The sequence below is a fragment of the Chlamydotis macqueenii genome, chromosome 1 (genome assembly GCF_036417535.1).
Source record: "Chlamydotis macqueenii isolate bChlMac1 chromosome 1, bChlMac1.mat, whole genome shotgun sequence".
NCBI lineage: Eukaryota > Metazoa > Chordata > Aves > Otidiformes > Otididae > Chlamydotis > Chlamydotis macqueenii.
The window spans coordinates 184,111,705-184,174,840 of record NC_141556.1 but is presented as its reverse complement, the minus strand read 5'-3'; the positions used below and the strand labels follow the sequence as shown (position 1 = coordinate 184,174,840).

The following is a 63,136-nucleotide window of genomic DNA, read 5'->3' as shown; positions in this document are numbered from 1 at the left end:
CAGGTTCCAATTTTTAATGCTATGTTACTCTTAAATCAACATACAATTGTTAATTGGCTGGACAGAAATAACAAAATTGACATTTCAGAAATAAAACAAGTCCCCAGGCACTAGTAGCTCTGCAGCATTTTGAAACTCCTTTTATGAGGGAGAACTCCTTTCCTACGAGACAGAAGGTATCAATGTTTCATCTCAATGTTTCTTTTGAGAAGAAAACTATTTTGACAACGTCACTTTTGCACTATGAACATGACACCATCTAAGCCCTAAATAAAACGCATTTCTGTTGCTGTTTATTATTTGGGAGACATGCTTCACCCAGAAAAGCCAACATGCACACTGCATCCACTGACTGCAACCGCGGAAGCAAAAAATAACTCTCCATAAATAGGTGTTTAAATCAGAGGAGCAGAGATTTTCCTCAGGTGACAGTATTGCTATACCATATTGCAAAAAAACTTTTCAGGTCAAACATCACGGTAGCTCAATATTTTGTCTTGAAGACACGTACAAAGAAATCAGTAAGTTTTCTTGGAATGTCTTTATTGCTTTTAATTGTTCCTTTATAACAGCACACTCAAAAAGGTTTTTTTTTATTTTTTTAACATACAATATTCCTTAAAATTCCTCTTAAACATCTGCTTTATCACAGGCCTATCACAAAAGCCTTCTTTTTATTGACTTCACTATGAATTCCACATCTATTTGACATTTCAGAAGGAAGGAACTCTACTCCTGAGCAGAAATTTTTAACATCAGTATTAATAAAGGATATCTGTGCCAGCACAAAACAAAGGCAAGTCCTTTAAAATCTAGGCTGATAAGCTTTTCACATCCAGGAAAACGTCCCTGACATTTTTTTTTTTTTTTACAAAACAGTTTACTGATGTGCCTGGAGTCGATATGCTGCGACACAGGCTGGCAGCGGAGAACAGCAATAGCATCCATTAAATGCACGTCGGGAGCTGGTTACCAGAAACGTTACACAGTAATTACAGTGAGGATTTTCTGTGAAATAAATTCTGATTTTTAAATGAGATTCTGAAAAACCTAACATTTCTGCAGAAATGCTTTAGAGATTGTCCGAATTGTAGAGGACAACTCATCTTTTCCCACAAAAGCATCCAGAGCTTGTAATTTACTGAATTAGTGCTTGTTCCAGTGACTGTTCAATGGAATGGTCTGGCATCTTTAAGAGGAGATTAGTTTGTGTATTAATGCATTTCAGAAGTTCACTCAATTTACACAAGGTAATGAAAAGCTTAATTTGAACTCTCAACAATTGCACTTTCCCTCATCTCAAGTTCATAACAAGGATTCCATCAAGTCTTCAAGAGGCTGCTTCAGAGGAGAAAAAAAAAAAAATTAAGCAGATGTGTGAAACCATGTTCCCGACTCACATCAAGGCCTCGCTAATTAGAACCGCACGTCCCACATACAGAGGCGTAACACACTGCCGCACGACCGCGAAGGGGCTGCCTGCGCTCCCATTACAAGAGTCCTGCTCTGGAGAAATACAGCTGAGCCTCCACTCAAACACATCCTTGGAGAGGGCAGGAGACTGTGATGGGGCCAGGGAGGGCAGAGAGCAAACAGCAGAGATAAAGTTGGATGGCAAGATCTGGCCATCAGTGGCATCTGATGACTGGTCTTCAGTCTGGAGGAGGAGGGACCGAAGAACAAAAATGAAAACAAAGCGCCTAACAACAAAATTTTAATACAAGCAGCCCTCAACCCTGCTACAGACTTGTTTGAATTAGCAAAGACCGTGCGATGTGCCTGTGAGATCAGTTCTCTCAGCGTAAGGCAACACCTGATAATAAATTGATTTCTCAAGGCAGTAGGGTTTCCAAAAGTGGGAATGAGGATCATTTTTTTTGTCAACCATGAAGATTTAGCTAGTCACGCAATGCTCACCCTGTCATTGCTTTAGCTGCCTAACAAAAACCCCCAAACATTCCTAATACTGCCTTTCCCATTAAGAAATCTACATTTGCTGAATTGCTAGAGACATTATTTAGCCCTCCTCTGCTAGAGCAGAGGGGCTCCCCAAAAAGGGGAAGGAGACAACTCAGAAGGTAGAAACATAGCGAGGCCTTGCTTGCTGAAGCAAAAAAGCACAAGACACGAAGAGAAGGTTTTTTTTTTTAAGGGAAGAAAAATAAACAGCCCTCCTCTCGCCTCAAAAACGAAAAGGCTCAGAAACTCAAAACCAATTAAAGAAAAACCAAACACAATACAAAAAATAGCCCCTCTTCCTCCTGAAGGTAGCAGATTTTTCAGACGGCAAAGTAAATTGTCTATTAAAAAAAAATTAGTGCCTAAATATATTGTACATAAGCATTTATTTGCCACATTGAAAATTTTCCAAGACTTCTCAGCATATGGAGGCTGTGCCTTGGGCTCACACACATGTGCAGAAAAACAAGATGAAGTTTTTAGCCATTTATTTCTGGGGCTTGTTGAGTCACTGCTCTGTTAACGTGAACCAACCCGGACACCGTCTGTCATGGTAGCCTTTTTTTCAAATCACAGTGAACACCATGGTATTTAACATGCAAAATTGTGTCACACTTCCAAACAAGTTGCCAGCGTCTCATGTATAAAATTATTTTCATATATAGATACTTTCAGTAACTCCTCAAAAAGGATCCCAAACATTACTGAAGAGAAAAAGGACGAAAGTACAATCTAATTTTAAAGAAACACAACTCTCCCTTCAGTTGCTCCGCACACAAGCGGAAGAGCAGAAGAACTCTAAGCATCGACGTAGATTTTTTAAAATGTCAGATTTATTTCCTTTTTGATACCAAAAGGATGTTCTGCTCTGCAAATTAACTGACAAAATAAGTTTTAGTTTGCTTTGATTTTCACAAAAAGATGGATTTTCTGATGATAAGCCCTACAAAATAAGATTTTATCTTCTTGTATATTACCATTTCATAATTAAATCCACAAATCTTGAGGTTTTATTACTTCTGCTATCACTAGCTCTTCCTGCCACAGTACAGAAATTATACTGCATACATATAAACCTGTATTTATGTACAGAGAGAGAACCACAATACAGGAGAAAGAGGGAAACTGCCAGCTCAATCGCAGGATCAAATCTAGCGCTCCTTAAAATAATACCTATTTTAATTAATTATTTTAATGCTAACAATATCTGTCTTTCTCAATGTTTTAAAGTAGCAAATTTATATTCTCTGTTTTATACCAAGACTTCCCTTTACCTGTTTAGTTTTAGTACAGATGATCCTCTCTAACAGAGTATTTACAGACAAGGAAAAATAGTTAGATATTGGGATATTTATTTTGCATACAAATATTTACAGAAAAAAATACTTAAAAAATTAAGTATTCAAAGGTTAATTGACTTAACTTCAAAAAAGCTTCATGCTTTCATGTTATAAAAACATATTGCCTTTACTGTGCTCAAATTTACTATTCAGATCTCTGGATTTTCTTATAAGAGCTTTCTTTTGTGCTTCATCAAATTGAGTGACTTTGAGATCCTGGTCTCGGTCAAATGGCCTTCTTTCTTGAGGTTTGTTCTTTTCTTCGGACGCTTTGCTCTTTAGCTTCTTCTGATGTATGTCCATGAGAGATACTGACCTCTTTGACTCCTGGAAAAATGGGAAGAAGGAAGAAGAAATAAAGTATTACAAAATATCAGAAAATCCACATGGAAAGACTGGAGTTAGGAAGGCTAAAAATTCCAGCAAAAGAAGACAGCTTAGTAACTGGAAAACAGAATGATAAATTTAGCATATACAGAGCAGAAAGCACGTGTAATCTTGTCTATACTGAATAAAATACTAATAATTCACTAATGTTGAATAATGTTGAATCTCTGGAGACAGTGGAGATAAATTATAAAAATAATGCAGAAGAAGTTGCTCTGCCATTAGTAGCAGAGACAAATGAAGACAACATGTCAAGAGAAACACCTCAAAGTACAAGCCCAGTTTCTTATACACTTCCCCTAAGCATCTGGTTTTGGTCACTGCTAGGGGCAGGAACAAGCTAGATACCCTTTCGATCTTACTCTCATACAATATTATGTTTTTAATGTGTGCTTTTAATTTTTCAGTATTTGAATGATCTGTTGTTGCAAGCCCGCAGGACAAAGTCAGGTTGGAGCTAGAGGACGTTTTGCCAAATCAAGAACTTCAGTTACACTTATTAAAGAGGATGACCCAGCCCAAATACAACATAACGCTTTTGCTGCTTTCACACAGAAGCAGGATTAGTTCTCACAAGACTATGTGGTCCCTCCTTTACTCAGGTAAAGTGTATTTGTGTATCCTAAAGTATTCAATTTCTCAGACTCCCAAATCATTACAAACCAGCCAAAAGATCACTCCAAACCAATTCTCATATCAGAAAGAGCAAAAGATGAGCAGCTCTGATTTCTCACATCTAGGAACATGAGATCTTTATTCCAAAGGTTCATTTTCCTTCATTCCCTGTGCAAACACTTATTTCATCACACATACAAATAATAATTCATACATGACATAAGAAGTAATTCACATGGAAAACAGAAAATGGACCATACTTATTCACAGTGTAACTGCATCAGTGCTGACAGAATTGCACCAGAGAATGTATTTGGCATCAGCACTGAAAAAACTGACTGTAATAAACTACTCTCAGGATTAAACCTTCTATTCTATGAAAGTATCCTTGATAAAGGTCAGTAGAGAAAGAAATAGGAAAGAATAGAGGAAAAAACTTTAAAAGAAAAAAAACAAAAACAACCACCTGAAAATCAGAAAAGAGCCAATTTAAAAAAAACAAACAACAAAACAACCTAAGAAACATTGTTCTTAAACAAGATGCCTTCTCCAATTTTTTTTTTTTTTTTGAGAGAACTCCATTAATCATAGAAACAGTAAAGGCCTACATATGTTTTATTCTGGCAACGGTACAGAGCAAAAGCTGTAGTTTTACATGAAAATTATTCTACTATATTCATAATGATAGTAGAAACAGACAATACAGAAGAAATTTAAGACAGCATGCCAATAGCGCTGGATTTGCAAGTCTCTGAGTCAAGAGGGACATGTGATTTAATGAACTACAAATAAATTATTAGAAGGGCCAGATAAATTTAAATCATGTAATATAAGCCAAGGCTGTGATTCTCAAGTTAATTATACTCCCAAGAGATCAGATTGCCTTCCATGAGACTTCAAGCCATAAATCAGGGAAGAACTGGAGCGAACAGCTGTAACGAGGGCAACAGTCCATATAGTCTGGTGGACAGGTCTGGCAGACAGAAAAGTGAGAGAATTTGACACGGAGTTCAGATTTCTAGTGATCAACATCTGTCTGCGAAAATTATCTGTTTCTGCAGAGACTGAGGAAGATTTCATGTAATAATGCTGTTGCAATGAGCAGTTAATGTAGTTAGTTACATAGTGTAATTAATGCGTTGAACTGCTTAGCCCATCAAGCTTCTTTGGGGTTAATGCATGTTTTGCCCTAAAAGTTAAACTTTTACTACTGTTTTATACTTGGGATATTGGTAATTTGAAGAAGCAAGCTAATATTTGAATTAAGGTTGTCTACTCCCAGCAACTATGTCCTGACATGAGGATAATTTAAGGAAAACACCACCTAAAACCACATACACAAACCCCAATTCCATCCCATTGTTTGCAGCAGCAGCTGGAGGACCCAATCCTGCTCTTGTTGAAGTCAGTGGCAAATATTCTAATGGCTTAAACAGCAGTAGGTGTGAGCACTAAAAGGGAAGACTGTAGTGGCATCACCATGGAAACCAGCAGCGCTAGAAATGAGAACCAGAAGAAAAGAGTGAAGAATTAAAGGAAATGCAGGAAGAGGAATTATTTTGCTATCACACTTACATTGTATGAAGTCACCTGCTCAACAAGTCTCTTGTCTCTCCCAGACAATACAATTTCTTCATTATTCTTACTGGTTGACGTTTTTGCTTCTTCTCTTTCCTGATGAGTAGAAACAAATCACACGCTATAGTAATCAGAATGTCTGAAGTAAAAAGCAAGGAAATCTATATTTACTTTAATTAAACCTGAAGAGTAGAGGCCATGATAGAGGCCATCAGATATTTATTGCTCAATTTGATAAAAGAAGAAACTTGACACGCTGTAACTGGAAATTCAATAAGCTGATACAGAGTACCTGACTACTGCAGAAGGTAGATGGAATAAAGAAATATCAATGTTACTTAAAAACGTTATTTCCTTGCCTTTACCTTTAAGCCTGAATTAATAACTTTTGATAACAAAGAAAAATCTGGAAAAAAAATTTCATTGAACAGCTCAGGGTATCTTTATTTTGTTTCCACAGAATATGAACAACATACATATCACCTGCAGGTGTATACAAATGAGTAAATGCTCACCTTGGCTTTTCTCTCTCTGTCAGCTGGAGTATCTGTCCAAACAGATCTATCACCTGATTTGTCATCAGCTCTTCTCTTGAATGTTCTTGGGCCAAATCCAAAGCTCTTCAATTCAGGTGGAAGTTCTGTCATCCATGATTCCCTGGTAACTTGCTTGGGTTCATCCTTTACAAAAGAAATATTGTGGGGGGAAGGGATGACCAAAAAAAGGAGATGACCACAAATTTCTGTCTGAATCTGCTTCCAGCAGAAATCATGGATTTTTTTTTTCTTTAATCTTAACAATTGCAAACACTCAGCATCCCACACATGACTGCAACTGGGTTCACAAAGAAACAGGCAAAGAAAAACACAAATACACTTCAGCAACAATATTAGAAATTAAGAAATCCAACTTACGCTGTCTGCTGAAGTAAGTTTTTCCTTCATTCTCTGAGCTCTGCGTTCAAATTCTTTAGTCACATCAGACTCCACTGGTCCTTTTGCAGGCATTGGGCCTATAAGATTGTCATCTTCCTCGCTACTATCTGTTCCCTTCCAAAAACAAAACATTTCTCTCAACCACAGTGCTAAGACCATCTAGAAACACTTTAGCTTCATAGGATGAGACTGATTTTGTCTAGAAGAGCACATAAACCTAATGCAATGCATCTGCCAGTCAGACAACAAAAACCTGGATTACAACTCCAGGTTAGACCTGTTCTATCACTTGAACATGGATAATTAGTCTCCAGGTTTCCAAAAGCATCATCTCTTGTCCAAGGCAAAACTGCTGGTAAATGCAGTGGCGATACAGAAAGTCCTGCTACTTTACATTGTTCTGCACGGAGTCGTGTAGCGTCTGTGGTCATAGATAAATTTGAAATGCACAAGCACATATCTGCGATACTTTGGGCTTTACCATCACTAGCAACATTTGGATGCATGTCTGTAATAAGGACTGCAATTTCACACCGCAAGGAGAATTGTCTTGGGCTCAGGATGCTAGAAAAATTAACATAGAATCATAGACTCACAGAATGGTTAGGGTTGGAAGGGACCTTCAAAGGCCATCTAGTCCAACCCCCCTGCAAGGAGCAGGGACATCTCCAACCAGAACAGGTTGCTCAGAGCCTCATCCAGCCCAGTCCATGTTCCCCAACATGGGGAATGGAGGATGAGTGAAAGTAGGAGGAGAGCAGGAAAGGTATCCTAGCAGGATAACCACTGAGTTCAAGCCAAATACTTCAGGCTCCTCATAGCTGGAATCCCACTGCTGTAGAGGGATTTGGGCTAAGGAAGACAGCAGGTGTGAAATAAGCCACTCTACTCCTAGGTGTGCCATTTGCTACAGAAACTGGTGTGCTTTAATGACACTGCTCCAAGCTAGCCAAGCCAGCTGGCCCTGTCTACCTTTTGGAGTCAGCAAAAGTATGAACAGTGGGGAAGGCAAGCTTCAGGTAGCAAGAGATACAGCTACGTGCGGCTGTGGACCACAAGGCGCAAGAAGAGGCTTAGCAAATTTAGTGGTTGCATTATCAGTTGCATGAAATGGATCTGAAAGACTGAGGAGGGTGAGAAATAACTGGTCATTTATCAACACTGTGAGTAGGTAACACCAATTTCTCTCCTGATTCTTCTCAAAAACATTTAAATAGTCAAGCTTTCAGTAATTATCTGCCACTGTGATATTGCTTAAACTTTTAGTGAATGGGGTGACTGCATTCTCTCTCTCTCTTTTTTTAAAGAAGGAGCTGGTGGGAAGAGGAATAACCATCTTGAGAAACCAAAGTAGTAAAACACTTCCCTCTCTCTGTGTACAAACAAATTAAAAAAATGCAAAGATACAAGACTTTCATAATAAATTGTAAAGTAGCTGAGCACGCAAGACAAATTCCACACTGAGCTTTAATTGAAGAAGCATGTCTCATTTCCTTTCTCATTAGTCTTAAGTTCAGTTCACTCCATTACCACCTGCCTCAAACAAAATGAAATTAAGTAAACATTAAAAAATACTGCCTTCAAGTTTGAAGGGGAAATCAATATAAAGTGAAAAGTCAGCATGGAAGAAGCTGCCTCTAAAGAGATATTAGAATACAAAATAATTAAATAAATTAAAACAAAATAAATCAAAAAATACTCATCATATTCAAAGGTAAAAAAAAAGAGTATTATTAGGAAAAGAAAAAATAAAATAAGCTAAGTTCTGTAATAGCTGTAACAAAGCTGATGCTGGAGGATCTATTTAGGTGAAATGAGACTTTTTTGTTTGTAAAATATATATAAGCAGATCAGTTTTGACATCTCTGCCTCAAGAGATTTGTCATTATGATAAATTGCTTAATCGTTATTTGGAGTTATAAGACAATGTGTATCTTAAAAATGTGAGACACAATCACGAAGGATTGACAACACTTGCTGTAGGACTGTGTTGGTTTTGTTTAGTGATGGGGGCTACGGTGGCAGCTTCTGCTAGAAATTCCCCCTTGTCTGGTGGACCTGGCTAGGCATAGGGCAGACCTGTTGCTGGCCAGGGCCAAGCCAATTGGTGACAGAATGTTCCCTGATAACACCTCTGCAATAACAAGTTTAAGAAGGGGAAAATAAAATTTAAAAAAAAAAAAAAAAAAAGGAGTGAAGAAGCAGAAGCAGGAGCAGAAAGGGGGAGGTGCGAGACTTGTGGGCCTTGCAGCCCTCACCCTCTGGCCTCCTGCCGGGCGGCCGACTGGGCCCAACTCAGCCCAGTCCGGCTGCAAGAACTGAAGAGAGGAGAGGAGATGTGAAGAGAACCTGAGAGGCATCTGCCTGAGCCAATTGTAAGGAATTTCTTGTGAGAGGAACGGCTGCAGACACCAAGGTCAGTGAAGAAGGAGGGGGAGGAGTAATGCTGCTCCTGGTCAGGATTCCCCTGCAGCCCGTGGTGCACCCCATGGTGAGGCTGGCTGTCCCCCTGCAGCCCATGGAGTCCCACGGAGGAGCAGAGATCCACCTGCAGCCCATGGAGGACCCCATGTCGGGGCAGGCGGATGCCTGAAGGAGGCTGCGGCCCGTGGAGGGCCCGTGCTGGGGCAGCCATTCTGGAGGGACTGCACCCCATGGAAGAAATGACCCACACCAGAGAAGTTCATGAAGGACTGCAGCCCATGGGAGGGACTCCACGATGGAGCAGGGGAGGAATGTGAACAGTGCTTCCCCTGAGGAGGAAGGAGTGGTGGAAAGTCACATGTGATGAACTGACCATAAACCCCATTCCCTATTCCCCCTCGTGCTGCTCGGGGTGAGGAAGAAGGTACAGATAATTTGACATGATGTTAAGACTGGGGAGAGGGAGGGGTGGAGGAAAGCTGGTTTTGTTCTCTCTCTCATTATCTCACTTTGGTTTTATTAATAATAATAAACAAATAGTTTTCCCCAAGTCGGGTCTGTTTTGCCCATAACAGTAACTTGAATGAGGTCTCCCTGTCCTTATCTCAAACCTCAAGCCTTTTTGCTATACTATCTCTCCTGCATTCCCTCGGTGGGTGGGGGGGAGTGAGTGAGAGACTGAATAGCTTGGTCCCGAGCAGGGCTAAACTATGGCAAGGAGGCTGGAGAACGATACACTAATCAAAAAGTGACGTTTCAGAGCAGCCTTTGCCTTGTTCCTTCCTAGCATGTGCCATAGTATCTGGGAGTTAAACTTAAAAAATGAAAAGTATTATAGAAATAAACAGAATGACTGTTAATTCTCACAAGGAATTGGTATTTAGTTTATGATAACATAAGCGAGATTCAGTTGCTTAAACACTGGTATCCAGCACCATTTTTGATGTCTTAGGGTATTCTGCCTGGCTTGAGAGGTTTTGCTCAAAAAGGACACAAGCTTCTCTAAGGTGCCACTCCCAATCTGCCAGCCAGCTGCACACGATTCAGATCCCTCAGAATAGTACTAGAGGCCCATGTTTAGAGATCTGAATCTTCCCCATATTTCTGGTTGTATTTTATCACACATCTTATTCCTCTATGTTCTTTAGTAGTACATGCATTGTTTTGTGGCTAGAGATTAGAATATAGGACTTCTATCTCATTTTTACCTAACCTGTCAAGAACAGTAAAAAAACATGAACCAAAAAATTGTGTCGGTGTCACCATCCTGCTGCACCTTACTCCCAGTTACAGGTATCACCTTGTTATTGATAAGAACAATTAGTGACACTGTAGTGTCATTCCTGATTGCATTCCTTTGGATAAACTTATTAAATAAGTTTACATTTTAAGGAGATGAAGATATGTGAAATATTAATCATTTTGCTCCCCCATCAAAATGCATTACTACTTTGATGTCTTTTAAAAACTGAGCTTTGCCAAGATGTTCACTTGTGAAGGACGTCACACCAAAAGAAAGAATGGGAAAACATTAGGAAGAATTAATGTGACTGCAATTTAGGATTCCTAGATGTCTTGTGTTCAGCGAGTGCATCATCCGTCTAACACCAAAATCACAACAAACCAGACCACCCTTTTTCTTTTTCAAGGCTTATTTATGCTTCAGTACTTGACTCAAGGAAAAAAAACACCAGATACTTTCTGGTCTAGAATTAAACTGTTATGCTGAAAAGTACAGCAGACTTTTTCAGGCTCCTACTTGTTTAAGCATTTCAGATAGCTTGTACTTAACAAAAGGCTTCTGTTTTCACAAACCTGAGTATGGAATTCTGATGAAACAGAGGGTCCAATGGAACATCTGCTATTCCCAGAGTCTTGTGAAGGTTTCCTAAAGCCAGGTGGTAATGCAGGACCTATAATGGGCCTTGAAGGAAGAAAAAAAGAAAAAAAAGGGAAAAAAAAGAAAAATTTGGTTTTCAGTTGGGGGGGGTGGGGTGGGGAAGGAAGTAACATAACCAACATGGACAGTACATTAAATGACAGCCTTCCACTGTTTGCTGCAGGAAAAAAAATGTAATAGATTAATATAAAATAAAAATAAAATGTCAATGACAAGCGTGATTCTCCTTCCTTCCCATGCCAAGTGCCTCCCCTATCCACACCATAGAAATAACTGAATCAGAAGAGTTTCTCCGTTTCCCAGGAGAACCTCTGCAGATAGATGGGATGCAAGAAAACCACAAAAGTTGCAGCACATAGACAAGGAAATCCACTTGTTTGTTGCCTAGCTTCCTTCACCAGATATACAAGCAATGAAAGGTCGGAGGTCAAATATACGCTACTCTTTCTCTAGCAGCAAAGACAATTTTATTCATTCTTGCCTTGCACCACACTGTCACTGTTCTTCAATAAACAGAATCAGTGAACTGCTCTGATTTTAAGTTTATTTTCCCTTGAAGTGGAGACAAGGGAAGAAAAGTTTTGTGCTGCCAGGTAACTTCACTGATTTGTTTTTACACAGCAGCTCTGCAAGCAGCACAATTCAATTGTCTCCAGTAACACAGAAAGGTGAGAATCACTTTTCAATGCTGAAAACCATTCAAAGTGTACTACAAACTGTGCTTGCAGTACTGAAAAGACTTTTGTATGTGAGTTCTTTTAATAATGCACCATCATATTATTTAAGGCTAATAAAAGCTAATTAAAACCCCAAACAATTATCACCTGAAGAAATATCCAAGTGACAGTATCCTCACAATGTATCAGTAGAGACTTTTTTTATTATCACCTTCAGTTTCAGAGTTTTATGGCAATCAAATGTAACACAACATGAACTGAATTATGTTAATTATGGTCTTCTGCTAAATCCTGCATAATCTCATCAGTACAGCCCTGCTATAGTAATATTACTGTCAGGATTTGAAGAGGGGAAATAAAAAGCAGAAAGTCCTGCCAGAAAGCCAACCACAGACACGAGCAATAAATGTGAGCTCAGGCCAGGACAAGGGCACTGGTGAGATTTCAAACCCAGGCAAGAGGTCTGGGTTAAATTTGAAGTTCCACCCCCATCTAGCAGCTGCAAAAAAAGAAACAGCTTTTGTTGTCCTCTGTTCCTTTCTGGCTGCTTTCTTGTTAAGACCACATTTTATATTTCCAGTATAATTTAAAGAGATTGATTTTAAACCTGTGCAGACACAGCCAAAATCATCTTTTATTTTAGTATAAAAGTACCTTTATTTTGCATGGAGAGACAGTTAAACTAAACTATAAAAAAAGCTTTCTATTAAAATATATAAGAACATCTATGTTGTGGGCTGTATCTGTGCAACTTGCGAAAAAAAAGCAGATCTCAATACTCTGCTTTGCTTCTGTCACAGCTCAAAGGCTCTTCCAAATAATAGAAAAATGGTTCCCATACTCATCCCTCCAACACTTTCCATTTCTGTATTTTTTTTCCCCCCCACCATGAATAACCCTGCTGCTCAGGTCTTTCCTCAGCAGCACACAGCCAATGTGATTTTTGACAGTTTCCTGGATGCCCAAAGGCTCTCTGAACAGGTGAACTGAATCTAAATAAAACCCTGTTAAACACATTTTGCTGCTGCTGGCAGCTTCGGTACCTATCTATACACATTCAAAAACACACCACAAACCTACAACGAATTAAGCTTTCATTGAAGGAATACTGCATTTCATACGTGGCAAAGAACACTTTCCTGTAGTTGGACTTGGAGTCCTTGCTAATGCCCATTTCAGGATGAGCATTTCAGCATTCTTCTGATGTATAACACAATATTTTTTTTAAGACAATCTTCACTCTTTACCTTGATGTGTGAAGACTTTGGGAATATTTACAAGTGCTGCACTTCTGTCTAACAATGATAACCAGCAACGTCCTTTCCAAAGTTGAGACATCTGTTCTCTCATATATATATATAATGCTGAAATAATTAAAAAAAAAAATTAACAAGCTCTACTTTGCCACATAAGCTGCTCCTAATAATTAATATGTTGCTTTGACAAGTCTGGAAAAGCTGTAATAGAACAAAAGCTTTTCTAAAAGAACAAGTATGTCACACAGAGCTAACAAACAGTATGTCCATACATTGAAACAAACATGCATTTGTTTCAATTATTCATGGCTAGATCAATCAGCTGGCAATCTGCTCAATGCTAGGGCCAATGCAGCGGGGAGACAGTTAACAGCACTGTGTCTACACCCTGCACAGCTTACATGCCTCACTGTGTCAGCCCAACTAGACTGCCAGGTGTACGGGGGCGCAAGATAGACAAGGCTCTTCCCACACGTCACACCTTTCCCACCTATTCAGGGAATCAGGCTGGGTGCAAAACAGCTCTGCTCAATCTGCTTTCTCAGCGTGTGCTAGGAGCAGCTAGGACAAAAAAACCCAAACCCCAAAACAACTAGTGCGTGCCTTTTACTGCTTGAATCTCACAGGCACCGAGCAGACTCTTGCCCTCTGAACATAAATGCACGTTACCAAGCATGTTGCAAATAAACTGCTAAGTAGAAATAAAAGTTGGGTGAATATACATAAGGTTAAGATGATACAATAGGTGACCATCTGTGTTACTGCTCATCTCTCCGATCTTCAAACTACAAGTTGCCTTTTTTCTTCCTCTTTTCCTTTGCACACTTTGACATAATATTTTACTACAGGAGTACTCACGTCAAAAATCAAGAAAGCAAGGTGGCTACTTCTGCTGATATTAAAAGCTACAAGCATTTAATTGCTTTATTAGAGACCACATTATTTTTAGTGACTTCCTAAATTTTATACTTAAAATAACACACTGTGCGTATGAAATGCAAGGGGAAAAAAAAAAAAAACCCAGCCAAAACCCAAACATTAGTTACTCTTGCACCACCAAAGCACCAAACGAACCCACTGAGCATGATACCCATAATTACAAAAGAGCGTGTTGATTACAGCAAAGCATAACCAAACAGATATGAAAACGATACTTCCAAATAACCTTAGTTACATCAATTCTTGTTTCCCTAACTGCTGCCTAGCACCATAAAAATTTATCCAAACTAAAAAGAGATTCAGCTTTGAAATTTCCTTCGAGATGGTATACTACACGCACAGCTCCACAACGAAGTGAGTCACTTACCTAGAACTCAAAACTCATACCTGGCAGATAGGTATTCATTTATTTTATCTACAAGCTCCCTATTGCTCTAAGGAAGGTAACAGTGATTGTGGACTCTCTTATACCTTTCATCAATAAGCGTCCCCTTGCAACTACCAATTTCACTATGGATTACCATTTAAAATTATAGTAGGGATTGCACAGATTGATGTAAAGACCAGAGGGCTGTGAGACATGGTTAAGCTCTGCATAGAAAATCCATAATTTTTTTGGGGGGGAAGTATTTTATAATTGTGTGCAATCAAACGGAAAGCTTCCTGATAGAGGCTATAAATAATGCTTATTTGCTTAGAAATGACAACTTGCTTTCTAGAAACCTACACTGTTCAGATTAGTCTTCTACCTGAGGACACCTGAACAAAAATCCTTGGTGTGTTAGTAAACAACAATTCCCATAATCTGCATTGTATCGCACCACACAAAAGCTAACTGCCCTACTCCCACACAGCCCAGAATGAACTACAGAACTATGTGTCTTCGTCCCTATAATTTGGTGTTTTTTTTTTCCTGCACTGATTTGAGTCCTATCATAAGAAACTGAAGAAATTTGACATTCAACATATAATTCAGACAAGTCACATTTTTTTTCCTTTTTCTCTCCAACCTTCCAACCAGGACTAGGAGGGCCGTGTGTTGTGTTTCAGGGGAATGCTGTATCTGTTCTCGGAATGTGGAGGAAGCAATTCTAATCATCCAAATCTGAAGTGCACAATTGAAGTGTTCTGTAATAGCGCCACAAATATTTTATCTAAAATAATTGTGTTTTAAGGAAGGGAGTCTGAATATAATTCCATTTGAATTACCTCTCGGGAGAATCATCCTGTTTTTTAAATCCAGGAGGAAGAGCAGGCCCAAAAAAGCCATCATCATCGTCATCTTCCTGAATTCTTTTTGGCTTTCTGCAAATATAAAGATTTCACTTAATAATTACCTTGACATGCATAGCAATTATCTACATTTCAAAAAAGAAAAAAAAAAATACATAAAATTATTTCAAACGGTCTTATGTACTAAATATCCTGCTGTTACCAAGGAAACAGTGCAAAAGGATCCAAAATAATTTGAAGCAATTAAAAAATTGGGAGCATAAGCTTCACTCCAACAGCACTCTGACATTTAAAAAAAAAACATCAAGAATGCTTTTGCTGTAGAAAGAAGAGTAGTATAATGTTGAAATATCATTTTCTAGTCAGAAAGTAATTTTAAATTCAGTACACTTCTTTCTCAATTTTTTACACTGTCTGCATTTTGACTAGTATTTTCCCAGTTCAATTCCAATGAACTCAAAAACTGTTGAATAAGACAACAAGAAAAAAAAAGTGAGTAATCATCATGGTTTAACCCCCATTGGCAGCTAAATACCACACTGCCACTCATCTTCCCCCTCCCCAGAGGATGGGGGAAAGAACTTGGAAGAAAAGAAAACCTGTGGGTTGAGATAAAGACAGTTTAACTAGGACAGCAAAAGAAGAGATAATAATAATAGATCTTAATAATGATGATATTAATAAAATATAGAGATAATAAAATATACAAAGCAAGTAATGCACAATTTCTCACCGCCTGATGACCCATACAGCCCGTCCCAAGCAGCAATCATCGAACGGAACCAAGAGCAATCTCAGAATGATCCTGAGCAGCAAAAGAGCTGCCCACTGGCCAACCTCACCCTGCTTATAGACTGAGTATGACATCTATGGTATGGATACTTCCTTTGGCCAGTTTGGGTCAACTGTAGTGGCTGTACCCCTCCCAGCTTTTTGCACTTGCACATTAGCAAAACCTGGGAAGCTGCAAGAAGTCCTTGATCTCTTAGCAACAACTAAGAACATCAGCGTATTATCAACGATCTTCACATACCAGAACCCATACTAATTCCAAAACACAGCAGCTATGAGGAAAAAAATTAGCTCCATCTCAGCTGAAATCAGAACACTAATAATTACTTTAACACTCATTAAGATGGCATAATGCTCTTCAAGTCCCTTATACAAGGCCTAGAACACACACACACTTAAGTCCTTAATGCAGTAATTGTGAGTAATCAATCCCACCAAATGAGAGTATGTGCAGACTCCTGTTATTTGCTAAACAATTCATGGGTTTTTTTTTTCATTAGAGCTGACTTAATTAAATGCATAAATTCACGCCCATAAATAGTTCTTATGACCTCTCAATAAGAGGTAGTACACCAGAAACAGAGCAAAACTCAACTACCAAATACTTACATGCATGACAAGTGGTGTCTGTCCTTAGTATAAACAAGCAAAACATTAAGGATTTTATTACTTTAATTGCAGAACTAAAATAGAACATGTAAATAGAGAGATTTGATTGCCCTAAATAACTTAAATCCACTGTACGGTGTCAAACAGGTCAGCTGAACATTCTTGACCACAAAGAACATGTGAAGCGTGTTGTCAAGTTTTACGTAGGTACAGGGTTTACCTTTCTACTTACACAATACTGCCTCTTTCTCATAATTTATGCAGACACATTTCATTTGCAATACAATGTAAAGATATAAATAACCTAGGAACATACTCACTTGGGTGGTGGATCTCCTTCTGTGTCCTCTTCAGAATCTCTGTTTGTATCTCTGGGTAGAGGAAGAGATTCTGAGTCGTCATCACTGTCAGGTGTTTCTGAGCTACAGCTGCTTTTATAGCCTGGAGGCAGTGCTGGTCCTGCAACTGAACATCCAGAGTTATCTGGGATACTTAATAAACATTTCAAATGTGTATGATCTATCTTGGTATCCACAAAACACGTATCTACCTGGAATTAAGTTTATTCAATCACTGCACTGTCTAGCATTTAGAGAAGATATTGAAACAAAATTCTAGAAGTTACTTTTTCCAGCACCATATTTCAATGAACCACCACCTGCTGAATTAAATTAGTACGTTAGTAATCCATTACTACACGAGTGTCTTCTGGAACAGGACTAGAAACCCCGTTTTCTCTAACAACTTATTTACAATGGATATGGTATAAACTGGTATATTTAAAAGAAACTACCACCTTAATAAAGCATTTGAAGCTTACTAGTGAAGAATCACATCATTTGCACATACACAGAATGGCAGACCACAGATTAGAATTTAATTGGCAGCCTGCTTTAAGAATGGTTTAACAATTAAGGTTTTTTTCCAGTTCAGCTAAGCGTGAACTGCAGGCACAGGCTTAAGTACTCTGCTGAAAAAGGGATGATTTAGGCATTCAGAGTTCAAAAAAACATTGCTGTCAGAAAGCCCCAGCAGGAGACTGGATGGAGCTCTCATGCTGCCATCAATCCTTCATCCTCTGGAGTAATGAGGAGGGAGGGGATATCCCAGCAAAGCTAAAATTCAGATGCTTACATGGCTAACAGGCCTGAGCCGTTTCTGGCACCGTCCCCACCAGCAAGCACAGTTGTTTACAGATTTATTTGGATACAGTACCATGTACACTGGCTCCAGAAGTACCTTAGCCACTGATCCTAACAGCAAATGCTCCACAAACGAGACACTTAACAAAGGTACCCTCAACAGACCAAATCAACACAGAGCCAGCTGGAGTAAGCAAAGACCAGCAAGAAGAAGAGAAGAAGTCTTCTCTCTTCCCAAGAGAAGAAGTCTTCCCAGATCCAGGGCAGTGTGTGCAGGGCCAGCACACATTTACACACACAGCATGAGTAGCCATCCGATGTAATGGAGATTTGATCCTATTGCTGATTTAGCATCCTGCAACACAGACACCATTCCTCCTTTTAATATTTCAAGCACTGAGTCCAAGACTGACAGGAGAGAAAGGTGTTTTGCTAGGGAAAAAGACATTGTTAGCTTTATGAACAGTCAAGGGTTAGATGAAAAGATGAGGTGCAATAAACCCACATAAATGAAGGGTACCAGGAAATTACACCTCCAGTTAAAGAACTACGACTTTTTGATGGTGCAAAATAAAACCTGATAGAGATTATGCTTCCATTGTTAGCTGACAAAGGCTTGGCAGAAATTGAGTCCTTCAAGTGAGCTTCATAAAGCTTTTACTCGTCTCCAGCACAAGACACAGAAGAAGGACAATCTTACTAGCTACAAAGCATCCAGACAGATCCGCCACTTATTTTGTTTTCTGTTTTAATGGGACAGACTTTAATGAGGACATATAAATCCATTTCAGGACTAAGAGGGGAAAAAACCCACAATACCCCAGCCTTTAAAGGTAAAGTAAGCTCAAGATGAGAGGGAACCAACAGATGAATGATAAATAGGAATAAAGACTGCTATCAAGAAGTCTCCCATTTTGGTATGAGAAACACCACTGGATAAAAAGCACTTAAAACCAGACAAAATCCACACAATAGCTTTCTCCAGCCACCAGGTGCCCTGGTATCATGAAAGCAGAGCTTCATTTGCTCTGAATGCAGACAGGTAAGAGAAAGAACTTGGAGTGAAAGGAGCAAACTGAGATGTGGTTTGATGAGTCTGATACTGCAGAGGAAGACACAAATTGGTAGCAGCTTTGTGAGCTGGGAAGAACCAGTAAAACCAAAACTATTTAAGGAACGGGGACCGATCCCACTGACATGTTGTCCAACATCATTGCTAATATACATGCTTTCTGCCCAATTCCTCTTGGTTATGCCAGCACAACTGTTTGTGTAGGCTATGCAATAAACTGGATCGGGGAACTTAAGAGGCACAAAAATAACACTGCAAAACCCAGCACTCCCCTGAAAGAACTGTTTGATCGTGGAACTGCAGCCTAAGCTGGACAACCAGAAACAAAATAAAGAGAGACAGAGACCGGTTCAGGAAGGGAAAATGGCTTTTAAAGCCTGGGGAAGAAAAAGTCATTTGAACATGGTGAAAGTGAGGAAAAAGAATTGGAAGAATGGGGGTTAAAAATGAATACTGTCATGGTATTGATGGAGACCAATAATCAGCACAGATGAGGATACAGCTATGGATCTGGGGAAAAAAGAAAAAGAGTAGAGAGGAAGGAATGAGAATTGCTAAGCATAGATTCTGGGAGCCAAGAAAGGAAAGCGCAAGGAGAGATGCCAAGATCCAATGAGAAGTCTGTGAATGAAATTCCCTGGAAGCTGTGGAGAAATGGAAAGATATAGACCAAAGGAGGAACAGAAGAGAGGTCAAGAGTACCAGGAAACCAAATTCAATGACGTGAAGAAGAAAACTAGATGAAGAAATGGCAGAGCAACAGGGAAGTGAGGAAGTAATTGGAACTCAGAACAACTCATAGCAGGACAGTGGGATTAGAAAGTGTAAGAAGAAAACTTGGAGAGGAAAGAAACAGAGCCAAGGATACATCTCAAGTCAGACTGAAGTGAATATTTCACAGCTGCAAGAAGTGGCCATCTTGCTATTGTTGCTCTGACTTGCCATCTCCATTGAGTGACTGTCCACCTGAAAATTAAGTCAATTTGATTCAGAGACCAAATGAAAAACTACATTTTGTTTTGTTTTGTTTTTGCAAGGTTAATTTCTGCTGTAGTTAGTGATTCTAAGCAATCTACCATGACATCAGACAGGCTCTGGGAAACTCTCAAGGATAGCCAGGAACAGGGCCTTTCACTCTCAGCAACAACGATAGATTATTTCAGACATATCACCTCAACACATCTGTACTTTAACAAATGCAGCCTCAATGCTGAAATAGACAAAACTCCCTTCTGCATCTCTGGTTATTTTTAACCACCCCCTAGCATTTCTCTCCTGCTAGTACAAGGACAGCACAGAGGCAGGGATGAATGGGCCAAAGGAAGTATAATTCTTTCAAGAGGAGCACATTCAGGCTAGCTTTGAAGAATCATCATAAGATGAAGAATTGGGAGATGAGTGTGTCCCACAGGTTGGACAGTGACAAGCTGAACAAAGACAGGTGAAAGATTTACCAGGGATGAGCTTCTGAGTCTGTCCAACTACTGTTTGCTCCCATCCTGGTCCTGAAAAAGAGTTGCACAGTTTGAGTAGCATCACTTCTCTGACAGCAATGGACACTGGCATCTCCTGGCAAAGTCCATTTGGGCTCCCCCTGTGCTGACCTACAGGCAGAGCAGCAAATGGCACTTTACCTTAGTTACTCCCTTATCTTTGGGGGCAGGGATGCAAAAGGAAATGAACAACTGAGCTTTTAACTCTGCTCACGTTTCACAAACCCAAACACCACATCAATGTGATTACACAAGCTACAATTACTACATCTTCATTTCTTCTTCATAAAAAAAAGGCAAGAATTTGCATGCTAGAAGTTACAACTATTAAAAGAGCTGTTACGTGAGTGGTTGGAACTAGATGATCTTTACAGGTCCCTTCCAACCCAAACAATTCCGTGATTCTATGTTACCCATATAAAGATGAAAGAAAAGCAAATTTAAGAATGGATCAACAGACATGTATTTCGTTCGCGACATCCAGCATGGCAAAGCCATATTGCAGACAGAAGACAAATGCTTATCTGGCAGCCAAGAGGGCAAACCGTGTCGTGGGGTGCATCAAACACAGCCTGTCAAAAGAGGTGGTTATCCCTCTGTATTCAGCATTGGTGCAGCCTCACCTGGAGTACTGTGTGCAGTTTCAAGCCCCACAATTTAAGAAGGATGTGAAGGTCCTTGAGTGCGTCCAGAGGAGGGCAATAAAGCTGGTGAAAAGGTTGGAAGGAATGTCCTACGAGGAGCGGCTCAGGACTTTGGGCTTGTCTAGTTTGGAGAAAAGGAGGCTGAGGGGTGACCTCATTGCTCTCTGCAGCTTCCTGAGGAGTGGAAGGGGAGAGGGAGGTGCTGATCCCTCCTCCCTGGTATCCAGTGATAGGACATGTGGGAACGTTCAAAGCTGCACGAGAAGAGGTTTAGACTGGACATTAGAAAGCATTTCTATGGGTGGTCAGACACTGGAAGAGGCTTCCTAGGGAGGTGGTGGGTGCCCCAAGCCTGTCAGTGTTTAAGAGGCATTTGGACACTGCCCTTAACAATATGCTTTAATTTTTGGTCAGCCCTGAAGTGGTCAGGCAGTTGGACTAGATGATCACCATCGGTCCCTGCCAACTGAATTAGTCTATTCTATTCTCCATATCATAGTTCTGAATGAAACCTTTTTGACAGAGTTCTCAAAATGGCTGCTCAAAGTCCTACTTTGTTGCTGTTGCGAGGCAGAAACTATGAAAGTAAAATAAAAATCCAAGTGTTCTTAAAGAGAAGCTCAAATACCAGTGAGAACACAAGGAAAGAAAACATACTGAAAAAGCTGTTCAGCTTTAAAGGTCAAGTATCTCTTCAAATAGCTAGAATGCACAAGGAAATAGTTACAGAACAACTTCTAGGCCCATTCTGTCTCAAGAGCCAGCAACTGTCACAGCGCAGAAGACACTGGTGGCAGCCCCACCACACAGTTTTGCCACTCAGAACCTCCAGGTGCAGGGCTCCAGCTGGAGCTGTACTTCTGTACAACAAAGCATGTTACGCCAAAGTACTTGCTCTCTCCTCCTCCACTGCACTGCAGCAATACTCCTCACGTGTTGAGCAGATACACTTAACGGTTGTGCTGAGCTGTTGTAAGTCAGGAAAAGTTTATAAAAGTTATAAAAACAAATAAATAACTCCCCAATAGTTGGATTTCGGTGGTGGTTTTTTTTTTTTTAAAGACAAATAAATTTCTTCATCCATTTCACACAGAAATTCCCAAGCAGATCTGCCAATATAACTACTACGACAGAGTTGATGATGTACACTGGGACAAGAAGTGAACAAACTAAGCTGAATAACCTAGATCAGATATTGCCAAAACACTTGGTACCACAAAACCACAGCCTAATGATAAGTGTAACTTATTTTTTTCAGTGGATTCATACACAATATAGATACTTGCAACATGAACCAGTACTTGGATTGAAAGAAGGTAAATAAGCCATCAACACAAATATGAGTAGGAAAGGCTGCACCAGCTCAAACAAGTGTGTCATCAGGACTTACAGCAGCCTTTCAGTACCTAAAGGGGGCCTGCAAGAAAGCTTTTGACAAAGCTGGAAGAAGGTAGGTTTAGATTAGACATAAGGAAGAAATGATTTACTGTGAGGGTGGTGAAACACTGGCACAGGTTGCCCAGAGAAGCTGTGGATGCCCCATCCCTGGAAGTGTTCAAAGCCAGGTCGGATGGGGTTCTGGGTGACCTGGTGTAGTGGAAGGTGCCCCTGTCCATGGCAGAGGGCTTGGAACTAGGTGATCTTTAAGATCCCTTCCAACCCAAATAATTCTGATTCTATGACTTCAGCACGAAGCCAACCTATGGACCCAGAGCTTGGTGTTGCTATGGTGTCAGCTAAGGGAGCAGCTTTGCTTTCTCTTCCTATTGCTCCCTCTTCTGGATTAAAAAATGAGAACAGAAGAGCACAGTAAATCTTTTCCATCACAGCAGCTTTGTTTGGAATAAATGAACGATCACTGAGGCTCTGCCAGAAACTGCATATATATACACTAGTGATCTGAACCTGGGTTAAGGACAGACAGCATTAACGCTCAAACTGTTACCTCCAGAGATATTATTGATACAGAACACGTAACAGTTTTCAGTGGGTGAAACTGAGCTCCGCCGCAGAACAGCCAGCCTGGCAACGCCACTCCTGACGTGACGGTGGCAGGTGAGGCACCACAGCCTCACTGATCACGGGTCAGTTCTGCATCCTGATGAACACTGACTGAAAAACAATTGTTTCGTGAAGCATTCCGGTGCGGCAAAGGGAAGCACTCTGCAAAGACCTAACCACCGCCTGCTTTTTTCTGCCCGCTAACTTCACACTCGGAGCTAGTAGAGAACACAGGCCGAAAAGCGAGTATGGGACCTGAGCAGGAAAGTAATAAACAAATCAGTGCGGTACTTTTTGTAAAAACAAGTTTTAGGCTGTTTCATATCTCTTGTACCCCCTGACATGAGACTTTTTTTTTTTTTTTTTCCTCTGAGAAAGCCGTTATAAAAACCACCCGTGAAGTTTAGCTCCAGACCGAGCAGGGGAAGGCGCGCCGCAGGGATACCTCAGGGCGGGGGCCGGCCGCCCCCCTCCGCCGCAGGCCCGTTCCAGCACCCGAACGCGACGAGGCCCCCGCGGGCCCGCGCCGCTGAGGGGAGGGGGGGCTGACACCCCCGGGGACCTGCCACGCGTGTTCCGTGGCGGAACGGAGAGCCACCCCCCAACCCCCTCCGCCCGGGGGCTGCCCCGCAGGGAGCGGAGTGCAAAAGGGCCCGGGGAGGGAGGGGGGCGGGGGAAGGGGGCGGCCCGGAGCCGCTGCCCGGGGGCGGGGCGCCCCTCGCGCCTCACCCTGGCTGAAGTCCTCATCCGGGTCCGCCTCGGCGCAGCGCGGGAAGCCGGGCGGCAGCGCGGGGCCGATGAGCTCGCGGGACATGGCGAAGGGGAGGGGAGGGGAGGGGAGGGGAGGGGAGGGCGGCGCGGCGCGGCGCGGCGCAGCGCGCGTGCATGCGCGCCAAGGCCTCGCGCTCGGCTCAGGGACGCAGCCTGGCCCCTCCCGCTCCCGGCCCCTCCGCCGCCGCCGCAACTCCGGCGCTTCTACATGACGTCACGCACGCACCAGTCAAGACGGCTTCGCCTCCGGGAGGGTGGCCGAACCCCGGAAGTGACGTATTTTGTAGCGGCCGCCGGTGTGGCCCCACGCGGTGGCGGGAGCTCAGCGCGGAGCAGGGGCTGCACCCGGGCGGCTGCTTCGGGCCTTGACATGAACCCCTTCGCCTGGTACCCGCCGCCCCCGCCTGGGCTCCCCCCACCCTTTTTCTGCCCGCCGCCCCCCTGGGAGCCCGGCTTCTGGCCCCCCCCGGGGCCTTACCCGCCGCCTGGACGCTACCCTCCTCCGGACACGTACCCGCCCGCCGACAGCTACTCACAGCCCAGCAGCCACCCGGCTGCCGACAGCCACCCGCCCGCCAACGGCTACTCGCAGCCCGAGAGCCACCCGCCTGCTGAGAGTTACCCACCACCCGCCAAGAGCTACCCGCCGCCTGACAGCTACGCACCACCCGCCCCCTGGTACCCGCCGGCCTACGGACAGCGACCGCAAGGCCCGCATGCTGGTGAGGGGCACGGGGGAGGTTGTCTCTCGGGCACGTGGGCTCCTTCCTTTCTCACCGTCTGGGACTCTGGGACTTGTCCTTCCCTCCAAGTGTGTTCCCCACTGTCCTTGTTGGTCGTGCAGCCCTGGCTCGTCTCTCTCCCAGGCTTTTCCCAGCCACAGTGGGCTCACTGAGGCAATGTGGTGGTTTACCAGCTGTATGTATAACAGGCTTTTTTTTTTCTTCTTAAGGTGAAAATGGCAATTTCTCCCAGAAATGGCAAGGTGACCAAGCACCTGGGTTTAGTAAACATTTTCCAGAAGAAAATAACAAGCCAAAGGTATGGACTGAGGTCCTCAGCATGAAAGTCATGGACCTGTTGAAGCAGCTCCAGACAATGATCAGAGGGCTGGAGCACCTCTCCTGTGAAGAAAGGCTGAGAGAGTTGGGGCTCTTCACCCCGAAAAAGAGAAGGTTCCAGGGAGACCTTATTGCAGCTTCTTTATACTTAAAAGGAAGGCCTATAAGAAAGATGGGGATAGACTTTTCAGTATTGCCTGTAGTGACAGGATAAGGGGCAACAATTTTAAAGCGTTGAAAAAGGGTAGATTAAGATTGGGTATAAGACAGAAATGTTTTAGAATGAGGGTGGTGAGGCACTGGCAGAGGTTGCCTAGGGAAGTTGTGGATGCCCTGTCGTTGAAAATGTTCAAGGTTGAGTTTGATGGGATTTTGAGCAACCTGATGTAGTGACAGATGTCCCTGCCCATGGCAGGGTGATTGGAACTAGATGATCTTTAAAGTTCCCCTCCAACCCAAACCATTGTGTGATTCTGTGTCAGTGACAGTTGTGTGGAATTTGCCCCGTGGCACCAGAGACCCCATGCTCTTGTCCACAGTGCCTGCCCTTGCAAGGGAGCAAATGTGTGACAATCAGTCTGCAAATCTTGAGCTCGTTGAAAGAAAGATACCTTTAATCCAAATTCTAACAAGGTTTGCTTTAGAAAAGCTCTTACCATTGTGGTAGCTGAGTGCCTAAATTGCCTTAGTGCTCTGTTATATTGTCAGGGCCAGGCAACCAAGTCACCCTGTGTAGTAGGAGAAGGAAAGATCTGTGCTACTCTCTGAGCTCTTAATGTCATGTGAGATCAGACACGGCTGACTTGGTAGGGAAGAGACTCAGGGCTGTACCATAGCTTTCTTCCAGCCCTTGCTAAACCTGTGCCACTCTGGTATTTGCAGAAGTGGTAATTGATGGAAAGATGGTAGAGGAAAGAGCTGAGTGCAAGATGCTTCGTTTGGAATATAAGTGATTTGAACTTCACTTTCATGTTATGTTAACTTATCTTTGAAACTTTTGAAACATGTTTTAATTGATGGCTTTATTAACAGAAATACTCATGGGAATGTTTCATGCCTAATTAAAAATAACCTTGCGATCTTGTAACTGCAACCTTGAGATGATGTCTTCTTTTTTTTTTTTTTTTTCAGACCAAAAAGAAAAAAGAGCCGGTTTTCTCTCATTATTGTGATACCTGTGACCGTGGCTATAAAAACCAGGAGAAGTATGATGAACATGTTTCCCAACATAAACAGGTTGATGAGTTTGACTTATTTTATTTGTGCTTTGATTTTTAGTTTTGTGCATGATAAGTAGTTAGCTCTAGCCACTCTTTGAATGGAAGACTTAGCAAGGAGATTCCAGAGTGACAAAAATTGCTAGTAGGGGATTTTTTCTGATTGCTGTATGTAGGGGAGCTCTCCGTTGCTTTTTTTTGTTTTATTGCTGAAGTAATTTTAATGTGTGTATTGTGAAGTATTGCTAAGTCACTCCAGTGGTAGGAGTTAATTAATTGATGTCCCTATAGCATGTAAAATTTTTTGTGTGAAGAGACTTTATGTGGAAAACATATTGTAAAAGTCCTCTCCTTTATTGCAAAGAAGTATCAAAATTTGAAATTGGAGTATCTTGCTAGTCTTTCTCTTAGGTTAACTTAGTGTTTTCTCCAGTTATCAGATACATTGACTTCACTGGTTATTCTCAGATCAGGTGAAATTTAGAAGTACATTATCCCTTCTTACTGTTTTTAGTCACGTTTGTTTTGAAACTGGGTAGCTTAAAAGTTCTGTATAACTGTACAGGCATCTTGCACTGATTTTGTTTGAAGTGCACTTGAATGCTTGTTTGTGCTTTGCATAACTTAGTGTGTTTTAAGCTCACCCCCTTATCTTGCAGTGCACGGAAGAAGGTTGCAATTTCAGCGCACATGAGAAAATAGTTCAGCTACACTGGAAGAATGTAGGTATCCCCTGGGCTCAGAATATGAGTCTATACAATCTTTACTGTAGTCCCTTTTCTCCTTCCTCAGAGGCTTGCTTTCATTCTTCTGGAAGGAAGATAATGTTGTGGATGAAAATATGTTGAATACTATGGGTTTTTTTAATGGATTCATTCTGTAATTGCTGTGTACAGTCTCTCCACTTTTGGAGATGAAAACTGTGGTACTACTATAGTTGACAGAATGATGGGGTTTTTTTAAAAAAAAAAATATTTGTGGGCTTTTTTCTTCCCTTTTTAAACACCTGTGAAATACTTTTTCCTTAGGCACATGCACCTGGTGCCAAAAGAATAAAATTAGATAGTCCAGAAGAGATCGCTAGGTGGAGAGAAGAAAGAAAAAAGTGAGTAAGATTTGTATCCTGTGAATTTGTTTTACTGTATTTTCCCTGTGTGATCATTAGCTGACAGCTGAAAGGCAGTAGCGGCACATACTTGCTGCTGCTGTTCCTCTGACTCCACAGAACTCCTGTGATAGTGGTCTGTGTCACCGTGCCTGAGCCAGGAGGGTGTGAGCTGCACTGACTACAATAATTTGGATTATTATAATAGAAGGCAAGATAGCAACTGAGGAGGAGGTAACTTTCCCAGGTGTTTGATTTGGTACCCCTGGTTGGGCGAGCGACTCGTTCCTTTCAGCCTGATCGCTGAGACGTTTTAGGTCAGAAATGTGTGTGTGTTTGCTTGGTGGTTTTTTAATAGCTAAGAAATCTGGAAGTCTTGTACTGACTGTGATTATAATACATCCTGTGCAGATTTCCGTAGCTTAAGTTGTCCCAGTGGACCCCAACAGGAAGTCCTAATTTTTAAGAACTTTCTGCATTGCTTGACACTTATCTATTGAAAGATAACAGAATCCATGAATGATGCTGTCTCGGGTAGTCTGACTCACGTTGTACCTAGAGTGCAAAGAAGTTCACATGTAAGCAGTATTTCTCATTCTGTCATGTGAGGTGCTACAGCTTCTTTCCATTTACCACTATTCCAGTGTCTAAAAATTCACGCTGGACTTCTGTAGAACTTATGCAGCTGATGTTTGGGTTTTTTTTTTTTTTTTCCCCCCTCTAAGGTGGGTAGTTTAAAATCTACAATTTTCCAGCAGGTAAAAGATGCTGTAATCTTTCCTCACTTCTGTTCCAGACTTGGAGTAGTCCTGCGAGTGATCAGTACACGGGTTTTGTTTCTGTGAGTGAGAGTCCAATGTACAGATTGGGAAGTGATACAAATTTAATTTCAAGATCACTGGTGATGAGCTTGGGCAGTGTATTAGTCACCTGTTTTTTGAAAATTAAAATAAACTCAGTTGTCTGCAGTCTTACTGATGAATCTAGCTTGCATTTATGTCAGAAAACAATGTTAATGCATTCCTGTTTTGAACTTCACTTAAGTTTTTAAACAATGGCTTTGTAAAAAAGGAAAAGTAAGTCTTGCAGTCATGACCACCGACCAAAAAAGGCAGTATGAGTTTAGGACCTTCTAAACCAAGGCCACTAGATGGAGTACTGCAGTAGCTTATTTTGATGCTTCAGTCCTTGTGTGGGCATCTTGTTTGGCTGTAGTGGATGGGTATAGAATGACTACCGGGGTGGCTTTTGTTGCTCTTTGTACAGCAAGGAAGCTGAACTAACATCCTTCTTTTTTTTTTTTTTTTAAATTTAAAAAAAAGGGAAAAAAGAGAAACCCAGCTGAAACTTTTGTGAAGCATTAATTGGGCCTCCAGCAAAGCATCAATTTAATACTGAAGGTCTGTTGTTGACTCACACTAAACATTCCATTGTACAGAAAAAAAAGGACACCAGAGGGAATCTGAGCTATTAGGCAGTTTTGGTTTATGGTGACAGGAAAAAGCCTTTTTCTTTTTAGCAGCTCCAGTCAGAGCTAAGAATGAATCTTTTTTAGGTCATTAGTAGTTTGTTTCTAATTAGGTTGCAGTGATTTAGTGTGTGTGTTTTCATGCTGCATCTCTAACATTCCTGTCTTGTTCTTTCAATCGTTATAAATAAATAATTACTTACAGAGTTGAGGTTTTTCTTCTTAATTAGCTGCTGTGTTGCTTGGTTGTGTATCCTGCTAAAAATCTATTAGGAAGAACCTGTGTTTAAAGTGCAGCCTTACTTATGTACAGGGAAGAGAGGGGGCAGAGTTGGTAAAGAGTGAGTATCTCTGGATGAAGTGTGCTGGGTCAGAATACTAATTTCCTGTCTCAGATTCTGTACAATCACTGCAGCCTTCATGTCTCCACGTACCTAAAAGACTCTTTAATGGTTTGCAGCCCGCTAAACCTGCTGAGCCAGGGCATAAAGTTAAGCAGACAGCAGTAGAGATGAAGTGCTGCAGGATCTCAGGGTTTCCCTGTGTTTTTCAGACAGATGGTTGTGAAGTCTGAAATCAGCTTTGGTGATTACAATTACTTTTCTTCTGATTTGTCCCGTCCCTTGCAAATGTTGAGAAGTGTGCTGCTTTCAGCATATTTTTTTTTTTAAACACAAGCATAAAGGGAATTATCTACAGTGCATTTCCTTAATGTGTCAGAATGAAGTATTGCTGTCTGCCCTTCTTTCCAAGTGAGATCCAGGTCCTGCTAGCCCATCTGTTTCTAACCAACTCTTCTTGAGCAAAGGTTATTAGAAAGAATGTGTCAAGGCTGCTCTAGTGTTAAAGCAAATCAAACTTATTTTTACTTAGGTCCTAATATAACATTGGAGAATTTTCTTGATCTTGTGTGTTGCTTGTAAATTCTTCCCTTCCTCCTCTGCTTTCTTTCATCTGTTTGGTTTTTTTATTCAGTTAAGGATTGACTGCTGTATTTCCTTGCAGTACATCTCATAGGCTGAGCATGTGCTTAATGAAGGCCAGTACTCTCAACCACACTACTTTTAATTAATTTGTGGTTCTCTAATTGAATAATGATAATCCTAAAGTAGCTTAGAATCCTTCCTGGTGTTGCATTCATAGTAGTTAAATATGTAATAAAAAAAAAATTTCTTAGCATTTAGTAAAAGTAGAGATGATGAAGCACAGTGGATGGAATGTGTTGGTAGATCAAGGTGGACACAGGTGAAATAAAACTTACTCTGAATTGCAGGGATGGACTAGCAATAAAACTGCTTCAGCTAACGTATGGTAAAATCGCACTAGAGATGCAGTGCTCGATAAAATGCCTGGGAGTCTTAAACCAAGATTTAATCAGCTCTCTGTTGCACCATCTTTGTTCCCTTTGGGCTATCCATGTCCCTTTTGCTGTTGGTTGTGTGTATGCAATGAAGATCAGTTCAAGAAATTGTTGAGGCAATTTGATCACAATGCTATTCCTGTAAAGATGATAAACTTGTATATCTCTGGACTCAGAAATTCACTGTGTGAACTGCTACAGAAACAGGTCTGTCTTCGGTTTGACATTGGCAAAGCTCTATTTTTCCACTACTTGCTAAGAACTAGTTTATTCTGACATTTATGTGAGCAAGATAGAGCATACTGGCCTATAAAACATGTATGACTTTGGCTAGTGCACTCATTTATTGAAAAAAAACCAGAACATCTATTCACTAAAGCACACATGGTAGCAATTATGCTCACTGTCACCATTCCCTCTCCCTGGAAGCTTAGAGTGTCCTTTACCGGTATGTCATTTTGTTGGTGTATGCGTAATGTACTCATCTTAGCTTGAAAATCAGTTTTCTGGTCTTATCCTGACAATTTATACTCAAAACCTTCCAATTTGGATTCTAAAAGTGTTTGGAAACTCCAGCTGCTATGAAATGGGGCTGCCTTCTTGGACAGTACCAGCTTCTTTATGAAATCTTCTGTGCCAGACCATCATGTCCTGGTTTAATTCGCGCTCTTACAAGAAGTTGCTAAGGTTTGTAAAGCCTTTTGTGGTGACTGATGAAGCTGTCTGTATTCAAGCTCTGACAAGTTGTCCCAAGATGTAGGTGCTGGGCTACTTCTAGTTCAGTGGTGTTTGCAGGTAACAATTTAAGAACCTCATTTTATTGAGAGAGGAGTGCTGTATTTTAAAAAAAAAAAAAAAATCCTCTTGAGTGCTGTGGCACCTGGTGGTTGTGGAGTTGCCCTGGGGCTGGTACATTGGAGTGAATGGGTAACTTTGGTCCACACCTCTTCAGTCCACTTGCTCCGTGCAGGGATAACTGGGATTGATTTGGCCAGGTCCCACCAGGACCCACTAGTAGGCTTAACCCAACCTTGTTGTCACACAGCAGAGCCCCTGGGGAGGAGTGAACCCAGTCTACCTTGTACTGAGGCTGGTGACCTGCAGGCTTGAAGGTCTAGAGCTTGCTGCCCACCAAGTCCTTAGATGGAAGAATAAACTAGCAGATGCTCACTTGCTTATTATGAATGAAATGAAGCACTGTGCATGTGTGCTGTCAAAATAGATACATTTTCTGCACAAGGTAAAGGCACCAAGTAAAATGCTATTTGACATTTGAGAAGAGTTGGTGAAAATAAACACAGCCACTACAGGTGCCTTCAGGTGTGCTTTTACAGGTACTCAGACTTATGACTTGAGCTCTCTTTAGCTGTTAGTTACTGCCTGTGTCAACTGTAAGGGTGGTTTAGGAGAAATCTGAATGTCTTGGCAATGAATTGAACTGAAAGCGTTTGTGGAGTCCATTACGGTGGCTCAGTGGAGGGAGTGGTAACTCGTAGGAATGAAAGTGGGAGGCAGTCACGTCTCAATTCGTGTTGTGAGAGCGTGTCTGAATATGTCCTTAATCAGCGTAACTACAGGAGCACTTTGAAGACTCCTTTGCTCTGGGATTAAGGGTCTTCCCTTATGTCTTCGAAAAGAAAAAAAAAATTGCTAAGACAAGTTTGGGGCTCTTGACCGTAAATATTTGTTTTATAGCACTCTTCTCTGCTGTGACCCTTACTCGTGTGAAGGAAAGCACCTTATCCTAAAACTGTGGGGAGGTGCCAAGCGCAAGGGTCTTAGTCAATATGAAGCTCTTGAGATTAAATAATGCACTGCATGCTTGCTGTATGCTGGGAGTGTTATAACATGGATGAACAAATGTAGCCAGTGGGGAAGAGCAGAGATAGAACATCACACCCCTATGCTCGCTTGAGATATATGGTGGATTTCTGGGAGAAATCCAATGAAAATAGACGTTGACAGCTCGTGTTCAAATCCTTTTAAAGGCGATGAGTTCTGCAATGTGTTTAGGTGTGTCTCATAGGAAATGCTTCTCATCTTTCTCCCTTGGTATGTGGTTGAAGCTGTCTTACATCAATGTGACGCTTAACATTCATGCTGTAAAACAGGGAAGATGCATGCGATAAGATAAAATATTTAAAGAAAGATACATGTCCTTTTTGATAGCTATGTATAGCGAGTAGCTGTTCTAAGTTTCTTGTTACTCCATTTGAATAGACTTATTAAATATTTATACTTTGTGTTTCTGTGCAGAAGCTGATGGGGGTGTGTGTGTGTTTCCCATTTACTGCCTTTATCTCAAAGCACTGGGATTTAGCTAACTAATGTTTACAGAGAAACTAGTGTAGCCATTTTTGGGCTTTGACGGTAATTTGCAGCAGGCCTTGCATGTTAGAACCAGCGTGGCGTTCGTCCGCAGGGAAGGGAGGTGGGGAATGGAAGAGAGGGATGGTTTTAGGAGATGGTTATAACAGTAGATTTGTTTTGATCTGCATGACTTAGCAATTTTTCTTGGAAGCTGGAAGAAAGGGGCAGTTATTTCGATGAAGTAGAGTTCAGTGTGCAAGCACAATACTGAATATTGCTCGGGAGGAAACTTACTTGCTTTTCCCTAACTGTCACATTAAGTGAATCTTATGTACCCAGAAGCTGTTCTTAAAACCTTTTTTAAAATACTACAGGAACTCAGCAGCTGGTTTGCTAAAGGCATGTTGTAACTTTTAAGATCCTTCGAATACTCCGGTTGAAGCACTATAAAAATATTACAGGACTAAATCTTGTGTCAGAGGGTCTATAAGCATGACTAAACTGTCTGTAGCCTGTTTGATGGTGGTAAATCTAATTGTGCCAATTTGGTAGAATTTTTTTTTAAGTCTGAGTATGTAAGCATAAATGCACTCAAGTTTCTTACCTTTTTAAGAAGGAAACAGTCTGTTAAACTTCCATGAAACACTTTAAAAATCTGTTAAGTTTTTGAAATATCTACTACATTTATAGAGGATGCTGGTTTGGTAAAGGGTGAACTGACAAAGTACAGTGAATCATTGAAGAGCCAGTGACTTTTTTTTTTTCTTCTAGGAATTTTCCTACGTTGGCAAACATTGAAAGGAGGAAGACAATGCAGATGCAAAAGCAAGAAAGGGGAGAGGTGCTGACTACCCAACAGTTTGGGTAAGCTTTTTGAAACAAGCTTGTTACATTCCTTCTGACGAGTTCAGAAGTACCCTTGCTAACTGTCATCTCCAGCACTTACTACTTCCACTCTAAGCATTATCTAGCTGCCCTTTAACTGAGGACAGGTCATTTGACAAACTGCAGATGTCGTGTTCCTTGGTTTACAGTACTTCGTAGTCCTCTTCAGTAAAATTAAACAATAATTGTATTAGAATCCTGGTGTTCTTGCTGAATTTGTCGCTCTGGCTTATTTGAGAATGTGGTCATTCTGGCCATTCATTAGATCAGTGTAACCTTGGTCTCTGAAAAATAAATAATGGGAATGGAAGTCATGTGACATAATGAATCCATATGGTCTAATCCTCTAATACCTGAAAAAGGCCAGAGTGATTTTATGACTGGATTTGGCTTCTTACTGTCTCCTTTCAGATGATAAATCAATAATCAAGTGGTGTGGAAAATTTAACTTTATTTTCATAGCTTTAGTGCTTTTTTTTTTTTCTAACCTACATCATCTTTATTTGCTACCTTTGTTCTGGGCCTGATACTTAATCTTCTTGGATTTTTATCTATTGCCTCCCTTATATTGTGAATGACTTTCCAATATAATCTTTGTTCTTTTCTCCTCCCCATAGTGTCAGTCTTATGTGGAACCAGCTAACTTCATTAGGTCTACTTTAAGGCCTGTGGGAAGAATTAAAAAAAAAAAGTTAAAATGATCTATGCCCCTAGAATATCACTTGCTTAAATGAGAGTGGCTGAACTGGAAGGCAGGAGCAGCCACACTTCTAAGGGGCTCTTGCTAAATCCCATTTGCTGCTATGTGGAAATGAGGCTGGAGTTGGCTATTTAATTTTTTTTTTTTTACTAGGGGTTGACACTGAACAAGATAAAACTTTTACTGCAGTAAAGCAGTTAAACTTGTGTAGAATGGGGTTTGTGCCAGGCTAGTATAACTTGTTAAATGGTGACAGTGCAAATTACCTTGGTGCAGCATGTGCTTCAGCAGACCCAACACTTACTCACTCCCTTCAGCCGGATGCCTTTCATGACTTTGGAAGGAAAGGTTTATAAAAGATTGAAGTAGAACTTTCTTTGAAAGATATAAAGTTGCAGAAATGCTTTGGATCCAAGGAACCAAACCTAGGCATTGAGACTAAAGCTGCAAATATACGTAATATTGTTTTTGGAGGCTTTTGAGTGAAGGGGAGTTTGCTTGTCAAGCTGTTTGGTGTCTACAGGTTTATTTGTTAATTCTTGTAGCTGTTCTAGTGAACTGTGAGTCAGATGCAGTATGTAGTCTTAAATGTCCATCAGCAGCTCCATACTTACCTATGACATTGTTAGTAACTTTATATCTGGAAAAATGTCTAAGGAAAAAAGCTCTCAAAACTATTGGTTGTTTGCTTTCACTTAGTGACCTTTAACTCTGGTTGATTTTAGAAATCTGTTCTATTCTTTTTTCCCCTCTCCCTTCCCTAAACTGTTAGCACCATAGACTTGATGAACTGTCCAAAAAGCTGTCATTTCTGCATTGTACGTCAACAGTAAAAATTCTGGAATTGGTGCTTATCTGGCAAATTTACTGGTGCATGAGGCAAAAATAGAATACAGCTTGTTCTCTGCAAGCTGTACTATTAAAGCAAATAGCTAAGTAAGATTTAGAAAGGATTAGATACTTAGCACTTCTGCAGTGCTTTCCATTTGTGGTTCTCTGAAGTGCTTTACAACTGCTAATTCTCAGCATCCCCGTGTGTGAGATTAGAGATGCAGAAGGACCACTTTACCAGTCTGTGTGGTGTCTCGTAACAGCTGATTAATAGTGCATGGCTCTATCCCCTCTGAACGGGAAGTGAAGAGTACATCTTTCAAGAGAGGAGGGCAGATGCCAGGCTGACATTTGTTGGGATGTGTTTGACCTTGGGGTTTGAGGCCCCAGGGAAATCAAAACGTTGTTTTTAACCCTTGATCAATGACAGAGTCTCTAGTTGATCCTGTATTTGCTCATATCCTCTAGGTTATACAAAAAACATTCTGAATTTAGAGCCTGGTTGTACAAATTCAGAAATGTATTTCTGCATCTAGATGGAGGTGAACTATGGGAGCTAATATCAGCCTCATTTGTGGATGTGGATGAGGCACCGGAAGGTGGTGGCTTGCCTCTTGTGCTACAGGAGTGCTATGGTGGATGGTGCTGTCAGGGCTGGGCAATCAGTGTTAGACACTGTCATGAAATGACAGGAGAACATAACAGAATATGTTTTGTTGCCATATAAAGCCATTTTGAATGCTATGTTTAGCCCTGTTCTCCTCTCAAGAAGGACTTAAGTCTGGAAAGGTATGGAAGAGAGGAATGTTAGTAATGGGACACCTCTGTACAAGCAAAGAGGTGGATGGCTTGGAAGGGGTGTGTGATAGAACTCTAGAAAAACTGCATAGATGGGAAGAGGTGAATAGAATGCAATTATACACCCTTTCTTGTAACTCGAGAAGGATGAGGGTACCAAATGACTGTTTTAGACATCAGAATGAAAACAAACAAAAGGAAATCCTTTTTCACACAATATTAACGTACTGGGGAAGATTTTGGGGATACCAAAGGTTCACACAGAGTCCCACAGCACAAGACACAAAACTATAAATGTTTTAGGAGCATATCTAGTCAGAGAGGGTCTCTAAGTCTTACACTGTTGAAAAGTAGACAAGTAGAAAGGTGACTGTTCACCCTGCTTTCATACTCAGGTTCTGCTGCCTGCTTATAGATGACAAGGTGCCATGTTAGAAATACACATATGAGACTCTGCTTGCAGATGCATGACTCTAGACCCAGGGAGAAGTTTCAGGAAGAAGCCTGTGCTCCAGTGTGGTATTATATGGTTGATTAGGGATAACAGGATCTCTGCCATGCTGTAGGTGAGGCTGAGGGAGAGAGTACAGAGCAAAACAAACCGTGGTGTTCATTCAGCACAGAAGATCTTTTAAATCGTTTGTGGTTGTAATGTGATGATGATTAGTTGCAGCCTTTTGCTGAATTAAGTTTCTGTTGCTTGAAAAAAAAATTTTTGGGAAGCTTAGGTTGTCACTTCTATATTTGCTTTTTTGCCTAGGTCACACCTATTGTTGTACATATGCACTTTACGAAAGTTTGTTAGGCTCTCCAGGTACCGTTCTATAAACGTGGTTTGTGTTTATAGGATAACTTGGAAGATTAGTGGAACCAGCATGCTGTACCCTTTTCATATTTTAGGACTTGTTTTGGTTTGGGTTTTTAAAAATTCATTGTCCAGATAAAATGAATTTTCTTACTTTTTAATTGGAGTGAAAAAGATGAGTAGTGTGCTAGAGGCAGGAGCAGGCACTCATCGCAACTGATGGTGTCAGGTGGCTGAATGGATTTAGTGCAGGAAGATCCTTCTCTGAGCTGTAACTGGAAAAAGACTTCAGTAGTGGAAGTATGCTTACAGCCGGTGCTTCCCTTTTAATTTCACACTCCCCATATTCTGAATTACTTCATTGCTCAAGTGAAGGGAATATTTGTTGACTTGGCAATGTGAAATGAAAACACTATGTCCTCACACTGTAGATGGTCAAGGAACTTGTTTAACCCGGTACCCTTTGCCTTGTTAGGAGATAAGTTATGAACTTCAAACTCTTCGTTTAGGTTCCAGCTTTGTCACGTTGCCTTGAGATGAGCTGTGACTGCCTGTCTGGTCTGTCACCACATGTTAGCTGAGCTGGAGTAAGTCTTGGCATCATGCTGCATTGCTGAACGCATTGAAATGTGGGTCTGAGCTCTTTGGTTGCATCAATGGATTTTATTCTCATAGCTTGTCATTTGTATGAACTTTTTGTTTCTATTCTCCAGCAAAATGAAGGGGATGTGGAAGCCTCCAGAAAATGAAGAGAGATTTGGACAGCAAGGAAAACAGAGGAGAAGACAAAGACGCCCGTTCTGGAAGAAATTTAGGAAAAATGGTGGTGATTATGATGTACAGAGAACTCAAAATGAAGCCAATGGACCAGAAAACAGCACGTGTGAAAAGGAACATGAAAAACAGGGTACTTTGGCAGCTCAGCCATGTGTGAAGGACAGGGACCCTCTTGGTCTTCTGGCAAACAGTGATGTTGGTAAGATGAAGAAACTTGGAGAATTTTTATTTTAAGTAATGCTGCTCAAAAGATTACTGCGCTTTTGTGTAATAGCAACTCCTGGGGAGAGCTGAGGTTTTAGAAAAACATGTAAACCCTGTCCTTGATTGAAAGAGGGCTAACTGGGCGTGTTTAACACGGGACGACTCTCTCTTAGTAGATTTATGCAGAGCTTTGTAGTATGCTATCTCAGTAGTCTAGAAGTCTGAGATGTATGTGTGTCTGGCTGAATTCCTGTCCACAGGTGCTAGTAGGAAGAGCTAAAGCTAGTAAACTTGGCTGAGATACATTTTGGAAAGAAGCTGAAATACAAAGTCATTGAAGAGGAAGAAAAAAATTCTGATTTGGAAAGACTGACACAAGAATGTTTAAGAATCTACCAGGATTAAGCACCTTTACATAAGTTTGCTTGCAAGCCAAGTTGTTAGTATTATAGACAACACAGGGAAAATCTAGCAGACTGCTTCTATGTCTTTCTGATTTTTCTGTGAGAATTAGGACACATTAAATTTTAGTCTGTATCATCAAGTAGTGCTTAATCTGAAGAGGAGATGATGTTTGGAGATAGCATGTAGGAGTGTCTTGGATTTGAGAAATAGCCACACTGCGTACTTAGTTGTCTTAGCTTTGTATATTTTAAAATACATTACTTGCTTTAAATCAGTATTTAGCTAACAAACAGAAAAGGATTTCTGGGCTCTTAATGGAGCACCTCAATTCTATTTTTGTTTTAACCAGTACTTTACCGTAATAATCTTATTTTACCTGTAATTTCCTGATGAGGAACGCTTTTTTTGTCCAAAACACTTGGCTGGGAAAGGCAGTAAAGGGAAAGTGATTTGGGCCATAAAGAAGCGATGCTGTAGAAACTTTAGGAAGGAGAGGAAAAGAAATAGCATATGAGTTGTTTAAGTTTAGGTGCTGAAAATTATACTTGCTAGTCAGGGTTCTGGAAGTGCTACCAAAAATTTTGTGTGCAACATTACACATTCTGCCATAAATACTGTACAATAGGCTAAAGAACATCCACCAACTTAGGTCACTAAACCAACTTGTAAAATAAGAAAATATTTATAAAGCCAGAAAAAGAATCAAGTACTTTGACAATCAAATTATTTTTTTAAAGACTATTAAATATCCCTTTGTGGTTTTGAAATAACTATTTAGAATGTGAAAACAAATTGATTTCCTTATATGAGTTAAGTGAATTACTTAAAATGTCAGCATTTTTCTTTTAATTCTGGTTTTTGCTATATTATCTAATTTACTCTTGATACTCTCCATATGTGTGTTCTCTGAAGTAGTGCTGCTTAGTTTTTTTTTGGTGAGCATGTCTTATTTCCACATGCTGGCAGCAGTATAAACTCTCCAGATATAACTATTTATATTATAGGCAGCGGTGATGCAGTACTCTTAGAACATGGCATGGAAGCTGATTTATACTGTAGCTATTTTTAGCAACAAGGCTAGAATGCATCCCCTGGAAAGATGTCTGATGCAGAGTGTTTTGTCTTGAAAACATAATCTTCAATTAGCAGGAAGAAGAGCTCAGCATCCCTATGCAATTTGTTTATTCCACTGATCTCTGCATGTTGGGCAACTTGAGTATGCTTCAATATAACTGCATTTCCCCACAGCATCTGTGTTTTACTTAATCATAAAAAGTCTAATTATACCGAAGTACAGCTAGTAACTTCTGTTATAATAGGTAGAAAAGGAATGTAGTACTTGTTCATTACACATTATTAAAGTGGGTTGAAGTTTTTTATACTGTTGTGAAATAGTTGTAACAAATAATGACAAACAGTCATTATGGGTATGACAGTATGAGCTGAGTTTTTAAAAAAAATTAGACAACTGAAGTCTAATATTTTGCTGCATAGGTACATTTTGTTGGAGTATTTAAATCTTTCTGACAGCAGCAGCCCTTTCTCTAGAGGGAATGAATTTTTTGTGTAATGCATTCACTTAATTTCTGGTTACTGGCTAGTTCCTTCAAAGGTAAGAAATCGAATGGGAGATGAGAAAACAGAATTTTCCTCTTGATTTGTTAGCAGAAACCAGGTAAGATGATGAGCCTGTCAGGTGTAAAATTTTGAGGGATCTACTGACCAGAAACAGTGAGTTGTATACTGTAGTGCGTAACACTTCCTCTGAACGTGTTGTTCTCCAAGAGAAAATGTATTCTGTTAAATGTGTGTTCCTAATTTGCAAAAAAGTGAATTAAAAGTAATTCTTTAAAATTTAAAGAAAGTAATAAGAAAAGGCACCCAACCACAGTATGCACTCAGCATTTTGGATGAGATACAAAAAAGCAGCAATGAATCAAAATAACCTGGAGTAAATGCTGTATTTATAACTGCTTAAGTATATGCAGGTGCTGTGTATTCTGCATTAGAAAAACACTGCATTTATCATGAGCTTCCAATATAATTGCAAATTGACATGATTACTAAAGGAGAAAGAATCAGCCTTTCTCAAAAAGAGCTCAAAATAAAAGAGTAAGTACTTTAGATAAATACCTGTATATTTATCTAAAAGTTGTTTTACTGAACACCACAAGCTCCAATGAAGCAAATTGCCAATTGTTAATGATACGTTAGAAGAGAATAGAGAAAAACTTGTGATTTTCAAAATAAAGTTCTCAAATGTTTCTTTCAGTAAAATCTTTAACAGATATGAGACAGCTTTCCTGTGGGGGGATTCGAACAGGCGGGGGATGGGAGAGGGCACAACTCCTTTTCTTCAGGAAAATAAGATTACAACCAGTCTTTTTCTAGAAGTCTCAAGAGACTAGTTTATCAAAATGTTTCTAGTAGTGGTGTGTGTATGAAATCCATATGCAGATGTATTGCTGAAAAGTATTTCCTAGTTTTCCTGCTAACTAGCACTGTTTACCTGAGACTCTTTCTGGGATTTTAATGTGTATAGTTCCTTTGTTTTAAACTAAAGCCATCAGTTTTGCATGTTTATTTTTTTAGGAATTTTAGGAATCTTTTTTTCAGTAGGGCTCTATTTTCCTAGTATCCTGAATTTCAGCATTTTTGGTCCACTTGCCTCTTATCTTCCCAGCATTTTCTTTCAGGGCAGTTTGAAGCTATAATACCTCGCTTACTCATGCATGTCTGTAATGCTCTGCAGGGATTTAAGCATCAAATTATCTGAAGTACTACTGGAAACCGATCATCTAATTTGTAGCCTTTGTTCTCACTGTCCCTTATGAACTTTTTTACTATCTAAAAATTTATTTGCTCTTAAATTCTCATTTTGAATTAGCCTAATTCTCCCCCTGCCTCTCCTTGACTGACTTTTGAATCCTTCTCCCCTGTCCCTACCTCTGCAGGACTAAATGCAGCAAGACTTCAAAACATGTGAAATCCTCCTTTTACCTACACTTGATAATAAAACCTATAATTACGTTTGGTATGTGAAGGAAGAACCAGAAAGCCCAAGCTCTTGTTCAGGAAACTTACTGCTTCTGTAGTGTTGCTGGCAGGACTGTAAACCAGTGGTGAGATGAATTTGCCACTGCATGTCTGTAGAGAGTAGGCAAATGTGGGTTTTTCTTCTGTCAGTCCACAGTGTTGAGCAATGATGCCAAACATCAGTCTTGTGTAGCGATGAGAAGGGGATTTAGCAGCAAGGCTGGCTGTTAACACGCAGGAGCACTGGGCAAAATCCCTCTTGCCTTTTCTCTTCCTGCAGAATCTGACAAGGACGAAGCAGCTCCCAAAGACGGGAGGCTGGGATTGACTGTTGTTCCCAAGCAGGTGACCTCTGCCCTGAGTTCGTTGTCGACCAACTACGGCAGTGCATCCGACAGTGAGCCTGAAGGTGCGTAGGAGCACGTCCTCTGCCCTTCTCTCCCCGTCTCTCCTACTTCGCTGCACTGTTGTGGACTGCAAGCAATGATAAAATCTAATAACGAATGATCCCTCTTCGGGAAGGGCGAGGGACTTCACCTCTCCTGTATGTCATTTGCTATCCCCCATCCCATTGTCAGCTCCCATTTATTTACAAATGCAGCATTTATGAGTGCAGTAGCCTGGTGGTAGCTCATTACAGCTGCGTCCCCAACTGCTGAAAGCTGCAGGTAATCAGTCAGAACCTACATAGTACTTAAAATTTATTGAGGAAAAACTTTTAAGGGAAATCAAAGGTGTTGCAGAAGTGTCCTGGTTTGGCTGGGATAGAGCTAATTTTCTTCTTGGGAGCTGCTGTGTTTTGGATTTAGTATGGGATAAAATAGAACATGTAAACTGTGGCTTACGTTTAGCAAATATGTTAAAGTACTGGCTGTTCAGTGACTATATCTCCAAAACACTTGGCTATGGAAATGCCTTTTGACTTCTGACCTGTCTACCAGTGCTGTAATTCAGAGCTCTCTTGTACCTGTTGATTTTTAGGCTTATACAAGTACGGAGAAGCTTGTTAAAGGTTATGCACAGGGATGTTTTTGTGGTCTGTGTACAGATCCTTTCTAGTTTGCTTTCAGCAACAGTGCATGCTAGTACTGGTATAAGCCATGCATGAAGACTGACTGGGAGGAGTAAAAGGACATGCCATTATTCTGCTCCTTTTGTTTCCTTACTCCTCCCCACTCCAACTTCTGAGCACTAACTGGGGTTACTGGTTTCCAGGTATGGTGATAGTTCCCGATCTTGCAGAAGCACCCACTTAGAACACAGCATTTGTGCAGACAGCCGGTGCTTGGAATGGCCTTGTCTACTTGGCCTGTGCCACATCTATTGCCTCCCTGCCCCCAAGTCCTACAGCATACTTTAGAAAGCCTCAAACAGAGTTTCCTGAAAGACTGAGTTCCCTCCTCCTCCCCCTTCACTTGCATTTTCTCAGCAGCATGTCCTGGGTTGAAGTGGAAGCATAAGATATCTTTGGTTAGGGTGTGTGTCATCAAATCTCCCAAGCCTTTTTTACCTCTAGTTGAGAGAAAAAAAAGCAGCCTGTCTTCAGTCTCGCTTCAAATCATGTTTGGATAGTGCCAGGAAAAAGCTGTTATACTCACCCTGTGAACTAATTTCCATGTCCTTAAGGGCTTTTTCCATAAAGGTTTCTGGGTGTTGCAGTAAGACTTGAACTCTGTCGTACTTGGATTTTGTGCTTCTCTGAGTGTATCGTAGGGAACTACTGCTGCTCCTTGTTTTTGCAGATAGTCACTATCCCTTACTGGCTCTAGATGGCCTACCCAACGTTACAGAGAGTGTCTAGCAGGCAGGGAATTGAACTTGGACATCCTCTGCCCTAACTATCATGATTTTCTCAGCAGCCAAATTTGCAGCAAGCTATATTGTGAAGCAGAAGCAATGTACTTTCTAACTGATAAAAGGGTAGAGGTTTGGAAATTTTGTTCAACTCTTACTTACTTCTATTTTTCTTTTTGTATTGCAGAATTTAAATATCTTGTTTTCTATCTTTCTTCTATCTGTTGTTTAGAGATTATTCTTTGTATTTTAAAAGAAACTGCAAGCCCAGACCAAACAAAACCCTCCCTTCCTCAAAGTAAACCTTGAACATCTCCACATCAGGTGATGTGAGCAAGAATAGTACTAACCAACTGCCAGTGCATGGGGATATAAGCATGTTAAAGAGGCTTTTAAGTTTGAGATGAAAGTGTGTTCTTTTTCTTTAAGAAATCCCTGTCAAGACTGCAGCAAAAGCTGAGAAAAACCAGACTGCGCTCAGAAATACGTCTCAAACTACTAATGTACCTCGAAACCAGAGTCAAAAACGTCCAGAATACGCAGGCACGACGTTAAGAAGCTCAAATTCAAATGCACGTTCCCCCAAAGGGCCTGATAACTGGGGCAAGAAAACATTACCTCTCCTTCCGAAGCGCCGTCCAACTCTGCTGGAAATGGTAACAGTCTTAGTGCTAAAATAATGCCTCCTGTACAAGAGTAGCACTAGTTGTGAGCAGTTCTCCTCTTCCCTGTGGGAAATCAGAGTAATCTGTTAGGAAAGGTCCTGTCTTAGAGTAGTGAAGTGAGCGTTTCACTCAGAGAAAGTGTAGATGCTTAAGCAGACAAATAGAAATACCTCGATGTGCATTCACGTAATGACTGACTTTGGGAGCAAGAGGTGACAACTTAATCATGTGCCTAAAATGAGCTGCGTAAAGGACAAAACATTTATTCCTCCCTGTGGTAGTATCCAGTAGGTTTTGTTCATGTGTGATTCTATCAGCCTTATTCTCATCTTTCTCCCTTTGCACCCAGCTTTGCTACTCAACTGCCTTTCCCTGATGAAGGAGCACACAGTTTTTTTTCAGATACAGTCAAAGAGATCTTGTTAATAAGGGTGTTGGTGACTTAAGCTAGCGAGTGACGTTTTGCTGCATGGGTTTTTTCTCTGGAAGCATGTTTAGATCAATCTGAGGAAGTGACAGCACTGCTACATTGAAGAGCAGCTTTGTTTCTCAGAAGGGTAAAAAGAAGTTTGTAGGAGTGAGTCTGAGGTGTTACAATTCTGTTGTTGGTAAAAGAGCACAGCATCCTATTTAAAAGCTTGGTGGGTTTCTTTAAGAACAAAACTTGGAAGTTTTTATTGCATTTAGTGCTTAAAAGCAGTATCAGATAGGTAGACTATATATACCCTTGTGATTCTGTAAATAGCCAGGATAAAGCTCCCCATCAAGGGAAAACTTGCCATGGGCAGAACATGGGAGCAAGCGGGGTGCCATTGATACGAGGGCTTTGAAACAGCACGGGATGTTTAGGCAAGAGATACCTGATAAGGCACATCTCAAGCTGCAGATGTGGGAGAAATCCCTTGATAGTCCTTTTAGCACACACTACTGTTGCTGCTCCTAGTGACTGAAAAGGAAGTGTTTGCCCTTTGTGTAGCTCTCTAAGCATGCAGTTGTTTTTTATCTCTTGCTCTTCAAAGTTGTTGGTGATCAAAGCAATGAGGACTCTAGAAAAAAAGTCAGATGAAGTCCCACATGCTGAGAGAAGCTGGCAGAACATTGGAAGCCTGAATTGTAGCTTGCCAGTATAGTTCATTTTTGAAATTACATTTTGGTGGGGCTTTTTGCCTTTTTAACGTTGCTCAAAACTGTTAAAGGATGTATACTGTGGTTGTGAATCAGAGGAGTGCCTGACATTCGCAGGTCGGCATCTGTTGTCAGAAATGGTCAGTGTATAAAAAACCTGGGGGAAGCAAGGTTGAAATTTTACAGTGAGTCACTGCTGAGAATTTATCCAAAAAGTGAGGAAGTAGAATGACTAAGAAAAGGATGTTGTATCGGTGAAATGATGCTTTAAAAAATAATAAAAGGGGAGGTAGGACAATAGCTGCAGATGTCTGTTGGCAATCGTTTGACAGTGGGCTTGGGCACTACTGAAACATGTTTATTGTAGCCATGCAAACAGTCATGTGTGTTTAGCATTCTGTATGCTGACAAAACAAAAAGCTTGTGTAGCATCACTCCACTGATACCCATTCCTGCATTAAAAAATACAGTATAAAGATACAGTCTTTGATAGGGTGATGGTGCATCCCATCTGTGCCTTTATTTGGCCTTTTGGAATTCAGCAGTTTCTCCCAGTCTGGCAAGGAGGACATCACTATGCTGTCCCTTCTCTGCCCTAATGTGCATCTCTTAGTTCAGATAGATAGCAGGTTTCTGAAGACCCATTTTAGGTGTCAGCTGCTTCTAACACCTCTTAGTATCTAGCCTAAATAGAAATAGTTAAGCGTTGAAACTTATCACAACAAAAAAGGTTCCCTGTGATGTTACAAGCCAAATTTAGCTAGATCTGCAATGTGTAATACAGATTTCCTGCAAGTGATGAGGTAGTTAGATTTAGCCACTTGCTTTGAACTTGTTGTTTGTTCAGAGTACTAGTTCTGCTGATACTTGCAATGACAAAGGGTCCTTCAGTCTTCTGTCTGATTTATTTATTTTTTTTTTTAATACCAAAATGAACTTCAGTGAGATTAGAGGAGATGAGGGAGGCCTTTAGCACTTTGATTAAGCTACTAAACTTAGGTTGGTGGATTGATGAATCATGCTTTTTCCTTGTACTTGTAAGTATCTTTTACTCATAGGGGTTTTCTAATAAAAAGTGTATGGGATATTAAATTACAGATACAGTATAACCTATTAGAAAATGCTAATAGACTTGCTCTCCTGATGTGCTGGAATGCATGTTTTAGTACTCTAGTAGTACTAAATATATGAGAATATTATCATCTGGGTCTATGGTCAGATGTTTGAGGGGGAAATTCTTAGTAGTTAGGTATATTCAATGATGTTCTCTACCACCTGAGCAAACTGAGACTGACAGCTAATCCAAAGGTACCATCAGATTTGCCAGCTTGTTCTACCTGCCTTAGTGCATTAAAGGTGCTAAACGAGCAGTGCTTAAACTTGTGTACTTTGTGCAAGTGAGCAGTTTTCATCCTTTCCAATGGTACAGTCATGTGCCAGTACCATAGTGAAGCCTGGCCACTGTGAGCCTCTCTTACTAGAAGTGGTGTTTGACCACCAACCTGCACTGTTCTTCCAGCCTGCTGCTGCCCAGAAGGGCAACTCCCTTCCTGTTGCCTCCTTCTCTGTCTGGTAAGGCAGTCTCCTGCTCTGTGTGTCCAGGACTCATGTAAGAGAGCCAACTACTTAAATTCAGAGATGTTCTAGTCAAAGATGTCCCTGCTTCTTGCAGGGGGGTTGGACTAGATGACCTTTGAAGGTCCCTATTAACCCTAACTATTCTATGATTCTATGTTCAAAATTACTGAGTAGAGCTGTACATCTTGCTAGGCTTGTATCAGTTACAGAGCAATAGAGGGAAATGTGCATCATGTTCTCTTCTTTCTTTCCAGTTACTGGCCCAGGACATCAGACACGAAAGGAATGTGATTTTGCAGTGTGTTCGATACCTCATCCGAAATAACGTGTTTGGACTTAATTTTAAAACAGAACCACAAGCTGAAGCAGAGACTGAACAGTCCTCTACAGCTGCAACTACTGCAGAGTCTTTGACGGACAAACTCGATGAATCTAATTGTTCTTGTAGCTCTGACCTTCAGTTAGCGGGAGGAGAAGATGATGCATTATTAATAGCCCAGGGTGAGAAAGCACCTGTGGATCAGACTTCACAGATGGCTCACTTGGCGGATGAAGACACGTGGGAAACCCCGTCAATTCAGTGTGACGAAGCACTGTAGAGGATGTCTGTTGTGAGCAGTAGAGCAAAGGCTCACCTTTTCTACATGATTAATGCTTTTTGAAAGACATCAGTATAACAGAGTAATCATTAAAGTACATACTGAGAGCTGTTATAACCACTTTTCTGATCTGTTCTGCTCGAGGTGGCCACTTCCTTCTGAAAAAAGCATCCACGTTGAGTAATTGTGTTGCCCCGTGGCAGAAAGGCAGCGGTGGCAGAGTATGACCTTCCCTAGAGTAGGTGCGGATCCCCACTTTTGGGCTTCAGAGCTCTGAATGTTTTACCTCGTTACAAAATGTGTGTCAGTCCATCATCAGAGCCAAGTATGTTGTCATAGGATGGGTCTTCCTCATGTGAAATGGTCTGGCATGTCTGGGAGTATTGGAGTGTCCAGAAGTATTTTGGTGTACTTTTGAAACGGTAATTCAGTGCACATTTTTTCCCCCAGCTGTTATATCTATAATATATCCAATATAAATGTAACACATCCAGTATAAAATGAAGACATGAAATGGAAGATACAACTGACCTGGCTCTAAAAGTACTACTTGCACCAGGAGTCTCCTCCTCTCTGAACTAATTTGTTAGTGGAAGTGAGGGTGCAGACTGATCCAAGAAACCTTTTTTAAAAAATAAATTAATAAAGATACGATAACTGCTAACTGCTTGCGTCAGTGCTAGGTTGCTGGTTGACCTCGCGTACCCGATATTAAGCCTTAGGCCTTAACTGCTGTTACAGCCCTTGCCTGACAAATCTAACTCTTGAAGCAAAGTCTTAATTCTAAGAATACTGTCAAAGTTTAGAAAGCTTACCAAGAGTTACTGGTTTGTCCCTTTTTAGAATGCATTGGGAATTCATCAGTTGGCCTTCAGGAAGAATGTCTTCCTTGGTGCATTGTTACAATGCTCCTACAGCATCCAGTGATTTCCCCCCCCCCCCGATTTGTGTGTGCATCCATAGTGTGACCACTAAAAGAGCATCAGCCAAGGTTTCGAAACAAGTGTAGTCTTTTCATTACATTGTGCATTTGTTCGTCAGAATCCTTCTTGTCAAGGGCAGATGTTAGTTTGTCACATTGACACTGAAAACATGCCATGGAAATAATTGGTTAGCAAAACCTCCACTTGAAAAATCTGTTCTTTGTCTTCTAGTCATGGTTAAAAGTTGGAGTTAAATCTCAGGGACTAACTTTTTTTTTTTTTTCTCTCTTCTTTGGTAGAAGTCTAGCCTTCCATTCTACCATCTAAAATATGAAGACTCACATGGGGGTCTTTTGTTGCCTAATAACTATCTTCTTTCCTCTAGCTCCTCAACTTGTGCCATACATCTCATTTGTGGTGCACAGAAAACAAGAAATAGTTGAAAATTCTGTCCCTCTGCACCACTATTTATAGCTACGACTACATATTGTGTTTGTAATGCACTGTCTAAATTTGTGGAATTATATAAATATCAACACCCTTGTAAAAGTTGCGTGTCTCAACAATATATGTGCAGAATAGAAGCAGTGATCATAAACATTTATATTTCCAAGGCAGATGATTCATTCTTCCCATGGTGATCCCACGAGCCATCTCAATCTCGCTGACTTGCTTATGGCTCTTACAGTTTTACTGCGATGAAAATACCAGCGAAGGACTGTCAGCCATGAAGATCTGGCACTCGGGCAGAGCCTGATTTCAGAGTGGAGTGGTACCAGTGCTGTTGGAAGCATGGGTAACAGCTGCAGGAAAAAAAAATTATGTATTAGGATTGCTACTAAATTGCACTTTAAACAACCCTTAACATGCTTCTGTCCCTGCCTTGTTTAATAAAAAAAAAAAAAATCAAACAAAAAAAAAAAGAAGAAAAAAACCCCCTCTTTAATCTGAATTCTTTATACTGTTGTCATTATGGACTTAAGAATATTAAATTTTCACATAAAAAAAACTTTGTGAGAATTTTTTTTAAGTCTATTTCATGGAGACAAAGATGTAGGTTTCTTTTGGGGGGAATCTGTACACAGCATAGATCAGGAGTTTTAACCTAAACTTGTTGCATACGTGCAGAATTGCTATTGTTCTCATTTCTGCCAACTTGTATAGCAGACACGCGGAGACATATGCTGCAGTGATGTTAAACCCTGAACTCCAGTCTTAGTCGACAAGAAGGAGGTCTCTGTTCCTTCCTCTCCCTCACTTTTCCTGTTCTTCCAGGCTGTGTTCAGGCTTCACGTACCCCTTCCTGCTATTCAAGAATGTGCTTTCTTAGTGCTTTGGATTCAGCCTTTAGGTAGGAAAGCTGTTATAATGACCTTTTCAGGTACTGTCAAGTGCCTGTAGGCCTCTCCACACCTGCAACTTTCCTGTTCTGAGTTAAGAGAGGTGGATTTTGTTTACTCCTTTCTAATAAGATGCATCTCTGTGCAAGAAGAACCTGTTGCTTCTGACATGCTGCAGGAACCAGTGTCTTGATTAAGCTTTGTGTAGCTTTTAACTTTCTCATTGTTTTGATGTAAGGTGGTGGTTTTGTGTTGATTTCTTTTTTTTAAGGTTTTTTTTTTTTTTCAATGTTATTAGGAAAAAAAATCCTACTTCTCAGGCTTTGTGAGTCACTAGATAAAAATACTCCACTGACAACCTTCACACTTCTGAAATTTTATTTTTATCTTTCTTCTTTTATAACTTAGCTACTGAAAATGTAATTGTGGGTGTCTAGTTTAAATTCGGTACCCTTGGGCTTTGGAGTTTTTTTAATTTGTTTTAAATCTATCTCACCTACTGAGCTAGAACAGTTGAGAGAGGAGGGGGAAAAAAAACAACCTACCAGACTACTCGGTTGCGGTGGTGCAGCTTAGGCAATCTAGGCTTTCCTGTGAACAAAATCACTTACGCTACAACACAGCTGGCCCTGAGATGAGGGTAAGGGAAACCACGTGTGTTTCTAATCTGTATGATTTCTTGGTCAGTGAGGGCTTTTTTCCAACTGATTTTATATGTTGATGTTGCAGTCTTTGCAGTGTGAGCACAGGAGATGGGGTGGTTTGATTAGCCCTGCTCCGAAGGGCGATGCTGTCCCAGCTGTCAGGGCTTTGATTCTCTGTGTCAGTTCCTTACAACTGGGTGTCCCTCTGCTTCCCCTTGTGTCTGTAACTGCTAATAATCGGAGTCATGTGGTGCAGTCATTATTCAGGAATAAGTCCTACAGTCCTAGCAGATCTTGGATGTTTAGAAAGTGTTCAGGAACAAGTACAAACTCCTTGGGCAGATCATTCTGTCAAAGGCAGAAGTCTGGGCTGGAATACTGCATTCCCCAAGCTAGCTAGAAGTGGCCATCTGGCACACTGTGGACTGATGTCATGGTGAAGCTACTCTTGAATATCTTTAAAAGCACAAGGCAATTGGAGAAAGTTCCTGAGGAATAGAAGGAAAGCAAATATCAGTTCAGGAAGGTCTAGGGACCTACAGGCTCATCAGCTTCACCTTAGCCCCAGGGAAGGTGGTGGGGCAGATGAGCCTGGAAACCATTTCCAGACATAGTAAGGACAAGAAGATGTTTGGATTTAATCAGCATAGATTCATGAAGGAGAAGTGCTTGGTCAACTGGATGGACTTCTGCAGTCAGATTACTTGCTTAGTGACTGAGAGGAGAGCAGTGGATGTTGCAAGACTTTTGACACTGTGTCCTGTAAAATCCTCATTAGTGAAGTATGGGTTAGGTAGGTGGATGATGAGGTGGACTGAAAACTAGCTGAAGTGCCAGGCTCGAAGGATTGTGATCAGTCACCAGCAGGATGAGGGAGGTGGTCCTTTCTCTCTGTTCAGCGGTGGTGAGGTGCATCTGGAGTGCTGGCTCCAGTGCTGGGCTCCCCAATACAGGAGAGACATGGGCTTACTGGAGCAAGTCGACTGTAAGGCCACAAAGATGATGGAGGAACTAGAGCATCTTTAATATGGGGAGAGGCTGAGAGAGCCTGGAGAAGAGAACGCTCAGGAGAATCTTTCTTACCCATGTGGATAGATACCTAATGGGGAAAGTAAAGATGGAGCCAGACTTTTCTAAGTCATGCCTGGGAACAGGACTTGAGGCAAGGGACAAGAACCAAAATATAGAAGATTTCTCTTAAATACAGAAAGAAATGTTTTTACTGTGAGGAGGGGTCAAACACTGGCACAGGTTTCCCAGAGAACTTGTTCTATCTCCATCCTTGGAGATATTCAAACCTGATAGGATGCAGCCCTGAGCAGCCTGCTGTTTCTGACCCTGCTGTGAGCAAGAGGTTGGGCTGGATGATCTCCAGAGGTGCCTGCCAGCCTCAGCAGCACTGGGATTCCATGGGCTGAAGTGGATGCGCTGCTCAAAATTACTTCTTGGTGCAAGACATCTGCTTTGGAAGCTCTGCCTCTACTGAAATGACAGAACAGGCAAACCCTGCCGGCTGCCCTGCCCACACAAGGCTGACCGGCTGTTTCAGGGACTGAAGAGAAGGTCCAAACTCAGTATCCAGGACAACGGACATGACTCCATGGCCCTCCACATGTTTGCCCTTGTGTGACCTTGGACTTCACCTCCATGCATCCGTTTGCAGAGAGGGATGCTAAATCCAATGTTTTAACTCTCCTTGTGGTGCACTTTGAGATGGATGAATGAAAAATGCTGCGAAAGTGTTGGGTTTTGCTGTTACCTGGTGAGGTGAAAAAGAGTTGTGTCAGTCTGGGTATTCACTGATGCAGTCTGGGAGTGCTCAATACCTGAAAGAGACTCCCACTTTTCCTACTTTTCATTACTCTTCTGGTTTATTCATCTGACTCTCTTCCTAAATTGTCCCCTGTTTTCTAAGTATACCCTTCAGGTGGTGGCTTGTCTTTGGTAAGACAGCTTTCTTGGCATGGTATGAATTTTCCATCTTTTTTTAATCATATATGTAAAGGAACCTGTATGGAGACGGCCTCTTGTATAAAAGCAAGACCAGCTCAGTAAAATAAAGCTTGCATTGAGGAGTATCTGACATATTGAAACCCCTCAGTGGTCACAGGAGCAGTTGTTTTGGGTGAGGGGAAGTCCAGCGCGGATTTCAGCTGAACACTTTCAGGTTAACGAACATCATCATGATGACACCGATCTGGGTACTTGTTGCAGAAAACGAGACAAGATATTGGAACAAATGCAATATGTAGTTGGAGGAAAAGAGCAAATTTGCTTTCTGTTCATCTCAGCAAGCCAGGTATCAAGTTGTTGAACCTGCTTCCCCCACTCCCATCTCACCACTTTACTTTCTAACACAGGGTAATCTGCCTGAATAGAACCATAGAATCTTTAAGGTTGGAAAAGACCTTCAAGATCAACAAGTCCAACTGTCAACCTAACACCGCCATGCCTGCTAAACCATGTCCTGAAATAGTGGAAGAGTGACTTCTGGTTTGGAGAGGCTGGAAGAACATTGCCACCATCGATATTTGTCTATGCTGATCTGCTGCTCTCTGTTCAGACCTAGGTGCCTTTTATACTCCACCTCCTCTGCAGACAGTTGGGGCGAAGTAACTAGATTTCCCACTGGATGGACTAACGGATGGACCTGGGCAAGCAGGACTTTTTTTTTTTTTTTTCATTTTCAGGGATGGCCTGAAACATCCCAAAGCACCCCAGTTCGTAATAATTTCAGAGATTTTTCTAATGTCTGACCAGAGTATACCATACTTGGGACATCATTGTTTTCAGATTGGTGAAACCTTTCTTTTCACTTGGGACAAGAGCATTTCATTTCTGTTTTAACAGAAGCAAGAAAGCCAGAGCAGATCCTCCTCAGTGTGGGAGAAGGTGACCCCCATACCCAGATTCCCAAGAGAGGGGTGCTTAGAGCACCCTTGGGGGGTGTAGGGCTGGCCAGCCCCATCTCCTGCCTCCTCATGACTCCGCTTGGCCCAAAGTGCTTCCCTCCCAGTGGAGGAAGAACCAGGCTGCTTTGCTGAGGGGTTGCATCTCTCACCTGGGAGGCTGGACCTCTGCAAAATGAAGGGGGGAAAAAAAAATAATTTAGAGAAAAAAAAGCCAGAGGATGCTGGAGAGAGGCAATGTGATGCTTGGAGTGTTCATGGGCAGGGAGATGTGGGGGTCCACATCCTTGGAATGACCCCCTCCTCAGCAAGTACTTTTGCTGACTTGCCTGCTAATTACAGCTGTCTGCTTCCTCCTTCTCCTCCTCCTCTGCCCGGGTTGGGGAGTCTGGTCCGCGCTCTCTCGTTTGCTGGAAGCTATTAAGTAAATTCAACCTCAATTTGAAAATAGCAGTGGGATTACTCAAACCACATTTCTCAGCAAGTTCACTGTTGCTAAAACGCTTCATCCTGCTGTGCTTCAATCTAAACCCTCTTCTTTATTTTAGTTTGGTCTCTTAGCCAAGAGATTTTGACTTCCGAGGGCAAGATGTCAGTATTGTACCAGGCAACGTTGGAGGGAAGGTGATTGCATCACATAGCGACAAAATGTTATTGCAGCTTTCCAAACGTGGAGGCTGTTTCCCAGCCTTTCTATTAGGCACCAAAATTCAGAATGAATTGTCTTTGTCTTGTCTTTTGCGCTATTAGGTGATGCTGTTGATACAGATTTTCTCACAAGAGATAATGAAATTTGTCTGTCCTTGCCCCATGGAGAGAAAACACAAAAAATTCTTATTTTTTATTGCTCATTGGTTTCACGGCCAGAAGCACATTTTCCATCTCCATTTCAGATGACCCTTTCTGAGAACCAGATGTCTGTTAGCCCGGGACCTCCATCCACACACGGGAGCTCATAGCTGGTGTCTGAGCTCCTGTGATGCCCTCTGAGAAAACCCCAAGATGATCAGAATCAATGTGTCTGGTGCTTTCTGAGGAACAAAGCTGGTGTGGAGGGAGCAGCATTTCGCTTCGTGTATGTATTTATTTTTAAAGTGGATTTAAAAAAAGCCTGGGCATTATATTCGAACATAGATATTGGAAAAATAATATAAATTTCCAATATTTATGAGATTAGTATCCTCATATTGATGGTTCCAGGGCCATGTCAGGCAGGTTCTTCATCCCCTTTGCCTGTGGGAGGGCTCCCCACTTTCTGCTATGGAAAGTATCTGGGGAACCCCAGGCGTAAGCATCTTGCTGAAGCCTCTGCTACGCAGTCAGGTATGAAAAGCAGTAATGTGAAAAGTGATTCTCATCTTTTGGAAACAACAAAATCATTGTCATGGTCAAGGTTAGAAGCGGCGTGGAGCACAGGCTGTTCCCAGTGGAGGATTATGAGATTCAGTTGGGATTTAGGGACGGAAATGCACACAAAATTTCCTTTTAGAAAGGCCGTGCTTAAGTAGCTGTTTTGTTCCTATGCTAAAAACTAAAAATCTCAGGCTCGTGGGCCACTTTCTGAATTTTTGGGGCATTTTGGCTCACCCTGTGGTGTGCCACTGGCAGTGCAATGTACTGGCACGCTGTGCCACATGCTAGAAACGCAGCTCTGCAGTGGAGTTTCTTGCTGAGGGTGCTGCAATGATCTGAATTGAAACACCGGAGTATGCACGGATAGAAAGGCGGGGACAGGTCCTGTGGAGGATAATGCCGGGTGCCGCTGCCTGCCTCCTACCCCTCTGGCCCGAGGGGAGGGGAGTGCTGGCTGGGCGCAGGCAGCTTAAGGTTTGGGTGTGAGAGCGGACGACGATGCTCCATCCTGTTCAGCCAAGGAGGCCAAGGCATCAGCCCGCTGACATGTCTGGGTCGCAAGGCCAAGGCAACATCCCTGTGACCCACTTTGGATTTACCACTTAATTCATCTTCCCCAGCGCTATAAATAATTCAGCCCGAGGCAGTTCAATGGTGATAAATAGGACAATAAACCTCATACTGCAGCGAAGGCTACAAAGAGAGCAGTGCTTTTTAATTGACTGTTGCGCGGTGACTAGGAAAAGCAGAGAAAACTCACTCAAAGCAGCGTACACAAACGTCACTGAGCACAATTTCTTTGATGGCTTTGAAGTTCCCTGGAGTAATTCAGCCTTTATCAAAGGATCATGCTTCACATAATGTTGGAGGTTTGAACCAGAAGCTTACTGTGATCGCAAAGTCTTCGTGCAAACTGGTTTAATTTCATGGGACCACTGTGAAAGTCCCGGTTTATATCTGGTAGGGTCTCTCCTCGGTCTGCTTCATTCCTTTTGCTACCGTGAGAGCCTGGTATGACCCGGTGGGGAGTTCCATAGCTCTTGACACCGAGACCCCTGCGCAACAGTCATCTCTCAATTAAAAGATGTTCTCTATGCACTTGATGCTCAGCACTGTTAGTTGGGTGTCCTTGCTGCCCAGGTGTGAGACAAACACAGGAGTGACAGCAGTGGCTTCACAGAATTGGACCAGGAGGTTGCCCCAGTGGCATCGGCTGTTTAAAAGCTGTCCCCAGCTGCCGGTCCTGCTCATGACTGATTGCCACCAACACCCCTGGTCTCAAGGGAAATATGACCTGTGCTGTCCTCTGGGCTACCCAGCAAGCTGTCAAAGCAGGAGTGAGCCACTGGAGGCTGGGAAGGGTAGCACGTCTCTGGGTTGCCGTGTGAGCTCACGCATGTCTGAGCATGGAAAATAACCAGGCGTGCAGGAGGCTGAGTTTTTTGGCAGCAGAGCAGAGGCACAGCATTCTTCCCTGTGGTTCTGGGGGATCTGCTTAAAGCTTTCCGGCTCACTAGAGCTGCAGTTGCATCATCTGAAGAACATCCCGTGTGTTACAATTTTCTGCTCCCTGATGAATTAGGCTCAGAGCTTTAGAATGACGGTTGGTGTTTTTTTTTTTTTTTATGTGTGCCTATATTTAGCTTAATTTTTACTGGTCTGTTAGGCTTCTCTGCAGTTAGCTAACGAGATCTGGTTCAATAGGTTACTGTGCTACATCCGTGTCCGGTTTGACTTGCAGTTATGAGAAAACTGCAATCACTGCTTATTCTGTGCTACTCTGGGAAGAGACGTGCCTCTGCTCTTTCCCCTGGTCCCACCCAACCATGAAGTCCCAGGGTGGCTCATGGGAATGGCCTGTTTCATTTTATAAGCCTGGGGTTTCTGCTTAGGGTCATGGGTGGTAGGGATGTAACTGGAGAGGAGCTGAGATCTGGCAAAGCCACTTCTTGGCTGTTAACAGCTCCAGGGAGTAATGACAGAAAAGGTTTCTCCATTCTGCATCTTGTGCTCCCCCAAGAGCTGGGATTGCTGAGTAGCCTGAAATTTGGTATACTTCAGCAGGATCTTGGCTGCCACTAAGGGAGGCATTATGGGGCATGATGTGGGAGAGGAGGGGAGGGAGGAGAAGGAGATGGTTCAGTCTCTGTAGCCAGCCCAGCTCTGATAGATGGCTTTGGAAATGCATAACCTTATTAAGGGCAAGCAAATTAGAGGGTGCTGACTTATAAATACCCACAACTTCTTGGGAGAAAAGACTCAAGAGACAGATGGGCAAACAGCTATTGGTTTCTGGACTCAGGAAGATGCTGTTTATACCAGCAGCCAATGATAGTGTCTAAAATCCATAACTCCAGCAGTAAGCACCAAAAGGGTTAACCATAATAAATACCTCACTTGGCATTGTGCCTTTTCACCAAGAGTCACTGAAGTAGAGATTTTCACTCTGACCCATGTAGTTGACTTCCAATTTACTTGAAGGTCTCTTAAAATTCAGGCCAGCATCCCCCTGAGACAGCACTGATGTTTTCTTATAGCTCTTTCAAATTTGTATTAAAATTCCTGTACCTGGAGCCATTTCCATGTTCAACTGATATTTACTGTGTTCCAAACTAGAGAGTAAGGTTGCATCTCACCTGATCTTGGTAAAGTGAGACAGTTTTGCTCATGGGCTTTTTTTTTTTCTTAATGATTTTAACTGCACCACCAGGAAAAACTTCATCATCGCCTTCAGCTTCATGTAGCAATACATCAGAGAAGGAGCATAAATTCAGCAGGCTAACGGGGACAAAGGGTCATGGGAGCAGACCTTAGCAGATAAGCTGATGCGCGGAGCCTGGTTGGTACCTGGGTGGGTAATAGATCACTGCTGCTGCAGAGCGAAAGGCCACCCTCGACTGCAGCTGAAATGGAAACCCCTGCAGTAACGGAGGTGGGGTTTCTCAGATGGACGGTGGTGGGATGAGGTAGATATGGGAGGGGGAGTTGTGGGCACTTGCATGAGTGAGGGAGACAGTGCCTTTGTTTTTTTCACTGAGGTAAGTCTAATCCCTAAAATCACCTTCTGGTCTCAATTAGAGATGCTAAATTCAGTATTAATATTAAAAAAAAATCACTCTCCTCAGTGGATAATGATCAGAGGGTTGGAGCACCTCTCCTATGAGGACAGGCTGAGAGAGTTGGGGCTCTTCAGCCGAGAGAAGAGGAAGCTCCAGGGAGACCTTATAGCGGTCTGCCAGTACCTCAAGAGGGCCTACAGGAAAGATGGGGAGAGATTCTTCAGTAGGGCCTGTTGTGACAGGACAAGGGATAATGGTTTTAAAATAGAGGGAGGTAGATTCAGATTAGACATTAGGAAAAAAATTTTTACAATGAGGGTGGTAGAACATTGGAACAGGTTGCCCAGAGAGGTGGTGGATCCCCCATCCTTGGAAACATTCAAGTCCAGGTTGGATGAGGCTCTGAGCAACCTGATCTAGTTGGAGATGTCCCTGCTTCTTGCAGGGGGGTTGGACTAGATGACCTTTGAAGGTCCCTTCCAACCCTAACCATTCTATGATTCTACGGTAAGCTTTCGCCTCCAGAAGTAGGACCTTTTCCTCTTTGGGACAGAAAGCCCCAGTACAAGAAGCCAAACCCCTGAAAGAAACCATCACCCTGGTCTTTCTCCCTGACAAAGGAAACTTGCACTTTGTGATTTCTGTGGGAGATGTGCTCACCCTGGATACATCTTTAGGCGACAGCATGTGTCCCTTTGAGTACCTCGACCTTGAGTTCCTAATAAAGCCACTTTGGCTCTTTCAAAACAAGGGTCCCCTCTTTTGCCTGTGAGGGTGATGACCTTACAGGTCTTGCATGTATGGGTTCTCAGAAATGAAGCTAACGGGTCCTCTGTCAGCACCGCTGTAGTCAAGAAGATCCGAGGGAGTGGTGTTGATTTGTAATGAATCACACAATTTGCAAGTGTCTCTGTAGCATTTAGACCATCACAGCACCAAAACACTGCTTGAAAAAATTAGCCTTGGGTCTCTCTTGTGTTTCCTCTGCAGCAGCTTCTGTCTCCCTGTCTGGCAACCCTATATCCACCCTCCACAGATCTTCAAGGCTGAAAATGAGTGCTGGATCTGGTTTGCAGGTAGAAGGATCCCAAGACCTCAGGAAATTGTCTTGGAGGCCTTGAGCAATGCTGGTGGGAGCTTCTTATCTCAACGGAGTGGAGACTGGAGCACAGAGTTTGGAGAGCAGAGCAGATACTAGCAGGCAGCCAGGTGTGGAGGGGAAGGGGATTTGGGTCAGGGTAAAACACTCCTGGGTTAAAATGCACTGAACCTGCAAAGAAGTCTTTTAGCTCCAGTGGGACCACAGCAAGATGTGCTCTGCGCTGATACATTTCTTTAGCAGGTCCTGATAGCACAGCTGGTTTGAGCTATTGCTGAAAGCTCTGAAAAACTCATCCCTGGGCCCTAAACTAGAAAATTACTCCTCACAGCTCAAATTAAAGTTGGCTTTATAAATAGGAAGGAGTCTTGGGAAGACCCTTGGAGGGCTATGGCTTCCTCCTTCTTTCCCTCTGTTAACACTGCCTGGTGTTAAGTGTTCATGCAAGAGTTGCCGCTTGTGATCTTCCTCCTGCCTTCCCCCATCAGCACTGCAGCTGTGTCCAGCGTCGTAGCTTCCCGTAATAGCAGCTATAACCAGCCCTGTAAATCAGGCTCTGTAATTACGGGACGCAGTGTGGAATAACAGGATGAACAGATCGCTCAGCAACCGCTGGAGGAAAACACGCAAATACACCGAGGGGCCCCCACAGGTGCTGAAAACAGTTTGTACCAAAATCCTGACCATCCTAGCAGTTCGTCTTAGTGGTGATGTGTGCTTTTGCTGTCTCCAAATGTAGCTGGGAGTCGGCTCCCTCCTTCTCACTCTCCTCTGTTATCTTCTCAAGAGGCAACCACAACCACACTGTGAGCCACGTCTCTTTGCAAAAGAGTTTGTAAATTAAAACAGTGGGCAAGGCTTCGATTTGCCTCGCCGTCCTCTACAACGGACATTTGCAAAAGTGTCCTGATAAAAGGCCCTGGTATTCTGCAGAGCACTGGTGTTGCCATTTGAGAGTTCAAACTTTGTGCTTTCAGGCTTTTAGTCATCGATAAACAGAGCGATTACACGCTCTTTCTGGATGCACTCTCTCTTCTGCAGTGAAATTGTTTGTTGCCATGGATATTGCTTTGTCTTGAGAGACACATAACCAACATGGATTTAAACAGACCCTTGTGGGTCAATATTTCCATAGGAGCAGATGCGCATCTTGAGGCTTCCTAGAATTATTTCACTTGTCCCTGATGCAAGAAGCATGAAGCACCCAGAGTTTCAGGTGGAGAGGTAACAGATGCCCCTTAAGTGTAAGGAAAGATGGAATAAATTTTGTAAATTATTTTTCCCAAACCCAGAAAGATAAAGGAACCCTTCTGATCTCAGCAGCCAGAAAGATCAGGTAGAAGTTTCCCTATTGTTTGTTCTCGACAATTTGAAACTACTTTTTCTTGCCAGTCCTAATTTTTTCTTTTAGAAGTGCCTTTCAGTCTGGGGTTTCCAAGATGTGTCGTATTGCAACTCATAAATGGACTTGTGTTCTGGGCGAACAATAGTTGTTACTGTTTAACGCAGAGATTTGATAAAATTTGCTAATCACTGCTGCAGAAAACGGGCAGATCGAGTGGAGAGAAGTTTTCAGTTTCTACCCAGGAGCAAAACTCCCACTCCCTGGCTTATGAATTTCATTAGGTGGAACTAATTAAAGGGATGTTTCTTATTACCAAGATGAGAAGCAGTCCAAGAGGAGTCCAGGGAGGTTTGTATGCTGCAGCGCAATTGCTCCGCTTTTAAATGCTGTGAAAGCCTTGTGTCCTATTTAATTTGACATTCCTTGTGTTTGTTTCTCTTCGTGACTCATAGCATAACACTGGCAGCAGGCCTAGGAAGTAGGTTATGGGATCTGGCGTGGGGACACTGGTGGATTGTATTCCAAGTGTTGTGCTTACATTGCACCACCAGCCATGAGAGCATCCAGCAAACTGCGTTCGTACTGCCCGGCAAGCTGGCAGCTTCAAAAATCAGATTAACAGCTGCAGCAGCGGGCCAAGGCAGGCTTGACTTTGCATTTAATTTGCTACATCTATTAGCCTGGCTTGTTTAATATGAAGCAATTTTAGTACGTGAATAAAAAAGCTCTGCAAAAACATGCACTTCTTCTCCGAGCTGTCGCATTCTGTTTTTATGCGATAGGTTGATCCCTTCCAGCCTTTCGCCCGTTCCCTGAGAGAGATGCTGCACTGCAATCATCAGACCTGCACAGAAACAGGGTGATCAACTGATTGTTGATAGAAATTGCACGAGGGCTCTGATTTCACCCACTAGTGGGAAGTAAACACTTTTATTTTCACACTGATGGGGACTTGGTGGTGAGGGGGGGTTATGGCAAGTGGCAGCAGCTCTGCCTCAGCTCTGCAGCTCCTGGTCTCTCTGGTACAGCCCAAGAGCTCAGATCTTCGCTCCCTCTGGCTTAACCTAATTAAAAGGCAAGGGCACCATGCTGCTCTTGTGGACTCCAAAGCTGAAAACACTAGAGGTATGTCTTGGGAAAGATTGGGTAGTTTATCTAGCATTGCTCTTCATTTGCCCTTCTGCAGAAAAAAAAAAAGAGCAAATAAAGTGTTCAAGATGGTCCTCAGCTTTGCATGGACATTTCATGACCAATAAAGCCAGCAGGGCACAAAGTGCAGCTGGATGGTGGGCTATGTCAAACTCCGCTTCCTTAACCTGACCCCTCTCTGTAGAAGGACCGGAGTCAGGATTTAGGTTGTCTATCTTTCTTTGCCAATTTCTTCTGAAAGTAGACAAATGATTTCTTGCAGCTCGGTGACAGGAAATGAGTAATATTTGGGAAAAGCACCACAAGAAGTGATCATTTAGAAGCAGAAGACATAAAAGCATCTTCAAAAGCTGTTTGTCTGTAGTGCCTACCATAATAGTGTTAGTGCCTTCTTGTGTCACTTAAAAGAGTGTGTGCATTTTGAAACGCAGATACTGAAAGGGTGTGTGCATGCTTGTGTGTGTTCTACTGGATACAGAGCTAAGACCTCAACTAAATTAACCTTTGTTTAGTTTTGTAAATTCATGGGGAATTTACAAAGTGGCAGGTCGAGAGCAAGATACAACATTTGTGCTGGCTTATGAAGATCTGAATAGCAAGATTAATTTTGAGTGATTCAGGACTGATCTTTTAAAATACTAACCAGAATTCAGCTAAGCAATGAAGCAAACTGAAAACTATTCCCTATTGCCTTTCTTGAGACTTGCTTTCTTAAGAAAAGAGTTCCTAAAAAGCAGGCCTGGCCTTCAGGATGACCCTCCTGAGGTCCGTGGGAGCAGTACAAATCCAGCTCTCCTGCCACTGTGCGGCATCCAGCAGCGCGAAGGAATGGGAGTTTCCTTGGGAATGCATGGCAGCATGCACCCATCTTCTCAGGTGTTTCTGGAAATGCTTGTTTGCATTTTATCACACTCTAATGCGCGCTGGGAAAATTTCAGAGAGCACCTAATTCTCCCTGAACTGAAAAGTCTCCTTTTTTTTATTTTTTGCAAGCTGTGAACTCACACCAGCTCCTCTGTCCTCTTCCAGGAGTTAGAGACTCCTTTATTTATGGTTACACAGTGAAACATCTCTGGGGCTGCAGGAGTCCTGGAATCCAGGGAAAAAGTGAAATTAAGCAAGCCATTAATACATTACTTAGGTTTTTGTTTTTCTGGTTATTTTGCAGCTTGGAAACAAAGAAGAAAGCCAGCACCATGTCTCAGCCAGATGGAGACAGGCCAAAACCTGGAGACACACACCCACACCCGCTCACACTTTCTCCTTCTTCTTCGACATTCTTGACAAGATTTTTTCCAAAGCTCCCTAAACATCTGTCTGGCTTCCCTTTTGGAGGAGAGGAAATGGAAGACGGGAGCCATGACCAAGGCTGTCAGAAGCAGTTGCACACCGGCCACTCCAAGCGCTTGCTGTCACAGCAGGCTTTCTGCCAGGGCGGTGCTAGAAAACAGGTCCCAGGAATGGCTTCGTCTGGTGTCAGAGTGGCAGATCCTTCTTCTCCAAGTGGGAAATAATGGAAAACACATGATCATTGGAGGCTTCCTCCAAGTTTGTGGTTTTAAATATATTACACGTTTCGATGATAAGTGCAGTAAAAGCAATCTTCTTGCAACTCCTTGGGTCGTAGAGCAGATTAAGCTCTGTAGATGTTACTTTGATTGCTATATGGCCCAAATCAGTTTAGCACTGGTAAAACATTACGTTACCCATGAAAAGCAACCTCTGTCTCCAGCTAGGGCTGTCAGCTCTTCAGTGCTCACTTTGACTTTCTCTGCAATAATGTGTTCTTCTCCAAGGCTGTAATTTTCTATGAAGAGAAACATTAGATAGAGGTCTGATTTATCAATTATCCTAATAAAAAATATGTGGCTTCCCAGGGCAGGTTGATACTATTTTTAGAATGACATTTTGCCACATAGTGAAATAATAAGCACCATACAATGATGACTTCGTTTTTTTTTTTTTTCAAATCTTGTGCACATGAAGTCAACAAGTTCATCCAACTGAGAGGAATTACTTATCTCCTTTCTTACTCCTCCCTCCTCAAGCACTACTTCTTGCACAGGGAAAGGTGGTGTGTCAGCAGGATGTGCATTAAAAATGTAAGTGCACTTTCTTCTTGAAGTTTTAGCACAAGGTCAGAAATATCCAAGTGGAATAACCTGACTGCAGGGTTGACAACTGCAGCCTGTCGAAACATCAGCCTGAATCCAGCGCTGGTCATTTGACTGTAAGAAACACATCTTGATAATAACTTCTTCTCCCCTGCTGAATAGCGTGTTTTAAAAGTATATCTGAAAGATCAAATAATGCCCCAGACATCATTTTCCCCACCTCAGCATTGGATGGCTACATGGGAAGAACAATAATTAGTGTTCCTGCTTTCCTGAGCTAGAAGATCCATCCATCTGCAGGCTTGCTGCTCCATCTTAAATAATGCACACATCCGTATGTGCATGTAATTTCTGCATGAGAACAGGATCTATAATACCTAAGTGGTAAGCTCATAAGAAGCTCTGCCTCACCTGAAGGTATAATCCTTTATTTGTGACATCCCAGCTAGTTACCACTGGAAAGGATTATGGCTCCATGTGAGAAATGAGCAGGACCAGTGGAACCTAAGAGGCGGGTTTTTTCCACATATTAAAAAGTCTCTAAGACATTTATTTTTTAAAAAAAGGAGGCATTTGGGTGAAGTTTTGCCCAAAGGAATGCTCCTGAGTAAGTTTGCTCCTGGGATGTCTTGTTGATGTCTGTCTCTGTCTTACTAGGACCTTATTGCCAAGGAGAAAAGGATAAACTATACGAATTTTAATATAAGGAAA

General features: G+C 41.8%; 2 protein-coding genes across 2 annotated transcripts; one reads left to right on the top strand and one right to left on the bottom strand.

Annotated features, from left to right (window-relative positions):
- Positions 1-3,289: 3,289 nt before the first annotated feature.
- GPALPP1 (GPALPP motifs containing 1) lies at positions 3,290-23,819 on the bottom strand. Its single transcript, XM_086771820.1, has 8 exons — positions 23,726-23,819; positions 16,965-17,109; positions 15,220-15,315; positions 11,054-11,162; positions 6,794-6,928; positions 6,395-6,559; positions 5,877-5,975; positions 3,290-3,626 (listed from the first exon to the last, which is right to left on the bottom strand). Exons 1-8 carry the CDS (start codon positions 23,808-23,810, stop codon positions 3,408-3,410), a joined length of 1,053 nt encoding a protein of 350 aa, XP_086627946.1. The 5' UTR covers positions 23,811-23,819; the 3' UTR covers positions 3,290-3,407.
- Positions 23,820-24,099: 280 nt separating this feature from the next.
- Positions 24,100-48,295, top strand: NUFIP1 (nuclear FMR1 interacting protein 1). The gene is made up of 10 exons (XM_010128179.2): positions 24,100-24,489; positions 24,720-24,808; positions 25,960-26,064; positions 26,705-26,767; positions 27,074-27,150; positions 33,060-33,152; positions 37,021-37,283; positions 41,010-41,138; positions 42,953-43,179; positions 46,146-48,295. Exons 1-10 carry the CDS (start codon positions 24,138-24,140, stop codon positions 46,488-46,490), a joined length of 1,743 nt encoding a protein of 580 aa, XP_010126481.2. The 5' UTR covers positions 24,100-24,137; the 3' UTR covers positions 46,491-48,295.
- The last annotated feature ends 14,841 nt before the right edge of the window (positions 48,296-63,136 follow it).

Bases quoted from the DNA above. Each gene is read 5' to 3' on its own strand.
- GPALPP1 (XM_086771820.1), bottom strand. From the start codon at position 23,810: ATGTCCCGCGAGCTCATCGGCCCCGCGCTGCCGCCCGGCTTCCCGCGC. The intron at 6,929-11,053 runs GTTTGTGAAAAC...TGTTTTTGGAAG, and splicing joins CATCAGAATTCCATACTCAG to GGAACAGATAGTAGCGAGGA. The intron at 3,627-5,876 runs GTAAGTGTGATA...CCATTTTTCCAG, and splicing joins AGCAGGTGACTTCATACAAT to GAGTCAAAGAGGTCAGTATC.
- NUFIP1 (XM_010128179.2), top strand. From the start codon at position 24,138: ATGAACCCCTTCGCCTGGTACCCGCCGCCCCCGCCTGGGCTCCCCCCA. The intron at 24,809-25,959 runs GTATGGACTGAG...TTTTTTTTTCAG, and splicing joins AAGAAAATAACAAGCCAAAG to ACCAAAAAGAAAAAAGAGCC. The intron at 43,180-46,145 runs GTAACAGTCTTA...CTTTCTTTCCAG, and splicing joins GTCCAACTCTGCTGGAAATG to TTACTGGCCCAGGACATCAG.